Raw genomic sequence first — 72,089 nt, forward strand, 5'->3', positions numbered from 1 at the left:
TAGTGCTAGAGGCATCACTACAGATCCGGGTTCGATTCCGGGCTGTGTCGCAACCGGCCCCGGCCGCGACTGGGAGACCCATGAGGCGGCGCACAATTGGCCCAGCGTCGTCCGGGTTAGGGGAGGGTTTGGCCGGCTGGGATGTCCTTGTCCCATCGCGCTCTAGCGACTTCTTGTGGCGGCCGGGCGCATGCATGCCTGCTTCGGTCGCCAGCTGTACAGTGTTTCCTCCAACACATTGGTGAGGTTGGCTTCCAGGTTAAGCAAGCAGTGTGTCAAGAAGCAGTTCGGCTTGGCAGGGTCGTGTTTCGGAGGACGCATGGCACTCGACCTTTGCCTCTCCCGAGTCTGTAGGGGAGTTGCAGCGATGGGACAAGACTGTAACTACCAATTGGATATCACGAAATTGCGGAGAAAAAGGGGTAAAACTACAACATTTGACATCTGGCTAGAAATAAATAAGGAAATTATCTCAACTGAGAAATATGTCCTGATGTGTGCCACCTATATCCCCCCAATAGAATCCCCATACTTTAATGAAGACAGCTTCTACATCCTAGAGGGGGAGATCAACCATTTCCAGGCCCAAGGACATGTACGAGTCTGTGGCGACCTAAATGCCAGAACTGGACAAGAACCTGACATTCTCAGCACACAGGGGGACCGCTATGGTAGATACACCTACAGCTCATCCCTTGGCATTAGTACTGTAGATTACTTTATCACTGACATCAACCCAGAGTCTCTCAGAGCGTTCACAGTCAGCCCACTAACACCCCTATCAGATCACAGCAAAATCACAGTCTACTTGAACAGAGCAATACTCAATCATGAGGCATCAAAGCCAAAGGAACTGCACAATATTAAGAAATGCTATAGATGGAAGGAAAGTAGTGTAGAAACCTACCAAAAAACAATTAAGCAACAACAAATTCAATTCCTTCTAGACAACTTCCTGGACAAAACATTTCACTGTAATAGTGAATGTGTAAACTTGGCAGTAGAAAGCCTAAAAAGTATATTTGACTTTTCAGCTTCCCAATCAAATCAAAAAAACATCAAGCAGACAACCTAAGAAATTAAAAAAAAAGACAAATGGTTTGATGAAGAATGCAAAAACCTAAGAAAGAAATTGAGAAACATAGTGACCCAGAAAACCTGAGTCTACACTACGGAAAAAGAAGGAACAGCATGTCAGAAATCAGCTCAATGTAATTGAAGAATCCATAGAATCTAACCACTTCTGGGAAAATTGGAACACACTAAACAAACAACAACACAAAGAGTTATCTATCTAAAATGGAGATGTATGGATTAACCACTTCTCCAATCTTAATTGGCTCTATAACAAAGAATAAACACCAAAAACGTATACATGATAAATTACAAATCTTAGAATCAGCTATTAAAGACTACCAGAACTCACTGGATTCTCCAATTACATTGAAGGAACTACATGACAAAATACAAACCCTCCAACCCAAAAAGGCCTGTGGTGTTAATGGTATCCTAAATGAAATGATAAAATATACAGACCACAAATTACAATTGGCTATACTTAAAGTCTTTAACATCAGCTCTGGCATCTTCCCCAATATTTGGAACTCGAAGACTGATCACCCCAATCCACAAAAGCGGAGACAAATTTGACCCCAATAATTACCGTGGGATATGCGTCAACAGCAACCTTGGGAAAATCCTCTGCATTATCATTAACAGCAGACTTGTACATTTCCTCAGTGAAAACAATGTACTGAGCAAATGTCAAAATGGCTTTTTACCAAATTACCATACGACAGACCACGTATTCACCCTGCACACCCTAATTGACAAACAAACAAACAAACCAAATCAAAGGCAAAGCCAAAGTCTTCTCATGCTTTGTTGATTTCCCAAAACCTTTTGACTCAATTTGGCATGAGGGTCTGCTATACAAATTGATGGAAAGCGGTGTTGGGATTTTTTTTTTTAAACATGACAAAATCCATGTACACAAACAACAAGTATGCAGTAAAAAAAACTGAAAAACAACAACATTTCTTTCCATTGTGCTGTGGGGTGAGACAGGGATGCAGCTTGAGCCCCACCCTCTTCAACATATATATCAACGAATTGGCGAGGGCACTAGAACAGTCTGCAGCACCCGGCCTCACCCTACTAGATTCTGAAGTCAAATGTCTACTGTTCGCTGATGATCTGGTGCTTCTGTCACCAACCAAGGAGGGCCTAAAGCACCTAGATCTTCTGCACAGATTCTGTCAGACCTGGGCCCTGACAGTAATTCTTAGTAAGACGAAAATAATGGTGTTCCAAAAAAGGTCCAGTTGCCAGGACCACAAATACAAATTCCATCTTGACACCGTTGCACTAGAGCACACAAAAAGCTATACCTACCTCGCCCTAAACATCAGCACCACAGGTAACTTTTTAATTAATTAATATTAATATTATTAATATCCACAAAGCTGTGAGCGATCTGAGAGACAAGGCAAGAAGGGCCTTCTACACAATCAAAAGGTACATAAAATTCAACATCCCAATTAGGATCTGGCTAAAAATACTTGAATCAGTTATAGAACCCATTGCCTTTTATGGTTGTGAGGTCTGGGATCCGCTCACCAACCAAGAATTCACAAAATGGGACAAACACCAAATTGAGACTCTGCATGCAGAATTCTGCAAAAACATCCTCCGTGTACAACGTAAAACACCAAATAATGCATGCAGAGCAGAATTAGGCCGCTACCCGCTAATTATCAAAAACCAGAAAAGAGCCGTTAAATTCTACAACCACCTAAAAGGAAGTGAATCCCAAACCTTCCATAACAAAGCCATCACCTACAGAGAGATTAACCTCGAGAAGAGTCCCCTAAGCAAGCTGGTTCTGGGCTCTGTTCATAAACACAAACAGACCCCACAGAGCCCTAGGAAAGCAACAGCAACACAATTAGACTCAACAAAAAGATAATTACTTGACACATTGGAAATAATTGACCAAAAAACTGAGCAAACTGGAATGCTATTTGTCCCTAAACAGAGAGTACACAGTGGCAGAATACCTGACCACTGTGACTGACCCAAAATGTAGGAAAGCTTTGACTATGTACAGACTCAGTGAGCATAGCCTTGCTATTGAGAGAGGCCGCTGTAGGCAGACCTGGCTCTCAACAGAAAACAGGCTACGTGCACACTGCCCACAAAATGAGGTGGAAACTGAGCTGTACTTCCTAACCTCCTGCCAAATGTATGACCATATTAGAGACACATATTTCCCTCAGATTACACAGACCCATAAAGAATTCCAAAACAAATCAAATTTTGATAACCTCCCATATCTATTGGGTGAAATAACACAGTGTGCCATCAGAGCAGCAATATTTGTGACCTGTTGCCACAAGAAAAGGGCAACCAGTGAAGAACAAACATCAATGTAAATACAACCCATATTTATGTTTATTTATTTTCCCTTTTGTACTTTAACTATTTGCACATCATTATAACACTGTACATTGCCATAATAATGACATTTGAAATGTGTCTATTCCTTTTAAACTTGTCAGTGTAATGTTTACTGTTCATTTTTTATTGTTTATTTCACTTTTGTTTATGATCTATTTCACTTGCTTTGGCAATGTAAACATATGTTTCCCATGCCAATAAAGCCCTTTGAATTGAATTGAAGAGAGATAGGGAGGGAGGGAGAGAAACAGGGGAGAGATCGAGGGAGAGAGAGAGAGAGAGAGCGAGAGAGATAGGGAGGGAGGGAGAGAAACAGGAACGATAGAGGGAGAGAGAGAGAGAGGAGAGAGACAGCGTGAAAGACAGTGCGGGAGAGTGAGCGAGAGAGAAGACAGAAAGAGATTAAGAGAGAGAGGCCAGTTTTCTACAGTGCGCAGGCCATTACCCAGCTGCCAGAGCTGCTATAGAGAGGAGGGTGAGTAATGTCCACTGAATCAGCCCATAAATAGTATACAGTATATAGAGGGTAAGGGAAACCACACTGGAACCATAAAGTGCTTTAGAACAAAGATAAGGTCAGGGGTTGTTTAAGCCACCAACTGTATCAACTGTACAAAAAGTGATTTGTTTTACATTAAATGTATGCTGATTCATGAAGAGTGCACCTTGCTAGATAGCTCAGCAGCTTACATACCCTGTGATGTGTGTCAGAAGCCTTAAAGGAAAACTCCACCCAAAAACTATTTTGGTATTTGTTTAATTTGTCCATTGTTGATATAGTCCCAAAATGTTTTGCATGTCAGCAATCAAGTTTTGAAGATATATAACTTTCAAAATACAGAAATACAGCTGGTATGATCCATTTTGAAAGCTATTTCCTTTAAGGCTTAATAGGGCATGAGAAACAAAACACTTATGTGGGTTACAAAAGCTTCATGAGAAGCCAGACAGGGAGACAGTGCGGGAGGCTGTTTCCTACATGCGTGTTTAGACCCATCCTGAAGGCCTGCCTGTTGTTGTTAGTTCAGCTGCACTGGCCATCACTTTGATCTCCACTCAGTGTAAAGCTCTAGCAGCTACACTACGGCTGGGCTGGGTTCTGGCCCTGGCTGCCTATCAAGGCCCTTCTATTGGCCTGCCTGAGTCTATAACGCACAAACGCACACACCCTTCCTTCAGCCCAGCTAACAAGGCAAACATGCCTTATTCACATGAAATCCCTCTCCATGCCCACACACACAACCAATGTTGTTCCACTGGATCCCTCTGTTACTGCAAACCTCTTTTCTATCGATCTCACAGTAATTGCCTCTAAAACACTGGTGTACCAAGGTGCTTCCGTTATTGATGCAATGTGGGCATCCTGGGATTTTCAAATATATCCCAATCAAAGCATGGAGTTCTACCCAACATTATCAAAATATACTAATGGAGAAGGAGTAAAAGCACTCCAAGTAGATTTAGAAAGTAATTCCACTATTTCATTAGAAACTGGGCCAGACCAGTTTATAAAGTCTTATGTAGCACAGCCCTACTTAACATAGTGATGGCACACTAACTCTGTGCAAATACGGTCGAAGAAGTCCCTGTCAATTTGGATATGCCCCTTTTCATGGTGAAGGTTGCCAGAAACATTTCATATGGGGCAAGTCAGGATAAAGGGCATTAGGAAATGTATAGGCTTACTGTATGTCATCACCTATGTCTTGTCAAGTATAAGGTATTATAGGGTTTAAGGTACAGTATACCTAATAAGGTATGAAGGAGGTAGGGAGTCTCAGCAGGAGATTAGGCCTAATTGATCAGCATAAATGTAATGGATCTAGACAGCCAGGATCTAGACAACCAAGTCTGCATTTACTTTTGCTTAAACTTAAGGCCGGCAGCACTCTAAATTTATACCTTCATCTACAAATACTGTGCAATGAAATCTAGTAGTAAGTACAGTGAGGGAAAAAAGTATTTGATCCCCTGCTGATTTTGTACATTTGCCCACTGACAAAGAAATGATCAGTCTATAATTTTAATGGTAGGTTTATTTGAACAGTGAGAGACAGAATAACAACAACAAAATACAGAAAAATGCATGTACAAAATGTTATAAATTGATTTGCATTTTAATGAGGGAAATAAGTATTTGACCCCCTCTCAATCAGAAAGATTTCTGGCTCCCAGGTGTCTTTTATACAGGTAACGAGCTGAGATTAGGAGCACACTCTTAAAGGGAGTGCTCCTAATCTCAGTTTGTTACCTGTATAAAAGACACCTGTCCACAGAAGCAATCAATCAATCAGATTCCAAACTCTCCACCATGGCCAAGACCAAAGAGCTCTCCAAGGACGTCAGGGACAAGATTGTAGACCTACACAAGGCTGGAATGGGCTACAAGACCATCGCCAAGCAGCTTGGTGAGAAGGTGACAACAGTTGGTGCGATTATTCGCAAATGGAAGAAACACAAAAGATCTGTCAATCTCCCTCGGCCTGGGGCTCCATGCAAGATCTCACCTCGTGGAGTTGCAATGATCATGAGAACGGTGAGGAATCAGCCCAGAACTACACGGGAGGATCTTGTCAATGATCTCAAGGCAGCTGGGACCATAGTCACCAAGAAAACAATTGGTAACACACTACGCCGTGAAGGACTGAAATCCTGCAGCGCCCGCAAGGTCCCCCTGTTCAAGAAAGCACATATGCATGCCCGTCTGAAGTTTGCCAATGAACATCTGAATGATTCAGAGGAGAACTGGGTGAAAGTGTTGTGGTCAGATGAGACCAAAACGGAGCTCTTTGGCATCAACTCAACTCGCCGTGTTTGGAGGAGGAGGAATGCTGCCTATGACCCCAAGAACACCATCCTCACCGTCAAACATGGAGGTGGAAACATTATGCTAAGGGGGTGTTTTTCTGCTAAGGGGACAAGACAACTTCACCGCATCAAAGGGACGATGGACGGGGCCAATCTTGGGTGAGAACCTCCTTCCCTCAGCCAGGGCATTGAAAATGGGTCGTGGATGGGTATTCCAGCATGACAATGACCCAAAACACACGGCCAAGGCAACAAAGGAGTGGCTCAAGAAGAAGCACATTAAGGTCCTGGAGTGGCCTAGCCATTCTCCAGACCTTAATTCCATAGAAAAGCTGTGGAGGGAGCTGAAGGTTCGAGTTGCCAAACGTCAGCCTCAAAACCTTAATGACTTGGAGAAGATCTGCAAAGAGGAGTGGGACAAAATCCCTCCTGAGATGTGTGCAAACCTGGTGGCCAACTACAAGAAACATCTGACCTCTGTGAATGCCAACAAGGGTTTTGCCACCAAGTACTAAGTCATGTTTTGCAGAGGGGTCAAATACTTATTTCCCTCATTAAAATGCAAATCAATTGATAACATTTTTGACATGCGTTTTTCTGGATTTCTTTGTTGTTATTCTGTCTCTCACTGTTCAAATAAACCTACCATTAAAATTATAGACTGATCATTTCTTTGTCAGTGGGCAAACAAAATCAGCAGGGGATCAAATACTTTTTTTCCTCACTGTAGGCAGTAGTCAAACTAACTTCCACATTGTGAACTATTGATGTGTAAAGACAGTTTTGTGGGAGGGGAAGAGGGATCTACGTAAAGACAAGAGGCAGGGCCTGGAGTCTCTCTCTCCTCTCCTCTGTCATGCCTGCTGTACTCACACTCTCCCTCTCTCTCTCTCTCTCTCTCTCTCTCTCTCTCTCTCTCTCTCTCTCTCTCTCTCTCCCTCTCTCTCTCTGAGAGCCAGTAATGTATTTTTGGCGGAGAAGAAATGCTTCTAAATTTAGCTTCAGATTTATCAAGCTGATGCAAACGAGGAGAACAGAGGGGTGAGAAAGAGAAAGGAGGAGAGTGAACGGAAGACAGGGAGCGAACAAGGGAGACAGTGGGAGTGTGACTATTAAAAAGTGAGTGGGGATACAGTAGAAAGGAAAAGACAGATAGGGAGAAAGAGGGGGAGAGTGAGAGGAACAGAGGGGGGCTAGGGAGTGGAGGGGAGTGTCAGTGAGGAGCTGTCCATTATGAGTCATGATTAGATGGAACAAAAAAACATTTCTGCCAGGCTCCAAACAACACACACACACACACACACACACACACACACACACACACACACACACACACACACACACTCATCACACAAAAGCCTGCCCCCTAGCAAGATGCATGAAGGAGAAAGATATGTGAATTTCAATAAAGGGGAGAAGAAACAAATCTAGCATGAGTAGAGAGGAGAGAGACCGCCAGCCACCCAGGCAGATACATGCTCCAACACTGGGGGCTGTGAACGGACAGAGCATGCAACACACACACACACCAAAGCACACAGGCCGGTGCGGCTGCAGAACAAGGGCATCTGCTACAAGGGCAAGGGCATTACAGGTCAGGACTACTTCATGGACAAATCAACCTATCTCTGAAGACCACAACACTACAGAGGGCCTTGAGCTCCCCTACCCTCGTATCCCACCTCCTATCCCACCTCCCCCTCCTCTCCTTCCCTCCATCCTCCATGCGGTACCCAGGGCCCTCTGGTAGCAGTGGCTATAAAGGACATGTCAACCAATGGGTTCACTTTATCCCATTCATTTGTTTAGTTTGGCCAATTTGGACCCTCTTGGGAATTGACTGTGCTTTGTTTGGGAGGGGGATTTATATGCAATGCAATGCTCTAAAAGAGCTTTCCCCCTCCAGCGCTTGTGCTCATCTGAGCAGCATCACTGGGCTTCAGTCAGGGACTCAGTGGCAGCTCAGCTGTTTCAGCAAGCTCAGATCGGGGGGGGGGGTGGAGCTCTTCCATGTTGTGTCAGCATAAGGCTGACAGCTCTGTTAAATATTACAGCAATAGGCATACCTTAATGTTTCATAAGTTAAAAATGTATTTGGCTAAAAACGACAGTGCCACAGTGCCACCATAGAACATCAGAACTCTACTTGATGAATATTCATATGTGGATGGGATTAAAATTCATTCTGACTTTATGTTCTATTGAGACACTCGTTTGAAGTTTGAGGTGTCATTTAGAGGTACACATGCCTGTTCAATAGTACATGGGAAGATAAATAGTTCCATATGGAGGATTAGAAAGTCAAATCACAACTAGATATGCAATTCAAACAGTCATCCAATCAAATAGGCTAATGCATCAACCTACCCAATTTAGTTGCAGTGAAACAATTTTGTGGGAACAAAATTCTGCTCGTTATAATATTGACAGACATTGGTTAGAAAAAACTGAATGAAGTCTGAAAGGAGTCTGAATCAGAAAGGTCAAAGTAGAAGAGGGCAGACGATTAGTTGCTATTGTATAGATGGAAGAGTTAGCTTTTTAGAGCCATGATAGCTTGGATCCTGAAAATAGCACTGTAGTCCTAGTGGCATGCACAGCCACAGATCCAGTCTCAGCTACTGCCACAGCAGCTTCTTGGAGAGTGAACGCATGGGCAGAGTGAGATAATTGTCCACTCTTCCAAAGGTGCTCTAATAGGCCTGGCAGGCACTCAGCATTACATCAGCCAGAAACCAGAAGAAGATCCTGGGTCCTGTATGTTTGTCTCTGACTAACACTACGCCAAGAGGATCAGATGAAAAGTAAAGATGTTCTGTTCTGAAAATAGTTTAGCTGAAGTGCTATGGTGTGGTATTTCTTATTACCATGAGTGGAAGCCCCTTGGAATACAAATGCTGTATGTCAGAAGCCTTAAAGGAAAACTCCACCCAAAAACTATCTTTTGGTATTTGTTTCATTAGTCCATTGTTGATATAGTCCCAAAATGTTTTACATGTCAGCAATCAAGTTTTGAAGATATATAACTTTCAAAATACAGAAATACAGCTGGTATGATCCATTTTGAAAGCTATTTCCTTTAAGGCTTAATAGGGCATGAGAAACAAAACACTTATGTGGGTTACAAAAGCTTCATGAGAAGCCAGACAGGGAGACAGTGCGGGAGGCTGTTTCCTACATGCGTGTTTAGACCCATCCTGAAGGCCTGCCTGTTGTTGTTAGTTCAGCTGCACTGGCCATCACTTTGATCTCCACTCAGTGTAAAGCTCTAGCAGCTACACTACGGCTGGGCTGGGTTCTGGCCCTGGCTGCCTATCAAGGCCCTTCTATTGGCCTGCCTGAGTCTATAACGCACAAACGCACACACCCTTCCTTCAGCCCAGCTAACAAGGCAAACATGCCTTATTCACATGAAATCCCTCTCCATGCCCACACACACAACCAATGTTGTTCCACTGGATCCCTCTGTTACTGCAAACCTCTTTTCTATCGATCTCACAGTAATTGCCTCTAAAACACTGGTGTACCAAGGTGCTTCCGTTATTGATGCAATGTGGGCATCCTGGGATTTTCAAATATATCCCAATCAAAGCATGGAGTTCTACCCAACATTATCAAAATATACTAATGGAGAAGGAGTAAAAGCACTCCAAGTAGATTTAGAAAGTAATTCCACTATTTCATTAGAAACTGGGCCAGACCAGTTTATAAAGTCTTATGTAGCACAGCCCTACTTAACATAGTGATGGCACACTAACTCTGTGCAAATACGGTCGAAGAAGTCCCTGTCAATTTGGACTTCAACCTACCCAATTGAGTTGCGGTGAAACAATTTAGTGGGAACAAAATTCTGCTCGTTGTAATATTGACAGACATTGGTTAGAAAAAACTGAATGAAGTCTGAAAGGAGTCTGAATCAGAAAGGTCAAAGTAGAAGAGGGCAGAGGATTAGTTGCTATTGTATAGATGGAAGAGTTAGCTTTTTAGAGTGAACGCATGGGCAGAGTGAGATAATTGTCCACTCTTCCAAAGGTGCTCTAATAGGCCTGGCAGGCACTCAGCATTACATCAGCCAGAAACCAGAAGAAGATCCTGGGTCCTGTATGTTTGTCTCTGACTAACACTACGCCAAGAGGATCAGATGAAAAGTAAAGATGTTCTGTTCTGAAAATAGTTTAGCTGAAGTGCTATGGTGTGGTATTTCTTATTTACATGAGGGAAAGCCCCTTGGAATACAAATGGAAAGAGGTAAGAGTCAAGGTCAAACATGAAGGTCACTGCAGAGGCAACATGCTATGCAGAGCATACTGCAAGGCCTTTTAAGATTATTCAAATCTTCTCTAATACATTCTGGGTTAGAAATACACTCATATAATTTCTTTTACAACTTTAATGCTGCATTTATTTTTAAATGGTTGTAGGGAGCAGTGTTGCGTGTCTGGGTAGGATTGAAGCCGCAGAGATTTCACTCAACGAAGGACTTAAATCACTTCTCGAGACGAGTGTAGCAGAAAATTGATAATTACTGCCGGCACAGCTGTGCCTAGTCATCAGGTATAACAAATACCCACCCACCCCCTCCCAAAAATGATCATAACAAAAGTCGAGCCCAGGACAGGGGATGACAAATATCTACTAGTTTGTTGCGTGTCAGAGGCAGAGAATGTGTGGTCACCCAGGCCACTTAGGCCCTTCCCTGGCTATCCCGTGCCCCAGGCCAGAGGCTCCGTGCCAGGCCAGGGAGACAGTGTGGTCAGGCCTCCAGGAATGTGGTACTCTCTGGCCAGAGACTGACTGGGTGAGCTCTGTTCTGTCTCTGACCCGCTAGGCTCCTCTCCTCACTGCAGAACAGAACGCTGTCTCAGCTCTCAGCTCCCAGATTCCATCTGGCTCTTCCTGTCTGCCTCCGACCCTGGAACTAATCTGCCCCCCACTCCGTCTCCCACAATGCCATGCGAGACTGTGCCGCTGGGGCCTGCTCTGCGTAATTCAGTAGCAACGTGAGTGCAAACATTAGACACTGCAGAACAGCCAGGCTGTAACTATGTGTCAGTACTGTCATTTTACATTTACATTTTAGTCATTTAGCAGACTGTCATAACATGTAAATATGCCATCATCTGCCAAATAGAAGTACCCAAACAACAAGCTGGATTCTACCATTCAGTGAGAGTTTAAGAATCCTAGGTGAATAGAGTCAGATGATATGGTGGGTTGGGGGAGGGGCTGCTCCATCAATGTGTGTGCATGCGTGCACGTATGAAAAGAAGGCTTTGATAGGGCTGTGTTAGTAGTGATAAGGGGGTTGAGTTGGGTTGAGGGGGGCAGCTAGTGGTCTCCATCCTGGCTGCCTGGCCTGGCCTGGCCTGGGTCTTCTCATTACTGTCAGTCAGCATTAGGTTTAGCAGGGCCAGACTCCTGCAGCCCTCTGTCCTTGCCCACCCGCCCCTCTCTTCTGTCTTCTGTCGGCTGCCATTGATAAGTACACAACACAGCCCTGAACCCCCCCACCAAACCTAATTACCCTCGACCCACAGCAAAGAGACCAGGCTAGGGAGAGGAGGGGTAAGGGGCCAACACTCTGGAGCCAGCAGGACACAGAGATCACAGTCATATACTGTACTGCACATACAGGCTAAACACAAAGACAAGCATATTGTTTATTCAGAATAACAACGTATGCCCACTCACACACACACAGACATGATACATATTGTATAATGACAATGAGTAGAAGAGAAAACGGCATCAATCACTGAGCAGTGCTTTGACTGACTGAGTCTCTTCTGACTGTCTTTTGGTGATTCTGTCTGACCATCCAACAAACAGTCATTCATATGCCTTGGCTTTGGCCTCATTCTTGTCTGGGCCAGTTTCATTGAGGTCATTCAAAGCTGGAACAGCGTAGGGTCAGGGATTTAAACACATCTCCTGATACTCCACACATCCATTACCAAAGGGAAAAACATCTCTCCATGTAGCCCTCCATCTGGGGAGGGGGGTTTGTTTGTATCGGGAACAAACCTTTTTCGCCAGGAGGTTAGAGGGAGGTGATGATAAAGCAATCCCATCAACTGAATACTGATTGATTGACTTTTCCCTTGCCCTGATTGATCCAAGTTAGCTTTGCCATCTATCGGATTGTTTCTTGTTTTCAGTGAAAAGTCAATGCACTTCCCGTCGGTTGTAAAAACCCATTTCAGAAGTGCATTTATGTTGAAGAAAAACAGAACTACACATAGGGTATGTTAGTAATAGTGAGGTTGTGTTTCTGTCAGTAGATGCTTGTCTCCAGTCTCGGAGGAATGGAAAGATGACCTACTATCTTCAAATTTGAAAACACGTAAGATAGAGATATGGTCCTCTGTAGCTCAGTTGGAAGAGCATGGTGCTTTCAACGGCAGGATAGTGGGTTCGATTCCCGGGACCACCCATATGTAAAATGTATGCACACATGACTGTAAGTCACTTTGGATAAGTGTTTGCTAATGGCATATAAAGATATGCTCTATATGAAGTATTATGTTCTATATAAATGACTTTTGTCCTTGAATGTTCTTTCAAACTCTGGCAGTGGTGCACGACTGAGTTTGAACAGGGAATCTAGCGCTTTTAATCAACTCATATGGACATTTAGAGTAGCTGGCAGCCATGGTTTCAAATTCCCAGCAGGCAGCTGTGTCAGTTGAAATGAAAATCATTCTGAGATGGAGAAGATTCTAATACTAAAATCACCTAAAGAAAAACAACATATCTGAGTGAGGTGTAACAGCGGATTCACCAGGCTTTGTAAGGCTGTCCAGAAAGAAAAGAAGCGGAAGAGATGGAGGGAGGGGAGGGAGACAGAGAGGGAGAAAGAGACAAAGAAAGTAAGTAAGAATTGAGAGCATGTAGGAGAGCAGCCCTTGTGCAGGTTTCTTAATTGGCATTGGAGTAAAGAACTGCGCTCCTGGGCCTCACTCCTTTGGCAAGCATTCCCAATAGTGTGTGTGTTTGTGTGAGGGAGTGTGTGTGTGTTTCTGTGAGGGAGTGTGTGTGTGTCTGTGTGTGTGTGCGCACATCTTACATAATTGTTATTCTGCAGGCTGTGGGCTGTGTCTTTGGTTGTGTGTGTGTTGAGAGTGTATCTGTAAGGGGGGGCTCTGTCTGTACTTCACACAGTGTCACCTTTGGACTTCATTAAAAACTTGGCGAGGAGTTCTCTCTCTTAGCAACACGTTGGTCCCTAGCTCCAGCTCCACGGGACACCTGGGAGCTTTTCTCCAGCTCAGAACATTAAGCACACAACAAGTCCCTCAGAAAGAGGTGTGGGACCAGGACCAGACAAGAGGAATGGGGGGGGGCGGGGGGGTTAGAGTGAATCTATTCTAGCCCTTCCAGAGAGTTATCTTAACTCTAGTCTCCCCTTTCCACTACCACCAGCAGTAGAAGTCCCTCAGCAGCAGCAGAGAGAGAGAGAGAGAGAGAGAGGCAGGCAGAGTACACAGCTGACACGCACACAGACAGGAGGGGAAATCTGGGCCACTCCTTTGATGGTATTTATGACTGATAACCTAGATCCATTTCCACTCAGGCCTCCTACGGTACGCTTTGTTAGCTGCAGACAACATTTGAAGGTTACTTCCTCTCCCTTATTAAAAATATTCATATAATTCAGCACCAAATAAAATGTTGAAAACTTTGTGATTGTCAACCCAAGTAAACAGTATTACTCTTTAAGTTCCTTTAGAGTCTAGCTCCCACTGTTCAGTACATCCAGAACATATCTATTTGTGTACACTACAGAGAGGCTCGTCTCATCAGTGAAGCCCAATGACTGCCATTGATGTGGCGACTAGTGGCTGCTAGTGAAGCCTAATGAGGCAAACAGCCCCTGGTGAGACGCCCAGCGGAAAATAAGGGGTTAAGCTGCGCTGCTCGCCTTCTCTGAGTGGCCCATCTCCTTCCTTTCATTTCCATAACAAGCCATCAGAGCTCATCTACCAGCGAAGTGGCCAATTAAAATCATGTTGGTACACGCTATGATTGTCTGTGATTCCGCAGTGTGAAAACAACAACAGCAGCAGCAGCGCAGCAACAACAACAACAGCGGCAGCGACAGTATCGGTAACGACATGGACAGCTGAGAAACCAATCTCGAGTGATGTGGGCAGCAACCGTCACCTTGGTTTCTAAACACAACAGGCAGTCATCAGCCCCCAGTTTTCATGTTCCTGTGAAAACATAAAGAGAACAGCTCCACAAAGGATGAGAACAGAGAGAGACAGCACCTGTCCATCACTCTCTCATACCTAACCCCCCCATGCACCTCACACAGACATCACGCTGTGCAGATCTATTGGCTCAAGACAGGAGGAGATCCATGTTTGACCAGGTAGAACCATTCTAACATAATTGGGGGCCCTATATTCATACACTGAATTTAATCATTTAGGAAACTGGGTGCATTATAATAGCACTAAGGTCAATGTCTGAAGTGCCTGGGGAGATACATGTCGATGTAGGCTATGTAACTCTCTCTACAAAATCTACAATCCCTAAGGTACAGTAACAGTACCGTACACAATATGCAACAGTGCAGTGTAGATAGGGAGTGGTATTTGGTATTTCTGGTATTTTATTAGGATCCCCATTAGCTGTTGGAAAAGAAGCAGCTACTCTTCCTGGGGTCCACACAAAACATGAAACATGGAGTAAAGCCATGAGGAAACCAAAGCCGATTGGTCTCTCAAAATTGTTGTTCCCCAACCCAGCACCACAAAGGCACCTGTAGCCTGCCCTAGCAGCCAGCCCCACAGAAGCCCATCTCTCACTGGGGACAGGCCTGTTAAACAACAGCAACAAGCAGCTAGCTGGAGATGAGGAGGAAGGCGGGGGAAAATAAACTATGACAAATTCAAGACAGAGAGTGTTTTCTAAATGGCAACCTCAGATCCAAACTGCTAATAAAGGCCTTAAATCAATGAAACATGAAGGAGAAAGCCATGAAATGCTAATCTATCTGCCTTAATCCTATTGCTTTGAGATACTTTGAAATCCACATTCTCTTGCTTAATACTAAAACAAATAAAAGCCCTTTTCTCCTCTAATGAGCTTGCCCTGCAGCCTGCCGTTTTCTAAAAAATCTCAACTACAGTTTTTTTCTGTACTACTGTAGCAATTCTGTTTAGTAGTCATTGTTTTCTTCCAGTGATGTAACCAACCAGCAGAATGACACTGTATGTTTATAAGTGTGTGAGAACAATTCATGTATTTCTGAGTGATTCCGTTCTCTTACATGTTGGTCCCAGCTAAACACAGCATATTGTTGTAAAAGGTATACAATAATAAGCACACCAGCTATGTCTTCCAGGGAGGAGCTAGCTTGCCTTTCAACTGAAATACCAAAATCCAGAGGCAAAACATGTTGGTTGTTTTTTATGTGTTTCTTTTTAGATATTCAGGAACAAGCCGAGGAAGAGAAAAGGTTAAAGTGACAAACAAGCAAATGAGGGAGAGGGAAAAAGGGCTGGTAGATTCTCAACCATATGCCGATACCCTTAAGACACCATGTGCTCTGGCTTTGAAAGCTTTCACTGCCAATTCCCCATTTGAAACCTGAACCGCTCAGTAACAAAACCTCTCTCTGAGCCAGTGGGAAGGAGAAAAATCCATTATTGATCTCCACCCGTTTCAGGTCTAAAAGGTCTGATGTGAAGAGCACTACATTGGCCTAAAGGCGCTCCCCTCTACCCCAAAGCCTGTCTATAGGGGATAAAGAACACACTCCTCAACGCTGTAGTTACATCATGATCACCAACACCACCTCAACATACGGTGTGTGTGTGTGTGTGTGTGTGTGTGTGTGTGTGTGTGTGTGTGGCACACAGAAGACAACCAGTAACCGAGCCAGGATTAAGCCATTATGAAAAAGATATGACACTGTCATCATTAGTAAGTTACCTACATGTCAAATATCACCACTCTTTTGTTATTGGTTCGTTTTAGTAAAATTGGGATCAGCAGAGGGGAAATGACTGCTGACCATGGAAGTGACCTTCCAACTGTGCAGGAAGTGGTCCCAAGCTCATAGCACAAGTGCCTTTGGAATGCTTTTTCCATTATGACACAAGAAAGGGGAAAATGAAAGGAGTCCTGTTGCTAATGAAGAAAAGTGATATAGAGAATGAGGCTGATTGGTCAGTTAGCAGCACCAATACTAAGTGAGGTGGTTTGCTCTTACCTTAGGTTGAGCGCGTCGGGGGAAGGCAACCTTAGGATCAATCTGTGAATGACAGAAACATTTGGCGTAAGTAAATAAGGAATTACATTGTCAACTGTGCATCAACATTCACATTTTAGCAACAGAGATAAATGCTAATGTTCCTCCAAAGAGACAACAACATCATTATGATGTAGATGCGGCGAGATGTTCACAAAACGGGAACAGTGCCTTTAAAAGTTTGGAGGAAATTATGAATTCAAGATTACAGTGTTGGAAATAGGAGTCTGGGGTTTGTGACAATAACTCCAGATATTCTTTGCCTTGTCGTCTCGTTAATATCATTTTTTTCTTTTGTTTAACTGGTATCGATGTGTGCGGTTGCAGCCTTATCAATCTTGCATTCAGAATGAATAGAAACTATTTCATGCACCAATGTCATGCTGCCTTCTCCTCACTTTAATACCAGGCTCTTAAAAGAGAAGTTTCAAACAATCTCATCCAAGCAGACCTATTGAAGGGGAAAAACGTAAACAGATCGAAATTGTTCTCTTGCAGAAAATTACTTATTCGTGTTTAGCAGGGCAAACCCTTTACGTTGCTGCATATTTCTCTGTGAGGTTTTGAAGGCTTGCCTACCTACAGGTTGAATGTAATCCACTAAAGCATCATCATAGAGATCCCTTCTCTCTCAGTGGGCCACATGTAGGCCTGAGATGTCTCTCTCAATTTACAAAAGAAGCCAAAAATAAGGAGTAGGTTGTAATCTGTACTGGAAGAGCATTACAACCTGTCACGTCAGCTGGACAAAACATCTTCCTCCTGTAAAACCTCTACATCTCCTTTGACGTATGGGTAAAAGGCTTCTGAATCGACAAAACTGAGATCACATATTCCTAAGAAATGAATAAAAAACATTCCTAAATAAGGAATGCAATTGACAATTCAGTTGAAAACAAAGACAAAGGTTACCATCTGTGCAGATCAATTCAGCCTACTATAGGTCTCATTTCACCTGTTGTGTTTTTAGTGAAATGTGAAAGAACAGCATGTGAGAACGAAGCCGCAACATAATTTCTCTGTCCTATTTCTATCTGGCGGAGTTATGATGGTTATCTTTCTAAATCAGGTCAATTTGAAAGATGAATTCAATAACACCTGGGTATGGCATCCCTGCTCATAATGAATTCCATGTAATGATTCGTTTTAGCAATTAGCCTCAGGCATAACCAATTCAACCTCAATTACTCAGTGGAGCCGGGCCTAGTCGTGCAAATACACTACTATATGCTTGGAATATCAAAGCCGTCATACATGGTGATGTGTCTTACCTTTCCAAGCTACACCCTAGTCCCTGAATATCAACTCTTGTTGCTTGTTTTTGTTCCTCTCATATGGTACATTTTCATTTGCCATAGAGCCTGTTTAAATCTCTGCTACAGTTCAACTTATAACAGAACAGCAGTGAAGGGGTACAATTTAGCCTTGCAGCATTTCAATCAAATCTACAACGGGTTTGGAACATGAAAATACTTATTCAGCATACAGTCACTATCAATCAAAAAAATTATTCATAATGCACACATTTAGTTTGCTTATTGAAATGGCCCCATAATGCAGTAATTTGTCCAGATGACCAGTTTAGCTGTGTTAGGTAATGATGACTTGGTGTGGAATCTGTTGAGAAAGCTTGGAGAAGCACACCTTTATGTAGGTCACAGCCTAGGAAATGAATGGTTCCTTTGAGACGTTTGCCAAAGGGGGGAAATTCTAACAATTGTTTTCATTCTGTTGAAGTACTCATGTAAATGGGAAGTTTATGTGGGAATTACATTTAAAGCCTGGGCCTAGTCATATAGGCCACGTATTTCCCAGTATAACAGTACACTATAGCATGTCTGGAACTAAAGGTTATTCCATTTACACACTTCCATAGGAACAGCAGTTTGCATTTCGTGGTCTAATTGGTCTCGAGGGGCACTATTTCCCCCCACCAGATAGGAAATGAATCAGTCTTGAACGAAGGGATCATTGCTAGATCCATGAAATGATAACAAATCCACCAACAAGATATATGAGCAGTATTTTCAATCAATGCAGAGTAATGTTTTAATTATTGTACAAATTACAATGCATACCGGTAGCTAATCTACAATATGTAATGGATCATATCCCAAAGTTTAAAAATAGCCTTTTCTCAAGCTCTACAGCATCTTCAAACGAGGTATGTCAGACTAATAAAAGAGAATAAACCAAAAGCAATATATTCCTTAAATGTTTTTCTCCTTTTATCTTCTGTTACAGCTTTTTACAGCAGGGTCGCTGTGCGATTGTGTAAGATCAGGGGAGGAGGCAATTGTTTACATCCTTAGTTCAGATCTTCCAACAGGAATTCATACATTATTCCAGATTCTGGGTAAACTCTCTCTCTCTTGCGCTATACTGGCAGTTTAAGATTAAGTTGTTTTTAAAGCTACCATCAAAAGGCTTGATTTCTTAATTGTTTTCTTTGTGTTTAGAATGATGTAGGACGCATTGGTATATAATGATTTATCATCTGCTTCTTTCTGTCAATTTCTCTATGGTTCTCATACACAAACAAGTATAATCATCGATGTCAAATAGTGCAACAAATACACAAATGAAATCATAATTTCACTTGAGGCCATTAGGCATGCCCTTATCAAAGAAGTATTGTTTTGGAACATTAAATCATTCCAGAGCAATTTATTAACCACAATTGGAAGCCTGCCTTAGCCTGCTGTGTAAGCTATGTTATAAAAAATAATTACATGTACAGTGCCTTCAGAAAGTATTCATACCCCTTGACTTATTCCACATTTTGTTGTGTTACAGCCTGAATTCAAAATGGATTAAATCGTTTTTAGAAATTTTAGCAAATGTATTGAAAAATAAATACAGAAATGTCTCATTTACATAAGTATTCACACCCTTGAGTCAATACTTTGTAGAAGCACCTTTGGCAGCAATTACAGCTGTGAGTCTTTCTGGTTAAGTCTCTAAGAGCTTTCCACACCTGGATTGTGCAACATTTGCCCATTATTCTTTTCAAAATTCTTCAAGCTCTGTCAAATTGGTTGAAAATAATTTCTAGACAACCATTTTCAGGTCTTGCAATAGATTTTCAAGTAGATTTAAGTCAAAACTGTTACTCGGCCACTCAGGAACATTCACTGTCTTCTTGGTAAGCAACTCCAGTATAGATTTGGCCTTGTGTTTTAGGTTATTGTCCTGCTGAAAGGTGAATTCATCTCCCAGTGTCTGGTAGAAAGCAGACTGAACCAGGTTTTCCTCTAGGATTTTGCCTGTGCTTAGCTCCATTCCGTTAATTTTTATCCTGAAAAACTCTCCAGTCCTTAACGATTACAAGTATACCCATAACATGATGCAACCACCACTATGCTTGAAAATATGGAGATTGGTCCTCAATTGTATTGGATTTGCCCCAAACATAACACTTTGTATTCAGGACAAAAAGTTAATTGCTTTGCCAAATGTTTTGCAGCATTACTTTAGTGCCTTGTTGCAAATAGGATGCATGTTTTGGAATATTTTTGTTCTGTACAGGCTTCCTTCTTTTTACTCTGTCAATTAGATTAGTATTGTGGAGTAACTACAATGTTGTTGATCCATCCTCAGTTCTATCCTATCACAGCCATTAAACATTAAAGTCACCATTGGCCTCATGGTGAAATCCCTGAGTGGTTTCCTTCCTCTCCGGCAACTGAGTTAGGAAGGATGCTTGTATCTTTGTAGTGACTGGGTGTATTGATACACCATCCAAAGTTTAATTAATAACTTCACCAATATTCAATGTCTGCTTTTTATTTTTATCTACCAATAAGTGCCCTTCTTTGAGAGGCATTGGAAAACCTCCCTGGCCTTTGTGGTTGAATCTGTATTTGAAATTCACTGCTTGACTGAGGGACCTTACAGATAATTGTATGTGTAGGGTACAGAGATGAGGTAGTCATTCAAAAATCATGTTAAACACTATTATTGCACACAGAGTCCATGCAACTTATTATGTGACTTGTTAAGCAACTTTTTACTCCTGAACTTATTTAGGCTTGCCATAACAAAAGGGTTGAATACTTATGGACTCAAGACATTTCAGCTTTTCATTTTTTATTAATTTGTAAACATATTGAAGAACATATTTCCACTTTGACATTTAATCCATTTTAAATTCAGGGTGTAACACAACAAAATGTGGAAAAAGTCAAGAGGTGTGAATACTTTCTGAAGGCACTGTATGTCTGTGTTGATTAAATTGACGTTGTGTAATATGCCGTAGGTATTCATTTGCTCAAAATACAATCACTGCAATTATTATAAGTGCAACGAATGATGATAATGAAAACATTACTGCATGTTTAGATGCATAATACTGTAAAAAGAAAAGTCTGAGAAGAAGACAAAATCCATCATAGGCTCTAAGCCTGGGAAAGGCATGTAAATATTACATGATTAACTGTTGAAGACAAAGCACCTGCTAGACATGAACCAACAAGGGGCACGGTGGAGGTGAGCTCACAGCTGACATTACTTTCAATTTATATCTGACAGAGGAGGCTTAGATTTGTTCAGAGCAGCTGCTCCTATCTGCACCAGCCCTTTCCTCTCTTCTCTCTCTCTGTTCTTATCCCCCTCACCTCAACCAGCCATTCTGTCATTTCAAACCGCTACATCAAAACAGCAAACAGGGGTTGGCCAGAGGTCATTCAGTAATGGCTGAAAATATCTGTGGACAAAATAGGCTACCTTTGTCTTGGAAGAAAGAAAAAAACATATTTAGCAGTACAGTACATCTCCTCTGGCAGGAGTCCAGAGTGAATAATCCCGACCTGGACATTGATACTGTGACGCAGTAGTCTAACACTATAACTTCTCACATAAAGAAGTATTATAATCACTTCAAATCATGTTCGTCATCATTTCTTAAACTAGCTGTACGTTAAAAAAAAGATAACTTTTCCAAATGGGATATAGTATAATATAAAATATAACATTCTAAATATGTTCTGAATTGCTTTGTGTTTTGAAGCCTCAGGCTCTCCTTGGCCATATGTCTCCATTCACATTCATCCTGGTCTAAAAGCACTCTGTTTTAATAAGCAACCCAGGCAGTCAGGGAGGATTGAACAATAGCCGTGGCACATTATGATGGTGTGTGCATTATGAAAGCATACATGTGCTCATTGTCCACGTCTCTCGCTGACATCTTTCTCACGGGGTTATCCTGCTTCCACACTGAGGCCATTAGCACTAGAGAACATCCACTACAACAAACAAAGGAGGAATATGTTGTAAAATGTCATACTGTTTGGAACTGGAGTAGGCTAACTGTGAAAAACAGATAAATATTTATAAACACTGTACCATTGGATTAGATGTATTTTATTTTAATCTCAGTTGCATTAGCCCTCAGTCTCTTTCTAAACCTGCAGCCTTGTAGGCTATTGCAAGTCAACTCACTTTTACCAAGTCCCTTCAAGGTCACCACTGAGAGAGAAGAATCCATTCAAGCATCAAAATGCTGTACCTTCAAGCTTCATACCAACCTAACATCTCCACAAAAACAGATAAAGAGCCATCGAGGTTAGACATAATGAACATTCTCCAGTGTTGTTGTTGAAATAGCAATGCGAGAAGATGATTAGATCTTGACTCATCTCTAAACAGTAAGTGCTCTAAGAAAAAAAATGCCAGTACATAAATTTGTTAAGATTTTTTGAATTTAGTTTATGAAGGCTAGTCTCACTAAGATCAAATCTCTTTTGCAAGAGATACCTGGTACAAGACTGCATGGCTAGTAGATACAGTGTAATACATATAGTCGCTAGTGAAAGTCTACACAACCCTTGCACAATCTTCACATTTTAGTGCCTTAAAATTACATCTAAAAAGGGATTACATTTTATGTTGTTTCTTGTTGATCTACACAACCTATTCCACATTTTCAAAGTAAAAGAACAATTCTAGAGCATTTTCCAAATGACTAATAAATACAAAATGAGGACGTATTGATTGTATTGTGGTGGCAGAATCATGTTATGGGTATGCTTGTCATCTGCAGGGATAGAGAGTTTGTCAGGATCAAAATAATTATGAAAAGAGCAAAGCCCAGGTAAAAAGGTCAAGGAAAACCAGCCTCAGTCTTCTGAAAACCTAACCCTGGGATAGAGTTTTATTTTTCAGCAAGACAATTACAAAAATGTTTATGCCAAAGACACACCAGAATGGTTTTACAAGATGGGTTGAGTGTTCCTGAGTGGTCTAGTCTCAGTATTGGGTAAAACATGCCAATGATCATTTTGAAGGACTAACACAGCTGGAAAGCCTTCAACCAAAAGTTAAAGAAAAAGCAGAACATGTCCCCTCATGCTTTACCCAATACTCACCTTTGGGGAAGGCATTTAAGGACATTATCAGGAAGCACTGGTACATTATTGATATTGACCCACAATTGAATCCAATTTTTAAATATCCCCCACGTATGGTCTTTAAAAGACCCCCAAACGTGAGAGACATTGTGGTTAAATCTAATTACCCAACAGAGAAAAGGGAAACTTTATTGGACAAGGTTCCGGAGGGTAATTACAAATGTGGCCAATGTGCTCAATGCAGCTTCACGTACAAATGCAACTAATTGACCCACCCCCGCACAGGACAAATATTTAAGATCAAAGGCCTGATTACCTGCATGTCCACCAATGTTGTTTACATGTTGAAATGTCCTTGTGGTCTGTCTTACATAGGGAAAACCCCCAGAAGCCTTAAGACATGGATCTGTGAGCACCGCAACAATATACGGACAGGTGAGACAAAAAATCTGGTTGCTGTTCATTTTGTACAAGCTGGACATCCTATTAGTTCTCTGAGATACATTGGAATAGAAATGGTCAAGATGTCACGCAGGGGAGGGGACATTGAGAGGAAACTTCTTCAAAGGGAATCTTTCTGGATCCACAGGCTCAACACACTGTCTCCTCTTGGCCTTAACGAGGAGTTTGACTTGAAACCATTTTTATAGTTTCAATATGTCCAAATTGTGTTTTTTAAAATCCTAATTGAACATTGTATGTATATTACTGTAAATATTGATCACATTCTTTGTATACGATCATATATTTTGATAGATTCACTATATTAATATTCAATGTATGTTATACATTTTTTACTTCCTGTTTCAGGAAGTAAAAAATTCCACCCCCACCTGGGATATGGATGCCTGATGAAGACCTAAGGGTTGAAACGTTGTTTTAAATAAATATCACCTGGGAGCATGAGCAGCAGTGTGCAGCGTTTTCCTTTCTGTTTTTCTAGTCTCAGTCCTGCCTTGAATTTGCTTGAATATCTGAGACAAGGTTTGAATATTGCTGTCCATCAATGACTCCCAACCAAATTTACTAAGCTTAAACAATTTTTACAAAAACAATATATATACACTACCGGTCAAAAGTTTTAGAACACCTACTCATTCAAGGGTTTTTCTTTATTTTTACTATTTTCTACATTGTAGAATAATAGTGAAGACATCAAAACTATGAAATAACACATATGGAATCATGTAGTAACCAAAAAATACTATTCAAATAGCCACCCTTTGCCTTGATGACAGCTTTGCACACTCTTGGCATTCTTCTCAACCAGCTTCATGAGGTAGTCTCCTGGAATGTATTTCAATTAACAGGTGTGCCTTCTTAAAAGTTAATTTGTGGAATTTCTTTCCTTCTTAATGCGTTTGAGCCAATCAGTTGTGTTGTGACAAGGTAGGGGGGTATACAGAATATAGCCCTATTTGGTAAAAGACCAAGTCCATACTATGGCAAGAACATCTCAAATAAGCAAAGAGAAACGTCAGTCCATCATTACATGAAAGTCAGTCAATACGGAAAATGTCAAGAACTTTGAAAGTTTCTTCAAGTGCAGTCGCAAATACCATCAAGCGCTATGATGAAACTGGCTCTCATGAGGACCACCACAGGAATGGAAAACCCAGAGTTATCTCTGCTGCTGAGGATAGGGTCATTAGAGATACCAGCCTAAAAAATTGCAGCCCAAATAAATGCTTCACAGAGTTCAAGTAACAGACACATCTCAACATCAACTGTTCAGAGGAGACTGTGTGAATCAGGCCTTCATGGTCGAATTGCTGCAAAGAAACCTCTACTAAAGGACACCAATAAGAAGAAGAGACGTGCTTGGGCCAAGAAACACGAGCAATGGACATTAGACCGGTGGAAATGTGTCCTTTGGTCTGGAGTCCAAATTTGAGATTTTTGGTTCCAACCGCCGTGTCTTTGTGAGGCGCGGTGGGGATGAACGGATGATCTCTGCATGTGTATTTCCCACCGTAAAGCATGGAGGAGGAGGTGTTATGGTGTTTTGCTGGTGACACTGTCTGTGACCTATTTAGAATTCAAGGCACACTTAACCAGCATGGCTACCACAGCATTCTGCAGCGATACGGCATCCCATCTGGTTTGGGCTTAGTGGGACTATCATTTGTTTTCAACAGGACAATGACCCAACACACCTCCAGGCTGTGTAAGGGCTATTTTACCAAGAAGGAGAGTGATGGAGTGCTGCATCAGATGACCTGGCCTCCATAATCCCCCCTCAATCCAGTTGAGATGGTTTGGGATGATTCGGACCGCAGAGTGAAGGAAAATCAGCCAACAAGTGCTCAGCATATGTGGGAACTCCTTCAAGACTGTTGGAAAAGCATTCCAGGTGAAGCTGGTTGAGAGAATGCCAAGTGTGCAAAGCTGTCATCAAGGCAAAGGGTTGCTATTTGAAGAATCTCAAATATGAAATATATTTTGATTTGTTTAACAATGTTTTGGTTACTACATAATTCCATATTTTGACGTCTTCACTATTATTCTACAATGTAGACAATAGTAAAAATAAAGAAAAACGTTTGACCGGTAGTGTATGTTACCCTAATAGTTGTGCAAAATTGGTAGATTATTATTCAAATGATTCACAGCTGTAATGGCTACCAAAGGTGCTTCCACCAAGTATTAACTCTGGGGTGTGAAGACATACGCTATCAAGACATATTCTATAACTTTTAATCCCTTTTGAATTTTAAGGCAGCAAAATGTGAAGACTGTGCAAGGGGTGTGTAGACTTTCACTAGGCACTGTACATCCTACATGTGCGCTTCTGCAGAAAGACTGATGGAATGGAATATAAGGCAGAACACTGCTGGTTCAGGTCTATGTGATGTAACAACAGTCGCTTCCTTTGCATGCCGGCAAAGTGCCCTATTTAACCTCAGTGGCACATCAGGAACTATCAAATGTCGATCTCAGCATTGCTTAGTATTAACAGGGCCACACTTTAGGTTAGGTCCTTCAATTACTCAGCTCATACAAAGAACTCTTCAACTGCTAAACCATTGTGCATTTAGAATCCTAATCCTAATGATTTTAATGGGGTATTCTCGCTTGCTTATCAAGATGCCATCTGTCAATATTATTAACACAACAAACCTTAGTGCAAGGGAAATTTAACTAACAGTTATTAATAAATGTGTAATGTTCTGGAAGAAAATAAACAAATAAAACATTATGTGATTGCATGTTTAAAAAAAATTCGACATAAAATATATCAAGCTATAACCTGCAATTTCAATTATTGTTTACTTCACTCAAATTAAGTCTTATTCATGACATACTGTACAGACATAATGGAAACCAAATGGCTTTATTAAGGCGAGAGCTTTATTTATACTTTACATTAAATAATCCAAACAATAAATTCAACGGAACTAATACCAGTGATTTTTTTGACAATATGTCTAATTACAATGTAACTACAGGCAACTCATTGTTACTAACTATGGTTAGTTTGTCAGGCAGAATTGTTTATCTTTGAGTCGTATTAGTTGTTCAGTTATGGTAAGAAATGTGGATGAAACAAATAGATACATCTCCAAGTGTAGACACCAGATGAGACTTCTCATCTCTATAGAGAAAATAAAGTACATTGGTATGAGTGCTTTGTCAATAACCAACTGTTGTGCCACCTGCATTCTATCTACACCATGAGGGGCAAAACAAGTGTGATTCAATTAAGGTTACTAAAGCATATTCATTATCACAAAGAAAGAGTTCTTCACTCTCTAATTTAGATGTATCAAGAGTACTGTATATCTACACTATCCTATACGTACCATATTCAGACATACATATAGAACACATGCTAATCGGCAGTATTTATACTGCATGGGTGTAGGCTATTTATCAATGATTTAATTCCTACATGTATGCCATATATTCTAAAATGTCGCAGAGCTCTAAGCGATAACATTTGTCATAGTATGTGTATCAAATAATCACACATTAAATTAAGTACTCTGTGGCTTTCTCCTCACTATCTGCATTACGCAACCCAAGATTGTCTGCAACAGCTTACAGGTGCTAGTTTCCTTTTCTAACATGCAAAACATGAACCCACTCCTCTTTCACTTTCAAGTATCAAGATAAAAACGGAAAGCTTTTACAAGCACCCTCCAGTGACTTTCCAATCAGGTCAGGACAGCCTTACAACAAGTTATAGCACCGCTTTCAGCCAGGCTCCACTGTAATTGAACACTGCTTGCTGAAGTACAATAGGTTTGTCATTCCAAATATATCTCAAAGACATACACTCCCATCTGAACTTTGCTTTCACAGAAGGCTGCAAACAAAGCGTTTATTTCTCGGTATGGACTATTCCAATTCCAGAGCTGTGTGAGCATGACTGGATATCACCACCCACCGAGCAGATATCTCAGACAGCTCTTCAAAAAATTACTGACATGCTTAATTATTTATCTACTGCCACATTTCAAAAGGGAAGCACAACACAATAGTTCAAGGCTTTTGATAAAACAGCATAAATGGGGATGCCGTGTGTGTGTGTGCGGCGTGTGTATGGATGCCTTGGTCTGATGGAAAAGTACATGAGGTAAACTGATGGGAGAAGCACCAGGTTTGTTGATATTATAAGAAGACAGAAAATAGGTTTTGGTAATTGGGAAGGTGTTGGCAATTTGAAACCTTAGAAGCAACAGTTCTAATATTTAAAATACACTTATGTATAAGAATAGATCCACTGATGTAAAGAAATACCAAATATTTGTCAAGAGATTTACAGGATTAATGGACCTTTTGGGCGTCAACAATTATTTAATACAATCACATTTGTAACTTTCCACTTCCAATGATGCGATATGCATCAAACTGACTAGAGTGACGTGTATGATCTGAAAGGTCATGTGCATGGAGGTGGGAGGCCTGAGAGAGAGAGCCTATTAGAGTGACATGAGATATGTGCACATGTGGAGCCATAATGGGAATGGGGAAAGGGGGGGGGGGGCGTGTCAGTTTAATTCATTCACAGGAGGGAATTTGAGCAGATATGAGATTCACCTCTGAGTGGTGTTTTACTGCAACAGTTTGAATGGATGAGGCAACGGTGTTATCATGGGATTATTCCACATCTACAGCCTTGATAAAATGAATGGTTTTACCTAAGAGGTCTTTAACAAGAGGGCCAACCCAGTGACCGGTACATGGCATTCTGAGCATTCAGAGATGCCACTTGCCATACATGGATGTACTGCAGTTGTTGTTGGTTTCAATGTGGTATTATTTTTCTATGTGGAACTTATATTACAGTATTATTACAACTCAAGCATGCCTGTGAAATGAAGGCAATGATGAACATTTAAAATGTGCAACACAGACAGTAAAATATCATTGCAAATGACATCAAAACACAAACATACCGTCTTTGAGTCTAATTCGTGGTGTGGTTGAGCTAAGACTTTATCTACACTGGCAGCATCTGCAAACGTAACGAACCCAAATCCTCTGCAAAACAAAGAAACACAGAGAAACATCAATTAGATCACACATTATTTATGCAAATGTGAACATAGAAATATAGGCTCAACTGTTTCTCTCAGTGCATTAACATGGTATCAGGAATTCATTAGCATTCAAAAAATAGAACTGCACACACATGTATTTACACTATCCTAATTAACCCCTATTCATTCAGATGATAGAGATAAGCCTATACTGAATTATAGATTACTATAATAATTGCGGGCACTGATATTTAAGTTATATGACGTTATTGCAGTCCCCATTCCCAAAGTCAATGTCAAATTGCATTTGCCCGCTGTTTAGTGCGAGCAATACAGGTGCAGCTATCTCTGTGAAACACAACGCGGGACAAACAACCCCGGTTAAAATGTGGCATGTACACAAGCGTAGGATATAATTTCACCTACTGCAAAGCAAAAGTAAAAACCTTTTATTTTACCTGGAACGTTTTGTCGTGGGGTCTCTCATCACCATACATTCTCTTATTTCTCCGAATTTGCTAAAATAGTCTCTAAGGCTGTCTGTGAATAGAGGAAATATGTTGGGTAATTAGTCAAGTACAAATGGTCGTCATACTGTTGTCAGTGTGATTCAAAAACGCCCTGCAATGCACATAGGGGTCGAATAGAGGACTTCAGATGATTGGAAATAACAAACAACCTTGCACGCACACAGGCACACACATATCCATACAGTATACTGCACACACGCACACACAGAGAACGCGTGCAAGCACAATCGATCATTGCAACAAAACAACAAGAAACATGGGAAATTTAAGGGAATAATTGTCTCACCTGGTGAGGTTTGCCAGCTGAGGCCACCGATAAACATTTTACTGTAAAAAGAAAACATAGCAGAAGTGAGTCCAGATGTTAGATCGGCCATTTTGAAGACTAACTACTTATAAAAGCGATCTTAAATAGAGAGAAGCAAAAAAAAAACATTCGCTGGATAGCAATAATGTATTATGTGAAAAGGGGGAAGCCACACTTGCTACTGTAATCTGCCAAAGCAAAGCAGAAGCTTCATAGCTATCAATAACTGCATCCGGAAGGAAAGACCAATGGTTATGTGCGCACTGCGAGCTGAATCTAGCACGGCACTCTGCTAAATTCTCTGCCAGATATTCTCATATGAAAAATCCAATAAATAAATAAAAGTCGAAAATGATATAATCTTACCCCGGGTCATGTTGTGAATCATTTGGGCTTCCAGATGTGGCTTGACTCCCATCTCCTTCCATAGCTAACCAAACTATAGGCAGTAACTACAGTAACAGACACACACAGACACGGCAAAAGCTATGCAAAGCCCTGCTATGAGAATATTACTGAGCCGGGAATGGAATCGTCACACGTGGGATCAGCTCAGCCTAGCTCCCTCCCTCTCTAGGCATACACTCCCTTACCCCACACTGGGCGGGGCGAGGGCTCGTCACCTAACCAATCCAATTGACGTCAATACAGAAAATCCGCCTATAAAATTCAGAAAACCACTCCCCATATTGGTCATAACGTTCCTCTGTCAATGTAACAATTGATTAGTTACAATGTCGATAAAAAAATGTATATGCCCTAATGGCAACATTTTATTAGAATGCGTAATTTTCTTTCAGGTTGCACATGCAATTAGAGAAACCATTAATGATGGCCCACGTTAGTTCATAGTTTAAGTCCAAAAATAGATTATATTAGCAAAAAATAAAATCAATTCAAATCAAAGTGTATTGGTCATGTACCCAGATTATCGCAGGTGCAGCGAAATACTTGTGTTAAACAATATGTAAATAAGTGGGTAAAACAATATGTAAACATTATTAAAGTGACCAGTACTCAATGACTATGTACATAGGGCAAAGCAGTCTCTAAGGTGCAGGGTAGAGTACCGGGTGGTAGCCGGCTAGTAACAGTGGCTGAGGTTCAGGGCAGGGTACTGGGTGGAGGCCGGCTAGTGGTGACTGTTTAAGAGTCTGATGCCCTCGAGATAGAAGCTGTTTAAAAGTATCTCGGTCCCAGCTTTGATGCACCTGTCCTTGTCTCAGCCTTCTAGATGGTAGCTGGGTGAACAGGCCATGGCTCAAAATAGGCATATTGGCTATTACAGATTATATACTATAGATATATATTGTGAATAAATAATTGTTTGCGCCTTTATATCACCAATATTCTCATTATTTAACCTAACCCCTAACCTATTTAGGTTAAATAATGAGAATATTGGTGATATAAAGGCGCAAACAATTATTTATTCACAATATATATCTATAGTATATAATCTGTGCATTCATATGCATTAATATTTTATGCATGTTTGTATGAACATGTACAGTAGATAGTTAAATATTAACAATTTCAAAGACAGGTTAAAGTAGGTCTACAGTACCACATTATTAGCCTGAACTACATGTGTTGCACTATACTGTATAGAAAAGGGCTCTATTTCTAATAACCACAAGTACACTGCACGGCTATGCATAGAATAGGGATATTTTGTGTGTTCAAATGGTTTGAAGAAATGTCACACCTCACATCCCCTTTAATCACTTATAATAAGATATTATTTTAATAGGAAAACATTTTATCATTTTATTCCATGTTGGATTTTGAAACGCTACAGTACAAGAAACGCAGTCCACCTGAAAATGGAAAAGGAGAGAAAAAAGACAGATTTAAAAGTAACCTCTGAATATGCATGTTCATTACTCAGTAACTGGGGGAAGCGGGCCTTGTTTTCCATTAAATCTGAACACAAGTGAGAGCTCAATTAAAACTGGATGCTCAGTGGATTTCAAGTCATGGTACAGTGATTACTGTTTATTTCCTTACTGCGGCATAAGACAGAGGGAGGAAGACGCACACGCACACACAAGAATGTATCTATTATTTTTTTAGGAGAACACTTAAGTGTCCTCTGTAGCTCAATTGGTAGAGCATGGCGCTTGTAACGCCAGGGTAGTGGGTTCGATCCCCGGGACCACCCATACGTAAAAATGTAAGCACACATGACTGTAAGTTGCTTTGGATAAAAGCGTCTGCTAAATGGCATATTATTATTAAGGCGTGTCACACACACAGTTCCTGGAATTTATACTTTTTTCTTCAGTAGAACCCTTGTAAGGCACTTAGAACCGGTTGCAAAGTCATGTCATTGCTGACTTTGAACTGGTTTGTCTATGAGAGCTAGTTTCGGTGTTGGTCACAAGCCACACAGGTCAACATTTTTGTACAATAAACATTTTATATGAAGCTATTCTAACCAATGTTGAATCTGCTCTTATTCCTAGACAATAGACAGAAACCAAACGTAGAGTGCCTTCCGAAAGTATTCACACACCTTGACTTTTTCCACATTTCGTTGTTACAGCCAGAATTTAAAATTGATTAAATGGGGATTTTTTTTGTCACTGGCCTACACACAATAACCCATAATGTAAAAGTGGAATTATGTTCTTCAAAATGTTTGCAAATTAATTAAAAATGAAAAGCTGAAATGTCTTGAGTCAATAAGTATTCAACCCATTTGTTATGACAAGCCTAAATAAGTTCAGGAGTAAAAATGTGCTTAACAAATCACATAAGTTGCATGGATAGTTTTTAATATGCTTTTTGAATGACTACCTCATCTCTGTACCCCAAACGTACAATTATCTGTAAGGTCCCTCAGTCGAGCAGTGAATTTCAAACACAGATTCAACCACAAAGACCAGGGAGGTTTTACAATACCTCGCAAAGAAGGGCACCTATTGGTAGATAAAATACAATTTAAAAAAAGCAGAAATCGAATATCCCTTGGAGCATGGTGAAGTTATTAATTACACTTTGGGTGGTGTATCAATACACCCAGTCACTACTATACAGACGTCCTTCCTAACTCAGTTGCCGGAGAGGAAGGAAACCGCTCACGAATTTCACCATGAGGCCAATGGTGACTTTAAAACAGTTAAGAGTTTAATGGCTGTGATAGGAGAAAACTGAAGATGGCTCAACAAATGTTGTAGTTACTCCACATAACTAACCTAATTTACAGAGTGAAAAGAAGGAAGCCTGTACAGAATAAAACAAAATCTCAAACTTGCATCCTGTTTGCAACAAGGCACTAAAGTAATACTGCAAATAAATGTGGCAAAGCAATTCACTGAATACAAAGTGTTATGTTTGGGTCAAATCCAATTCAACACATTACTGAGTACCACTCTCCATATTGGTGGCTGCATCATGTTATGGGTATGCTTGTTATCGTTAAGGACTGGGGAGTTTTTCAGGGTAAAGAAAAATGGAATGGAACTAAGACACTGTGATGAATTCACCTTTCAGCAAGACAATAACCTAAAACACAAGGCAAAATATATACTGGAGTTGCTTACCAAGACCAGAGTGGAGTTACAGTTTTGACTTAAATCTGCTTGAAAATCTATGGCAAGACCTGAAAACGGTTGTCTAGTAATGATCAACAACCAATTTGACAGAGCTTGAAGAATTTTGAAAAGAATAATGGGCAAATGTTGCACAATCCAGGTGTGGAAAGGTCTTAGAGACACCCAGAAATACTCACAGCTGTAATCGCTGCCAAAGGTGTTTCTAACATGTATTGACTCAGGGGGTTGAATACTTATCTAATCAAGATAGTGTTTGTTTTTATTTTTTTACAAATGTTAGAACTTTTCTTCCACTTTGACAGAGTATTTTGTGTAGATCGTTGACAAAAAAATGGCAATTAAATCCCACTTTGTAACACAAAATGTTGAAAAAGTCAAGGGGTGTGAATACTTTCTGAAGGTACTGCAATTGATTATTTTTGTATGAATCACCACTCAAAGAGGAAAAAGCCACTTGAAATGATCAATATTACAAACAACTAAATGTTGATATTTTCTCTGGTAAATGAGTCAATTTATACTGTTTATCGTATTCTGTTCTGTGTTTCTCTGACAGGCATTCACACGGTTAAGCTGAGCTCTAAACAACCAAATACATCAAAGTACTTTACACAAGGCAAGTAAATATCATAATGCGGATCTATCGCAGTAATTGTGACAGCTGTTGTATTCACTAAATGAAAACACTCCAAGCCAAGGTTTATGGAGTGGTGGTGCATTCCCTTTAATCTGAGCAGCCACTAGCGTTAAGTGAGCATGTCTGAGATGCAATTCAGCCTTCAAAACAACATGGCAATGCTGCTCTCCAGCTGAGATCCCTTTCACCAGTCATGATGATATATATGATAAACCCTTCCTCTCTACATATGAATGTAATCAATCCCTACCTAATAATTACCAATACACACAAAGGTTAGTTGAGCGCTGAAAAATAAAGGGAAAATATTGGTATTTTAGTGATCAAGGTTATCGAGACAATACGTAAAATGCATGGGAACACCCTTGACAAGTGAGGAAACTGCATTGTATCATTCTACAGCAGGGACACATTTGTGAGTGTGCCTGCAGTCACAATAGCATCTGTGTTTGATTAATGAACGCATAAAGTATGTAAAGGACGGTTTCATTTTTTAAATATCCTACATCTGTTACATGTTTTGAACATATCAATTTGATGCCTTTGCATTTCAAAACATTTATGACTCGATTCCCCATTGAAATGAGAAACATACATGTTCCTGTCTTGCACCATTAAATATATATTTTTTTTAACTCCCCAGAAGTTACTGATGCATTTCTCATTGAGGAAAATTTGGGGACTGTATCAATTTAATAAGGTTAAAACATGAAGCTGTGAAATGTAACACTAGCTCAATAAAGTGAACCCCTCTACCCAGAAAGCTGAGCCTAGAGACAAGGAAACATTGTGTCCTGAGAGCATTGAAATGTTGAACATAGCATTGACAAGCATTCAACATGAAGACTTTGTTCTCAAACAGCTCCTCTGTAGAGATGGCATTCAGCACGCAGAAATGTCACAGTAACTCAAGGACGGCAGAGGGATAACCAGGCCTGTGGATGCTGATCGCATGAAGCTATTGGAGATTTAAAGGGAAGGAGGGAGAGAGAGGATGGCTGGGGACATCCTTGTCTGCTGCAGCTGTCACAAGGTCTCTTGTCCTCCTACCGCAAGCTCAAATCAAGTGCGCCAGAAGAGATGGATGCACAGATCTCAGTGACTCTGCTGTTCTGTGTTAGGGGGCTCTGCCGCTGTCTATTCCCTAATAATGACTTCACATATTCAACCCATATTGTAATGATGACATTTACTTCAAAGCATGGCCCTGGCCTGCAGTATTCATCAGACACAACCACCATGGTTTTGATGCCATGCATGTCAATTCTTAATGTTGATATTGGTATTTATTAAATACAAAAAGCAGTGATTCAACAATCTTTCAGATTAAAAGGTCATTTTACAGAATAAATAGTGGAGCATAAATAGCAGATAGAATCTTACTATTTGGTAGTGATTGCTCTGTTTTGCTATATTACTGTATTTTTAAGAGGAAATATGTCAAGCCAAAAACAGGATGACTTATTTTTACCAGAGCCTTCTAAACTGTGTTAAAAAAGCAATACCTGTGATTGGATGATACAAAATATTTACCTTTACCATCCTCCAATTAATTCCCAGCACACCTGTGTCCTACATTAGGTCCCATGATTGATTGACTAATCAATTGCACCTGTGCTGGTTAGCCACCCACACAACTTCACAGAAATATCCAGTACAATCATTTGCAGGATATCGTAATGTAGGCCTACAACAATATAGCACTCTCGGTTAATATATAAATAAAATATTGTTCATAGGAAAATACTATTCAACAATATTAAGTTGGGAGTAATTCATAACCCTAAATACATTGCTAGTTTCATCTTTGAAAAGGCAACCTTTGTATTCTGTTTCAACAATCACAAATTAACATTTTACTCAATTTTTTAAGAAACAACATTACATAAAGATAACTGACATTAAATTAAATACAAATGATTCCTTGCACTCAGCAGCACAATCCAAACATCATGGAGTATAGCACTGACGATCATCATGACTAAAGAGAGCATTTATGGAGCTCAATGTGAGGAGACCTTTGCTAATCCTTCAATCTCTCCTCTCCACTGTTGGTGGGTGAGTGAGTGTGCTATTATGAGCAGCGGAGATAATGGAGAATGACAGTGTGACTTCATTAATCAATAGGGGTCTTGGATGAGGCTCCTCATAGTCCTGCCCTCCGATGATCTTAAAAAAATAAATATAAATATTTTTTTTTACATGCCTCACGCCTTTAATTAGTCTCATCAAAGACACCAAGAAGTGCATGCTGCTGCATTATCTAGAGGCCTTTGCTGGAAAATTAATGTGCACCACAGGTGATTTCTGAAATCTTCCAACTACCTCCCCATTATCCTATCAGCAGAACAACTGACTTCTGAACTGAAATGCCCAGATGGCATGCTGGAAGAAACAACTGTCACTCAGTCTTCAATGTACACCACTGACACTGTCAATTATGGTGAATAGAACAAAAAGTAAGAAAATCCAATCCACAAATCTGGCAGTTCATGACAAAATAACAATTATATGTATATAATATTTATGCATCTCACATTTTCATACAGTTCCAACTCAAATAACGTAACAAATTTGGGGTGATACGACCCTTAAATTGAAACAAAAAGTAATGAACCCCCCCCCCCAAAAAAAAAAAAAAAAAACCTGGATAGAAGCTGACGAAAGAAGACTAGAAGGAGTTGCAGAATTAAGTTACAACAGGAGGACATAAAGGCAAAAAAAACAGCAAACACATCTTAACACAAACATATAAAACATTACTGTGTTAAATTCAAACATGGGATGAATCTAGACCGAAGTGGATTACAAATTAATTTAGTTTTCCTTCACAGACACTGGCATGGTTTCCTGTATACAGTATTCATTCAGAATGGCTCTAATTTGGTCCTGCAATGTTTCATTCCATATATTTCAGTTGAGTGGGATTGAACAGGATCAGCTGCCTTGAACGATGGGCCTACCAAGTTGTCTCACAAGTAAACAATGTTTGATCACAAATGTAATTGCGGAGAGTTTATATAACATTTAATCAAACTAAAACTCATATAAGCTCATTCATTACACAGTACTCAATTGATTGAAAAACATTTCTGTGTACTTACCAAGACAGCAGGTGTTCTCTGTATTTCTAACATTCCCTGCCTAGTGCTTGACTAATAGGAATAGCAAAATCTAAGCATTAGGCGCCATCTACTGGATTCACTAGTTTCTTGTTTACTCATTCCATCATTCCCCAGATCATCCACTTAAAAAACGACTCATAACTAACATCACAGAGACATGTGAGACATACAAATAATTCAAGCGCATCCTTAAAAAGTAGAAACAAACACTGAGGACAAGCACAATATCCCTCAGTGAGTTTAACAGTCCAGACAAGTTCCTCATGGGCCCCGGTTGACCAAGCAAAAATGTCCTCGTCTATGTTTTGTACACTCAGTGTATATTTAGTTTGGACATCGAGGTCAATATACACAAAGGCTCCTGAATTTGTGTATCATCTAACAAACTCAAAATGTACACAATATGCATTAATTTAATGAGATCTGATTGAAGTCAATACAGACTGTAGCTACACTATACTGTACATCTGATAACATAACAGTCTGTGGCTATGGTCAAAGAGGAGACCTCAGTAAGGACAGTTCATCTTTATTTAGTTTCTTAATAGGATTGTATCCATTGAAAACAAAATAGTAATTAGATTAATCGTGAATCGTATTGGACAAATCATGTAATCATAATTAACAAAATGTGTACATGGTTGTAAAGAAACAACAGGTATGAACAGCTGATTGAGAAAGAAGACATTGTTGTGCCCCAACAGGGCAGCAGTCAAGAGGATGGGACTGAGGGGGTAGAAAGGTGAAAGGCTTGACTGCAAGACAGCGACCATGTTTGAATACTTCAGAAATCCAATGTTCCTTCCTACCTTCCTTGAAGTGATCACAGATCTGAATTGGTGGATTGGTGAAAGTAATAGGGATGGTAACCTTACTCACACATATCCAATCCCTTAAAGATCTGTGCTTACCTCACAAGGGAGGGAGGATGCATTTGAAAACTATCCAAACAGGGCCAGGATTGCGCTTCACAGTCAGAGGCGGTCTACCCAGCTGCACAGTCCGTTATCCACCAGAGCACGGTTCACAGACACCAACTGAAAGACCAAGAGAGAAACATTAGCAACATGAACCCATTATAATACTTTTATAAATTAAGCGGTTTAACGTACACATATTTACAGAGTGGATGCTTTCATGTTTCCAAAAAGAAAAGAAAAAAGTTGGCATACCTCTTCTCCTTCGGTTTTCCATATCTGTACCAAAGGAATGCCACTGGTGTGACAGTTTGTGACCTGGAGAGTGTGCAGATATACAGGGTAAGAACAGCGACAACCTTTCCTTATGTCATTGTGCTGACTGTACACCAGCAGAAGGAGAGGGAGACATATCCATGCACTTCTCTTTTCTCTACCTGTGCAAGTAGTGGCAATCCTCGTGTCATTTCCTCCAGTGCAGATTTGGCTGCAGCGGAGAACCCTTCTTCTCCTAGTAGAAAGGGAAGAGATATCGCAGTGATGAGAGCATTAACTTGAATTCATGTTTAAATGCAGAGTTTAAACTGTTGACAACATTTTGATATTCTGTTTTCATAAATACAGCTGAAACATACCTGGAAGGGGTGCAATACTTTCCAGGATCACCTCAGACCCTTGGAAAGGCAAGGCCACAAAGTCAGATCTGTAGGAAGAACATCAACAGCAGTCAATCCCACTGTCAATCCCCACGTTTCCATTAGGAAAAAAATATGCAGATCAAAATGTGAGCTTTACAGGCCATATCAAATAGGAACCCATCTAAATGCGGTCACGTGTAAGGTAATGCTTTTTTTAGGACTACCCACTGCCGATTAATTGACACCACATGGAAGTGACTACAATAATTATGCAAGGAGGAATGATAACCTACCAAGTGAACGTTGGCTCCTTGCAAAATGCACGTCTCTGTCCATCTGGCTTGTAAATATTCTGTTTCAGTGTCTATCTATTTTCCCACTTGTCTGTGCCTCCATCCTTGGTACAGTAGCTAGTTAGCTAGATTGATTTGCAGTTTAAGTATTTTTAAGCCAACTACACGATGAGGCATTGGAAGCAAAATTACATCTAAATCAGCGTTTTCCAACCCCAGTCCTCGAGTACCCCCAACAGCACACAATTTTGTTGTAAGACAAACTCACCTGATTCAACTCATTGAGGGCTTGATGATTAGTTGACAAGTTGAATCAGGTGCACTTGTCCGGGGCTGTGTGTGCTGTTGGGGGTACTGGAGGACTGGAGTTTGGAAACACTGATCTAAATACTCCTCGGTGGACAATTCTGTGTCGGTCACAGTCCCTGTGCCAAGAACACTAAGACAACCTGCCTAAATGACTACCGACCCGTAGCACTCACGTCTGTAGCCATGAAGTGCTTTGAAAGGCTGGTTAGGGCTCACATCAACACCATTATCCCAGAAACACTAGACCCACTCCAGTTTGCATACCGCCCCAACAGATCCACAGATAATGCAATCTCTATTGCACTTCACACTGCCCTTTCCCACCTGGACAAGAGGAACACATACGTGAGAATGCTATTTATTGACTACAGCTCAGCGTTCAACACCATAGTTCCCTCAAAGATCATCACTAAGCTAAGGACCCTGGGACTAAACACCTCCCTCTGCAACTGGATCCTGGACTTCCTGATGGGCCTCCCCCCAAGTGGTAAGGGTAGTTAACAACTTAACAACACATCTGCCACGCTGATCCTCAACAGGGGGCTCCTCAGGGGTGCGTGCTCAGTCCCCTCTTGTACTCCCTGTTCACCCATGACTGCATGGCCAGGCACGACTCCAACACCATCATTAAGTTTGCCGACGACACAACAGTGGTAGGCCTGATCACCGACAATTATGAGACAGCCTATAGGGAGGAGGTCAGAGACCTGGCTGTGTGGTGCCAGGATAACAACCTCTCCCTCAACGTGACCAGACAAAGGAGATGATTGTGGACTACAGGAAAAAAAAAAAAAAAAGAGGACAGAGCACGCCCCCATTCTCATCGACAGGGCTGTAATGGAACAGGTTGAGAGCTTCAAGTTCCTTGGTGTCCACATCACCAACGAACTATCATGGTCCAAACACACCAAGACAGTCGTGAAGAGGGCACGACAAAGCCTATTCCCCCTCAGGAGACTGAAAAGATTTGGCATGGGTCCTCAGATCCTCAAAAAGTTCTACAGCTGCACCATCGAGAGCATCCTGACTGGTTGCATCACTACCTGGTATGGCAACTGCTCGGCCTCTGACCACAAGGCACTACAGAGGGTAGTGCGTACGGCCCAGTTCATCACTGGGGCCAAGCTTCCTGCCATCCAAGACCTCTACACCAGGCAGTGTCAGAGGAAGGCACTCAAAATGATCAAAGACTCCAGCCACCCTAGTCATAGACTGTTCTCTCTGCTACCGTACGGCAAGCGGTACCGGAGCACCAAGACTAGGTCCAAAAGGATTCTTAACAGCTTCTACCTCCAAGCCATAAGACTCCTGAACAGCTAATCATGGCTACCCGGACTATTTGCACTGCCCCCCCACCCCACCCCAACCCCCTCTTTTACGCTGCTGCTACTCTGTTGATTATTATTTATGCTTAGTCACTTTAACGCTACCGACATGTACATATTACCTCAATTACCTCGACTAACCGGTGCCCCCGCACATTGACTCTGCACCGGTACCCCCTGTATATAACCTCCCTACTGTTATTTTATTTTACTGCTGCTCTTTAATTATTTGCTATTTTTTATTTTTTTCTTAAACTGCATTGTTGGTTAAGGGCTTGTAAGTAAGCATTTCACTGTAATGTCTACACCTGTTGTATTCGGCGCATGTGGCAAATCAAATTTTATTTTATTTGAGACTTACAGGTGAGGGAAACTTTGCTGGCCAGCACCAGTTAATACAATGTTGAAAGTTTGCTAGCAAGAGCGTGCTCTCAAAACCGACAGGCAGAGTAGAGAGATGATGCGATTGAAAGAACCTGAACCAACGTCCATGAATAGCCAATGTGATTGATAGAGGATGTTGATAGTAGGATATTTTCTGCCGGACACATTTTTATTTGGTCTGGTTTTACGCATAAAAAAATTATTCATAATAAAATTATACAAAAGAAATGTCCAAAAGCTGCTTTTACCAGCTAATGGAAACACTGGTTAATTCCAACGTCAACTCCTATTCCAGTTATATTTAGATTCCCCACAGTGAGTGTGTGTCACCTGATTTGGCGGAGGGTGTCGATCTTCACCATGACATAGCCTCCATAGTCCACATAGCGGAGCTCCACCTCCTTGGTGTCTTCATAGTAACCCACCACCTGCGCTCTCCACCAGGCTCCCTCAGTCATCTGGGCAGCACAGATCACTCCCACTGTGTGTGTGTGTGTGTGTGTGTGTGTGAGAGAGAGAGGAAAACATTTGAGAAAGGACATTTGACAACACCACTGAAATACACTATCACCTCTGAGGGTAAGGAGTCCCAAAGCACTGGCTGTGCATGCCTACCTTCCACTGGGGCCGGCAAGGGAGGGCACCCTGGGTGAGAGTAGCACAAGCTCATCTCTTGGTCCAGGTTGCGGAGCGCATGGAAGGTGGGGTGTGTGTGCTGCTGGAGGAACACATAGTTCCCAGAGGCTACTTGGATCACGGTTACCTCAACTGTCACCCTATGGGGAAGCAGCAGCTGAGAGAGAGAGAGAGGCTTTTCGTCAAAGCACTACCCACAGTCCCACACTACTTCAGCCAACCAGAAGATATTACTTACCCAGGATGTGATGGGGAGGGATGGCAGACTGGCCATTGGAGGTTGGACATAACAGCTGGTTACATCCAGATCTTTGAACTTCTTCCTGATCAGCTCCAGAGCACCATCCACCTGCTCCTTTGACCCTGGAGGAAACAGAGGGACAAACTGAGCAAGCCACAAGGGGCACTGCAGCTCCCACAGACTAGGTGCCCGACTACAAGTGATGTCCTGTTGTGGAGAGCCAGCGTCTCGTGCACTCACCCTCTATGTGGCAGATCTGGATCTCCTGGGTGTAAGGCAGGGTGGAGATGAAGATCTTTGCTCCGGATGTCTCCTTCAGGTAGCTCACATATCGCCCCTGCTTCCCAATCAATCTCCCAACAAGATGCTGTTGGACAGTGAAACAGAATACAAAAGAGAGATAATCATGCATAAGTTACTATACCATTCTAGAAGGTGTGTGTGTGTTTTTCTCTGAGTGGCACATACGCTGTCCAGGTCACCCTTTGCATGGCTTGCTCTGATAACGTGCTCAGATGTAACCAATTCCACGAGCACCTCTGAGTAATTGGAAGGAGAGATCTCTGTGTGTGTGTGTGTACATGCTGCCTGGCTCAGGTCTGTGGCATGTCCTCGAATGAGAACATGAGGAAAGTATGGCATCAGCAGGCTTCCCATTACACACTACCAGACCACAGCCCCAACCACCGTTCCCCATAGCACTACGAATCAGACAGCTGTAGCCAGGTCAGTTTCACCGAAGCACCAGGTCCCAGTCTCCCAGAGAGACGATTGACTGCAGCACACTACTGTACCAAATCACACTACAAGTAGGCAGGGCAAACCTGATTCAGTGATCTCTGGTTTAGCAAAATAAAATCAAAATTGCAGCACGTTTTTTAAATTATTCAGCAGTTTTTTGATTAAATTAATGTTGTAAGTTCAACTTAAGTTGATAAATAGCATGTCAAAACACAGCTTTAACATGTCCAAATCAATAACCAATATGCAGAAACATTTGTGATATTGAAAACCTAAAATATACCATCTACACATGCATGTGCAACAATAGTAATCAGTATATTTATTTAAACCTGTTAGAGGACAACAATCAAAATCCAGAATGTTGGATTTTGATACGGGGGTCACCAAAACAGAAAGGGAAACGCAACACTTTTGTCAATTACTTGTATCGATCTCACGTTAAAATCAATAGAGCGACAAAAAAGAAATATCTATATTCAGGTTGCACATCCTGTTAAAACTAACACCACTCAAAAACCACACGGAATCTGGGAATAATTTCTATACAGTAAGGGAAAAAAGTATTTGAGCCCCTGCTGATTTTTGCCCACTGACAAAGACATGATCAGTCTATAATTTTAATGGTAGGTTTATTTGAAGAGTGAGACAGAATAACAACAAAAATCCAGAAAATTGCATGTCAAAAATGTTATAAATTGATTTGCATTTTAATGAGTGAAATAAGTATTTGACCCCTCTGCAAAACATGACTTAGTACTTGGTGGCAAAACCCTTGTTGGCAATCACAGAGGTCAGACGTTTCTTGTAGTTGGCCACCAGGTTTGCACACATCTCAGGAGGGATTTTGTTCCACTCCTCTTTGCAGATCTTCTCCAAGTAATTAAGGTTGAGGCTGGCGTTTGGCAACTCAAACCTTCAGCTCCCTCCACATATTTTCTATGGGATTGAGGTCTGGAGACTGGCTAGGCCACTCCAGGACCTTAATGTGCTTCTTCTTGAGCCACTCCTTTGTTGCCTTGGCCGTGTGTTTTGGGTCATTGTCATGCTGGAATACCCATCCACGACCCATTTTCAATGCCCTGGCTGAGGGAAGGAGGTTCTCACCCAAGATTTGATGGTACATGGCCCCATCCATCATCCCTTTGATGCGGTGAAGTTGTCCTGTCCCCTTAGCAGAAAAACACCCCCAAAGCATAATGTTTCCACCTCCATGTTTGACGGTGGGGATGGTGTTCTTGGGGTCATAGGCAGCATTCCTCCTCCTCCAAACACGGCGAGTTGAGTTGATGCCAAAGAGCTCAATTTTGGTCTCATCTGACCACAACACTTTCACCCAGTTCTCCTCTGAATCATTCAGATGTTCATTGGCAAACTTCAGACGGGCACGTATTTGTGCTTTCTTGAGCAGGGGGACCTTGCGGGCGCTGCAGGATTTCAGTCCTTCACGGCGTAGTGTGTTCCAATTTCTTGGTGACTATGGTCCAAGCTGCCTTGAGATCATTGACAAGATCCTACCGTGTAGTTCTGGGCTGATTCCTCACCATTCTCATGATCATTGCAACTCCACAAGGTGAGATCTTGCATGGAGCCCCAGGCCGAGGGAGATTGACAGTTCTTTTGTGTTTCTTCCATTTGTGAATAATCGCACCAACTGTTGTCACCTTCTCACCAAGCTGCTTGGCGATGGTCTTGTAGCCCATTCCAGCCTTGTGTAGGTCTACAATCTTGTCCCTGACATCCTTGGAGAGCTCTTTGGTCTTGGCCATGGTGGAGAGTTTAGAATCTGATTGATTGATTGCTTTTGTGGACAGGTGCCTTTTATACAGATAACAAGCTGAGATTAGGAGCACTCCCTTTAAGAGTGTGCTCCTAATCTCAGTTCGTCACCTGTATAAAAGACACCTGGGAGCCAGAAATCTTTCTGATTGAGAGGGGGTCAAATACTTATTTCCCTCATTAAAATGCAAATCAATTTATAACATTTGACATGCATTTTTCTGTATTTTGTTGTTGTTATTCTGTCTCTCACTGTTCAAATAAACCTACCATTAAAATTATAGACTGATCATTTCTTTGTCAGTGGGCAAACATACAAAATCAGCAGGGGATCAAATACTTTTTTCCCCTCACTGTATCACTGGTAAAGGACAACTTTTAGAAGACAGCCAGCTACATTTGGAAGTATTGCATTTTGATCAAATCAAAGTTTAATTGGTTGCGTACACAGATTTGTAGATGTTATCGCAGGTGCAGTGAAATGCTTGTGTATCTAGCTCCAACAGTGCAGTAACACCTAGCAAAATAAATACAATTCAGAAAAATTCAAAAATAAAAGAAATATCAGAATGAGCAATGTCAGACTGAATATAAATATACACGTAAATTATAATGGTGTGTAAAGACAGTATGGACAGTATATTAATAGAAAATGTTGTATACAGCAGTAGTTATATAGGATGAGCCTTGACTAGAATACAGTATATACATAAAGTGGGTAAAACAATATGTACACATTCTTAAAGTGACCAATGTTCAATGACTATGTACAGTGCCTTCAGAAAATATTCATACCCCTTGACATATTCCAAATGTTGTATTACAGCCCAAATTCCAAATTGCTAAGTTTTTTCTCACCCATCTACCCACAATACCCCATAATGACAAATTTAAAACATGTTTTTAGAAATAGTTGCACATTTATTGAAAATGAAATACATTTCTCATTTACATGAGTATTCACACCCCTGATGCAACACTTTGTAGAAGCACCTTTGGCAGCGATTACAGCTGCAAGTCTAAGAGCTTTGCACACCTGGATTGTGCAACATTTGCCCATTATTCTTTTCAAAATTCTTCAAGCGCTGTTAAATTGGTTGTTGATCATTGCTAGACAACCATTTTCAGGTCATACCATATATTTAAGTAGATTTAAGTCAGAACTATAACTCGGCTACTCTGGAACATTCACGGTCTTCTTGGTAAGCACTCCAGTGTAGATTTGGCCTTGCGTTTTAGGTTATTGTCCTGCTGAAAGGCGAATTCATCGGAGTGTCTGGTAGAAAGCAGACTGAACCAGGTTCTCCTCTAGGATTTTGCCTGTGCTTAGTCCCATTCAGTTTCTTTATCCTGAAAAACTCCCCCATCCTTAATGATTACAAGCATACCCATAACATGATGCAGCCACCACTATGCTTGAAAATATGGAGAGGGGTACTCAGTAATGTGTTGTATAGGATTTGCCCCAAACATAACACTTTGTATTCAGAACAAAAATGTAATTGCTTTGCCAAATTGTTTCAGTATTACATTAGTGCAATGTTGCCAACAGGATGCATGTTTTGGAATATTCTTATTCGACACAGGTTTCCTTCTTTTCACTGTCAATTAGGTTAGTTTTGTGGAGTAACTACACTGAACAAAAATATAAACGCAACATGTAAAGTGTTGGTCCCATGTTTCATGAGCTGAAATAAAATAACCCAGAAATCTTCCATTTGCACAAAAAGCATTTTTCCTTAAAATGTTGTGCATCCTTGTTAGTGAGTATTTCTCCTTTGCCAAGATAATTCATCCACCTGGCATATCAAGAAGCTGATTAAACAGCATGATTATTACACAGGTGCACCTTGTGCTGGGGACAATAAAAGGCCACTAAAATCTACAGTTGTCACAACACAGTGCCACAGATGTCTCAAGTTAGCATGCTGACTGCAGGAATATCCAGCAAAGCTGTTGCCACATAATTGAATGTTCACTTCCCTACCATAACCCGCCTCCAAAAGTAGTTTTAGAGAATTTGGCAGTACGTCCTACCAGCCTCACAACCGCAGACAATGTGTATGGCGTCGTGTGGGTGAGCAGTTTGCTGATGTCAATGTTGTGAACAGAGTGCCCCATGGTAGCGGTGGGGTTATGGTATGGGCAGGCATAAGCTACGGACAACGAATACAATTGCAATTTATCAATGCCAATTTCAATACACTGAGATACCGTGACGAGATCCTGAGGATCATTGTGAGGCCCATTGTTTTAAAGGTATTTGTGACCAACAGATGCATATCTGTATTCCCAGTCATGTGAAATAGATTATGGCCTATTGAATATTTCAATTGACATATTTTTTTTAATAAGAACTGTAACTCAGTCAAATCTTTGAAATTGTTGCGTTTATATTTTTGTTCAGTATACAATGTTGATCTTTCCTCAGTTCTCCCATCACAGCCATTAAACTCTAACTGTTTAAAAAGTCACCATGAGCGGTTTCCTTCCTCTCCGGAAACTGAGTTAGGAAGGACGCCTGTATCTTTGTAATGACTGGGTGTATTGATTCACCATCCAAAAGTGCAATTAATAACTTCACCATGCTCAAAAGGGATATTCAATGTCTGCTTTTAATATTTGTACCCATCTACCAAAAGGTGGACTTCTCTGCGAGGCATATGAAAACCTCCCTGGTCTTTGCGGTTGAATCTGTGTTTGAAATACACTCCTCAACTTTATACTAACCTGCACACAGAGTGAGTCCATGCAACTTAAGCACATTTTTACTCCTTAACTTATATTTAGGATTCCCATAACAAAAAAGGGGTTGAATACTTATTGACTCAAGATATTTCAGCATTTAATTTAATGCATTTGTAAACATTTCTAAAAACATAATTCCACTGACGACATGGGGTATTGTGTGTATGCCAGTGACAATTTAAATCAATTTTGTAACAACAAAAATTTGGAAAAAGTCAAGGGGTGTGAATACTTTCTGAAGGCACTGTACATAAGGCAGCAGTCTAAGGTTCAGGGTAGAGTACCGGGTGGTAGCCGGCTAGTAACAGTGACTAAGGTTCAGGGCAGAGTACTGGCCGGAGGCCGCCTAGTGGTGACTGTTTAACAGTCTGATGGCCTGACAATAGCCGTTTTTCAGTCTCTCGGTCCCAGCTTTGATGCACCTGTAGTGTTTCTGCCTCCCGAGGTTGAAGAGGCGCTGTTGCCCTTCTTCACCACGCGGTCTGTGTAAAAGGGTCCAATTCAGGAACTTGAAGCGTCTGACCCTCTCCACTGCGGCCCCGTCGATGTGGATGGGGGTGTGCGCTCTTTGCGGTCTCCTGTAGTCCCCGATCAGGGTGAGGTTTTTTCCCGGCAGCACTCCGCCAGGGCTCTCACCTCCTCCCTGTAGGCGGTCTCATGGTTGTTGGTAATCAGGCCTACCACTGTTGTGTTGTCAAACTTGATTGAGCTGGAGACGTGCGTGGCCACACAGTCATGGGTGAACAGGGAGTACAGGAGAGGGCTGAGCACGCACTCCTGTCAGGCCCCCGTGTTGAGGATCAGGTGGCGGAGGTGTTGTTGCCGACCTTCACCATTTGGAGTCGGCCTGTCAGGAAGTCTTGGACCCAGTTGCACATGGAGCGGTTCAGAGCCATGATTAGCTTGAAGGGCACTATGGTGTTGAAGGCGGAGCTGTAGTCGATGAACAGCATTCTTATATAGGCATTTCTCTTGTCCAGGTGGGATAGGGCAGTGTTCAGTGCACTGTCAATTGAGTCATCCGTGGAACTGTTGGGGCTAAATGCCGTTGTAGTGGGTCTAGGTTGTCGTTAAGGTGGTGGCGATATGGTCCTTAACTAGCCTCTCAAAGCACTTCATGATGACAGACGTAAGTGCTACGGGGCGATAGTCATTTAGTTCAGTTACCTTCGCTTTCTTGGGTACAGGAACAATGGTGGACATCTTGAAGCATGTGGGGACAACAGACTGGGATAAGGAGAGCTTGAATATGTCCGTAACCACTTCAGCCAGCTGGTCTGCACATGGTCGAAGGACACGGCTTGGGATGCTGCCTGGGCAGGCATCCCTTCGAGGGTTAACACGTCGAAATGACTTACTCAAGTTGGCCACGAAAAACGAGAGTCCCTGTACTGTCGTTTTGTCTCCGATTGTCTTACGGAGGTCGTACCTGATCGGTTTGTTCACGTTCATGTTCCCAGACACCTTGCCATGGTTAAATGCGGTGGTTCGTGCTTTCAGTTTTTGGACAAATGCTGCCGTCTATCCAAATATACACGACAGTGAAGAAAATTGACCGAATAAAATTATCTTGGGAGGCAATGCGGATGGCATTTGATGGGGAGGTATTCCAGATCGGGAGAACAAAAGGACTTGAGTTCCTGTACGTTACTGCAATCACACCATGAATGTTAGTCATGAAATAAACCCCTCCGCCTTTCTTTTTCCCCAGAGTCCTTTCTTCCTGTCCGTGCGATGGACGGAGAACTCTGCTGGCTGAATGGACGGGGACAATATATCCGGAGAGCGCAATGATTCCATAAAACAGAGTATGTTACAGTCCCTGAGCTCATCTACTTTATTGTCCAGGGACTAAATGTTAGCGAATAATATATGGATGGTATAAAAGCCGCCAGAGTCAGATTTTGACTTAATTCTTTGACCGTCATTCTATCCCCCGCCCAGAAACTCCACTCCCACTTGTCTCCAGTTACACATCCTAACCCTCAGTTTCCCTCAGCCTATCCCACCCATCTCTGCTGGCAACACTCATTGGATTTCTATGCACCATACAGCTTTAAAATTATGCTGTGATGTTTAACATACAATTTGAATCTACTTGACTAGCACCTACAGATTGCGAGTTGAAAAGTATTAGTATATTAGTAATTGACTGACCAGGTCTCTCCAGATCTGCCAATAATTTTAGCTGAAAAGCACTAAGTCTTGAATCTTTTATACATCAACTCATACACCCTATACCATGGAATCGGTAGATCAAAAATCTCTTCCCAGCTATTTTGTAATCTGTATGGCACAGCGGTCAACATCCTGGTCCTCAAATGAAACTGGTATACTTTCAGATTTGGGCAGACAGACCAGGACCCAGATTCACAAAACACTTTACACAAAAACCTAAGAAGCTTCTTAAGAAAATAAATAAGAAGTTCGTAAGTGCAATTCCTCAAAAATATCTTAAGATTTAATGATTTTATAACCTATACATGGTTGGTTAGATGAGAATTTGTAGAAGGCGTCTATATTTTGGAATGGCGGATGTTGATTTCGGGAGGCTGCCATCACGGAAAATGGAATACACCACTTCAACGAATCACGACCCTCCGTAGGATATCAACAGTGATAACAGTTCGCTGCTATTTAAGTGATCATTTGACTTTCAAATCCATGTATTGGTGTGTGGCCAGCGACTTTTATAGAGAGACCGCCCCGAATTATTCATGCCATTTGAGAAAGAAAATGATAGCTGTGTTCGAAGTCCTGCGACAAAATCACCAGTACAAACCCAGAGTTATTTTTGATTTAAACTTTATTTTATCAGCGAGCCATACTGAGACAAAGGTCTAATTTACAGATGAGCCCTGAATTACATTGAAACAGAATATACATTGAAATATAAAGAAAGAAAACACGGTCATAAAAAAAAAAGAAAAGAAAACATTAAAATCAGTAATAAGGTCCTTAAAATGAAAGTTGCAAAGAAAAAGCCACCTCTCAGACTGGTCAATAAAAAGAAAAGATTAAGATGGGCAGTCTGAGATATGGCTTTTTCTTTGCAACTCTGCCTAGAAGGTCAGCATCCCGGAGTCGCCTCTTCACTGTTGACGTTGAGACTGATGCTCCAGATACTCAACTAGTCTCAAGAAGGCCAGTTTTATTGCTTCTTTAAATCAGTTTTCAGCTGTGCTAACATAATTGCAAAAGGGTTTTCTTATAATCAATTAGCCTTTTAAAATGATTAACTTGGATTAGCAAACACAACGTGCCATTGGAACACAGGACTGATGGTTGCTGATAATGGGCCTCTGTACGCCTATGTAGATATTCCATAAAAAAAAAAAATCTGCCGTTTCCAGCTACAATAGCCATTTACAACATTAACAATGTCTACACTGTATTTCTGATCAATTTGATGTTATTTTAAATGGACCAAAAAATTGCTTTTCTTTCGAAAACAAGGACATTTCTAAGTGACCCCAAACTTTTGAACAGTTGTGTGTTTGTGTGTATATACACACTGCTCAAAAAATAAAAGGGAACACTAAAATAACACACGCTAGATCTGAATGAATGAAATAATCTTATTAAATACTTTTCTTTACATAGTTGAATTTGCTGACAACAAAATCACAAAAATTATCAATGGAAATCAAATTTATCAACACATGGAGGTCTGGATTTGGAGTCACCCTCAAAATTAAAGTGGAAAACCACACTACAGGCTGATCCAACTTTGATGTAATGTCCTTAAAACAAGTCAAAATGAGTCTCAGTAGTGTGTGTGGCCTCCACGTGCCTGTATGACCTCCCTACAACGCCTGGGCATGCTCCTGATGAGGTGGCGGATGGTCTCCTGAGGGATCTCCTCCCAGACCTGGACTAAAGCATCCGCCAACTCCTGGACAGTCTGTGGTGCAACGTGGCGTTGGTGGATGGAGCGAGACATGATGTCCCAGATGTGCTCAATTGGATTCAGGTCTGGGGAACGGGCGGGCCAGTCCATAGCATCAATGCCTTCCTCTTGCAGGAACTGCTGACACACTCCAGCCACATGAGGTCTAGCATTGTCTTGCATTAGGAGGAACCCAGGGCCAACCGCACCAGCATATGGTCTCACAAGGGGTCTGAGGATCTCATCTCGGTACCTAATGGCAGTCAGGCTACCTCTGACGAGCACATGGAGCTGTGCGGCCCCCCAAAGAAATGCCACCCCACACCATGACTGACCCACCGCCAACCGGTCATGCTGGAGGATGTTGCAGGCAGCAGAACGTTCTCCACAGCGTCTCCAGACTCTGTCACATGTGCTCAGTGTGAACCTGCTTTCATCTGTGAAGAGCACAGGGCGCTAGTGGCGAATTTGCCAATCTTGGTGTTCTCTGGCAAATGCCAAACGTCCTGCACGGTGTTGGGCTGTAAGCACAACCCCCACCTGTGGACGTCGGGCCCTCATACCACCCTCATGGAGTCTGTTTCTGACCGTTTGAGCAGACACGTGCACATTTGTGACCTGCTGGAGGTCATTTTGCAGGGCTCTGGCAGTGCTCCTCCTGCTCCTCCTTGCACAAAGGCGGAGGTTGCAGTCCTGCTGCTGGGTTGTTGGCCTCCTACGGCCTCCTCCACGTCTCCTGATGTACTGGCCTGTCTCCTGGTAGCGCCTCCATGCTCTGGACACTACGCTGACAGACACAGCAAACCTTCTTGCCACAGCTCGCATTGATGTGCCATCCTGGATGAGCTGCACTACCTGAGCCACTTGTGTGGGTTGTAGACTCCGTCTCATGCTACCACTAGAGTGAAAGCACCACTAGCATTCAAAAGTGACCAAAACATCAGCCAGGAAGCATAGGAACTGAGAAGTGGCCTGTGGTCACCACCTGCAAAACCAGTCCTTTATTGGGGGTGTCTTGCTAATTGCCTATAATTTCCACCTGTTGTCTATTCAATTTGCACAACAGCATGTGAAATTTATTGTCAATCAGTGTTGCTTCCTAAGTGGACAGTTTGATTTCACAGAAGTGTGATTGACTTGGAGTTACATTGTGTTAAGTGTTCCCTTTATTTTTTTGAGCTGTGTGTGTATATATATATATATATATACACATACACACACACTGCTCAAAAAAATAAAGGGAACACTTAAACAACACAATGTAACTCCAAGTCAATCACACTTCTGTGAGATGAGATCCTCAGACCCCTTGTGAGACCATATGCTGGTGCGGTTGACCCTGGGTTCCTCCTAATGCAAGACAATGCTAGACCTCATGTGGCTGGAGTGTGTCAGCAGTTCCTGCAAGAGGAAGGCATTGATGCTATGGACTGGCCCGCCCGTTCCCCAGACCTGAATCCAATTGAGCACATCTGGGACATCATGTCTCGCTCCATCCACCAACGCCACGTTGCACCACAGACTGTCCAGGAGTTGGCGGATGCTTTAGTCCAGGTCTGGGAGGAGATCCCTCAGGAGACCATCCGCCACCTCATCAGGAGCATGCCCAGGCGTTGTAGGGAGGTCATACAGGCACGTGGAGGCCACACACACACTACTGAGACTCATTTTGACTTGTTTTAAGGACATTACATCAAAGTTGGATCAGCCTGTAGTGTGGTTTTCCACTTTAATTTTGAGGGTGACTCCAAATCCAGACCTCCATGGGTTGATAAATTTGATTTCCATTGATAATTTGTGTGATTTTGTTGTCAGCACATTCAACTATGTAAAGAAAAAAGTATTTAATAAGATGTGTTATTTTAGTGTTCCCTTTATTTTTTTGAGCAGTATATATACATATTTTTTTCCTTCTCACTAGTTCAACCATTTAGAGATTTAAAAAATGCTCCTAAGCACAATTTAACCAGGCGCTTTAGACTATAGTGTCCAACGTTTGACGTACCTACAACAAGCCCTAAAATCACCTGCATTAGATAATCTAACACTGCAATCAGTAGCCAGAGAAAATACATTATCAGTAATGTGATGAAGTGATGATGAGAGGGTTAGACAGGGAGGTAGACTCACCTTTGGCACCTCTATCTCCCAAACAGTCGGTGGCTGTCTGCTGTTGTGACTCTGGTTGTATTTTTCAATTGGCTGATCGTAACGGTCTACAGAGTCCATGCTGTTTACACCAGAGCCTAGGGCAGTACGGATCAGTCACTAAAAACAGTCACTTGTGTTGTGTACACAATATAACCTCGCAAACACAGCTGCACACAAAAACACCCACATACAACAATAACAGGGGAGAGAGAGAAGACATTCTGGCATGGCGAGAGTTCTCTTACCTGAAAATACTGAGCAACACAAAAAGGGGAATGTGCACGCATCAGCAGCTGTAAAGAATGACTATGGTATGGGGTCTAGCTAGTACTGGGACTAAACTAGGTTCACATTCTGTATGGGAACTCCAGCAGCTGCAGGCTAGAGTATTGCAAAATAAAGATATTTCTTCACTGCAGTAAAATCAACCCTGAACTCATATGGCACGTGTAAACAGGACACTGGTGTGTGACAGCTACACAGCAACACTAAGAAATAAGAGGGATAGGTCAGCTTGGGCAGAAAGGATACTGATATATTGTGAGAAATTGAAAATCTGCTATGAGGTGGCTCACCTGGAACGGCCACCTCCTCCGTCCTGTGACCGTTAGTGAGGGCCATGCTGGTGTCCCCCAGTTCTTCAGCTGGTCCCCTGGGTGGTTGCGGGCTCACACTGGGGCTCGAGTCCTCGCCACCGGAGCGCTCCTCTGTCTGACCTGAGCTGGAGCCAGAATCACCTACTGCAGAATCTTCTTCTGCTAGCTCTGCCTGCTCAGTCTCAGCTCTACTGCTGCAGTCATGTTTCACATCCTCATAGACTATAGGAGATGAACATATGTTCTCCATGCCTGTTGTTGAACACTGATCCTCCTGCAATAGATGAGGCATCTTGCTTTCAGTCTCACTGTTACCCATTGAGATGTTATCTGGGGCTGTGAAGGGGTCCCTGTTACAGAGAGGCCTAACATTATGTTCTAGCAGGTTCTTTTCCTTCAGGACTTGACTCACTGCTGCTGAGACCACGTGGGTGATCAGACATGACGCCAGCTGGTTCATTTCCGCTGTGTTGCTCCTGCTGAGTTTACACTCCTCAGACTGGTCTTTCTTCTGAGGTGACCTCAGAATGCCCAATGGCTGCCTTGAGGGGGACATCTGACTGGTAAGGAGGTGGATGGGGGAATCCAGACAGGTGTCATCCTGTAGACTTGCCTCACAGGTTGGTTCTTCCACAGCAGGCAGGATAGATAGGTTGTCTTTGGAGAGGAGGCAGTTCTCAGCCAGATCGGTTTGAGGCCTCATCTCTGCAAAACACACTGAAATCTTGTCTTCTCTAACCTCTCCCTCTGGGTCCAGTCTAACCTCCTCTGCCGCCTCTTCGTTGAAAGTTCTGTTTTTAGTGTCCTCCAGTGTCTCAGAGAGAGGCAGTGCTTGTGGCTTTAGGCCTGCACCCTCACCAGGGTTAGAGCCTGGGTCACAGATAGAGACTTGCTCCTCATCAGAGGATGGCTGGTGTTTCCTTTGTAATGCTATATCCTTCTCAGGTCCCCCCTGGGCTTGGCTCTCAGGTGCAGTCTCTGGGAGTACTTGAGCTGAAGACTCAGTGCTCTCCGTAACGGGCTTCAACGTAGCAGTATCAAAGCCTCTACTCAGACACCCTGCAGCTACAACCATTTCCTCAGGTTGTGATTGGCAGAGTGGGACTGTACCCAGCTTTGCTGCCGCTTGTGTGTTTGTACTATCAACAAGCTCCTGTTCCACTAACGACCTCTTCCTCACTGCGTGCCTTTCCCCATCTGTCCCAGCGGAGTAGCCACTCTCCACAACACCGATACCTCCGTCTCCGGTGGAGGAGGACAGGTGCTCCTGGTCTGTGGTTGTCTCATCCTTTGTGTCATCTTTGTCAGTGGGTTGTTCTTTCTTCCGAGAGGTGTACCACCACAGGCCTAGGAAAGCCAACACTCCCGACAGGGAGAGGGCCAGAACGGATTGAAGCCTCAGCATTATCACCTAACCTTCTGCTGCTAACAGCAACACCTGAGAAAAGAGACATACACAAGTTAACACCATAGAAACTAAATCACAACACACCCAGTCTCTTTACTTCTAGCTGGGATAGAACGGTGTGAAGCACTGATGATAAACCTCCATTTGAGGGGATGGCTAAGGGGGCATGACCACACTATTCCTGTTTAGCAAGAGAAGCCCCTGTCTCCACCACACCACCCCTCTGAGCAGCAATCCCATTACCAGCCAGGCCATAGTGACAGCATCTGATTACAGCCAACAAAGCACACGTGTCACGTTACCCTCTGCAGAAGTTCACTCTGGGACACTGGGTCTGGGGCTAAGGAGCCGGGCCTTGATAGGATAATGGTAATGCAGCACTTCACAATAGGAACTCACTCATTACTAACAACTGTGAGAGGAGAAACAACTATCCCTCATTATCTGTTGTATAACCAATAGGCTACATATCAGTAATTATGTTGACCAATAATTTTGCCACAGAACAGAAGATTATACAGTGTAGCAAGCTAGAAGTTTGGCCAGACCCTGACTGGCTGTCCTACGTGCAGTTCCACCCATAACCTTTTGGTAGAGCATTATAAAAAGAGGTGAGAGTGAAAGGCATGCCATTCCTTCAGAGCCAGTCTGTTCAATGAAACAACGCAATGGGCTACATTGCAGTTCCACTTAAGCCTGTGACCTTTAGGTTTTGGCATACCGACAAGTTGGCGTCGCCTCTCGCCTGGCATGCCAGCCCTACCGTGACATATGCAAAGTCTCAGACGGCCATTGTGTGACTTGACTTTGACCCTCATGGAAGAAGGGCCGGGCAGGGTGTGCTGTGGCAAATACACTAGCACTCATCTTCAAGGAGGAAAGCTCTTATTTCCAAGAGTTCCACAGAAGGAATCATCATAAATAATAATATGCCATTTAGCAGACGCTTTTATCCAAAGCGACTTACAGTCATGCGTGCATACATTTTTGTGTATGGGTGGTCCCGGGGATCGAACCCACTACCTTGGCGTTACAAGCGCCGTGCTCTACCAGCTGAGCTACAGAGGACCACGCAAATGGATGGTTCTGAAAACGAATGCGACATAGCCTATGTCTATAGGCTACAGCAGTTAATCTATTTATGAACGTGATCGTCGAGACAGGAGGAGTAGCCTAAACATTTGACAAACAAGCAGGTTCATGTGTGTCCTCTGTAGCTCAGCTGGTAGAGCACGGCGCTTGTAACGCCAGGGTAGTGAGTTCGATCCCCGGGACCACCCATACACAAAAATTTATGCACGCATGACTGTAAGTTGCTTTGGATAAAAGCGTCTGCTAAATGGCATATTATGTGACAGTCCCAGTGTTTCCTCTGCGTTCATTTAAGTGTGGCGCTGTGCCACAGCAGAATCATTGCATTCAGCCGCCACACCTAAAGAAACATCTTATTTCTACCAAACAGTTTCAATAAAGTTGTGTAAAGCACATTCGCTTTTCTTGGTAAATAGATCATCCGTCTGGGTTCAACACAGTTCTGAAGGTTATTTAGCTCTGTGAGCTGTGGCAGGCAGCCTGCAACTCAACACAGCGTGCCAGTGACCATTGCGCAAGTGACCAGTGCGATACAGACGCTCTGCGGTGCGAAACACAATTCCCTTGAATCACCTCAGAGTGCACCTGCGTGAGAAACTGCAAGAAAGCTACGTTAGCTTGTTTGTTTGACTAACGATAGCTAGCCAACTATATAAGCTAGCTATAACCTAAAAACATGATTTAGACCTAAAATATTGCTGCCACAATTGTAATGGAAATTAGCTATCCAATATCCCCAAGTTTTTACATTTTTTTGTAATTTAGCAGACGCTCTTATCCAGAGCGACTTACAGTTAGTGAGTGCATACATTATTTTTTTTATTTTTCATACTGGCCCCCCGTGGGAATCGAACCTACAACCCTGGCGTTGCAAACGCCATGCTCTACCAACTGAGCTACATCCCGTCCGGCCATTCCCTCCCCTACCCTGGACGACGCTGGGCCAATTGTGCGCCGCCCCATGGGTCTCCCGGTCATGGCCAGCTACGACAGAGCCTGGATTCGAACCAGGATCTCTAGTGGCACAGCCTTAGACCACTGCGCCACTCTATAATCAACAAGTATGTTGATTATTTACATTTACATTTTAGTCATTTAGCAGACGCTCTTAACCAGAGCGACTTACAGAAACATGGTTAACTAACGTTACTAGTCTAGCAAGTTAGCTAGTTAGTTCGTTTGGAGCTGTATCAAGTGCAAGCAAGATAGCTACATTTATCGGTCTTCGATTTGATTTGATTTTTCTCAGATGAGTTTATTGAAATATTTCCAGCCACAGCAGCGAAAGAGAAAGGGGGAGCAGGGACAAGAGTGTCAGGTAACGTTAACTTAGCTAGATAACGTCAAATCAGCCTGAATTAAATGAAACTTCAGATAGCTAACTCTTTACAAGCTTAAGCTATCGTTTTTAGTAAGTGTATGGCTTACTTTACTAGACAGAGAAGAGGCAAAATCCCGGGAGTGAGGTAGGGATGCATGAGAGATTAATGGAGCAGAGAAGAGATGGAATGAGAAAAGGAGAGAGGAGAGCAGAGAGAAGGAGGAGTAGGTAAAAGGATAGGAGAGAGGAGTTAGGCCAAGTGCGCACCACCGGCAATCCGGATGGGACCCAAAGTGGCTTAAAATTGACAGACTGAAGCTGTGGCTATATAATACACCACATGGTTAGTCAGATATAATACACCACATGGTTAGTCAAAGTTCCTTTAATTAGACTAAGGGCTAAAAATGTTTGTGAAAATTTTGTCTACACATAATGCTGTAGACTAGTACAGTGTTGTAATGCTTGCTATCTGTAATAGGTATTGCCCCAGCCACCAGTAATTCCACTAAACTACACTCTACATCCCGTCTAGGAATGTTCTGCCGCCTGTGCTGTCAACATAGGCAGGCTGCTAAAAGGGGTGTGTCAAAGCATCATATTATTGAAATAGGGGCCCAGATTCATCAGCTGGACTATATTAACCGGCACCCAGGGACAGAGCACCACATGGAAAGTGTGAGGGCTCATGCAATGCTGGCAAAATGTAAAGATTGTTCTATTGGATCCTTCCATTTCTCAAAATGTCTCCTAATGTAAAAGATGTATCAGACTGTGCACTAACCGTGGCTCAATAATAACGCATTATGCCTGTTGCTATTCATAGGCTCCTCAGTCATGGTTGCATTCGAGCCAACCAGTGCTTGAGCACGAGGCCGTCATAGGTACCGTCTAACAAAGCGGGAGCAGGCCCATCACACAAACTTCCCAGAACTGCTGGACCTTGCTGAATTGTGACTATTTCACAAAGCTCAAGGTGAATGAGTGCTCCACAATTCTGTGTTTTTGTTCCTATTTTCTTCACTTTATATTTAAATGTCACCAGACTTATTTCAAATTGTTCTCATTTACTTGAAGATTGGCAAGAACAAACTACAGGTCCCACATAATAGCGGACGAAAAGTTGAAGATTCTGGCTCAAGTTGTGGAGGAGCCTATCCTCCATGCCACCCAGACATCTGTAGCTCAAGTTGTGGAGGAGCCTATCCTCCATGCCACCCAGACATCTGTAGCCATTGGCCTGGAGGCTGATGAAACTAGATGTGGCAACTAATAAGCAGCTGGATTTACATGTCAGGTATTATTTCAATAAGAGTTACAAAATTATTTTGAACAGTGATATTCTACAGTCCATGAGTAATAATGAAATTGTTTTCCCAGATACATGGACCAAGAGGGACACCTTTACAACCAGTTCCTGGACCTGGTGTCAGTCCCAGATGGCATGGCAGACACAATCATTGCCGCCATCAAGCGTCCCAGTAAAGCAATAAAAACAAGTAAGCATCCCAGAAAAGTGCTCAAAATAGCCCACGTTAACATATGTAGCTTAAGAAACAAGGTTCATGAAATCAATAATTTACTCGTAATAGATGAAATTAATATCTCTGAAACTCACTTAGATAATACCTTTGATGATACAGTGGTAGCAATACAAGGTTATAACATTTACAGAAAAGATAGAAATGGTGGTGTTGCCGTTTATATTCAGAACCACATTCCTGTGAAGATTAGAGGATCTCATGTTAAATACTGTTGAAGTAATATGGCTACAGGTTCATCTGCCTCACCTAAAGCCAAATCTGGTGGGAAGCTGCTATAGACCACCAAGTGCTAACAGTCCGTATCTGGATAACATGTGTGAAATGCTTGATAATGTATGTGCTATCAAAAGAGAGGTATACTTTCTGGGTGATTTAAATATTGACTGGCTTTCATCAGGCTGCTCACTCAAGAGAAAGCTTCAAACTGTAACCAGTGCATGCAACCTGGTTCAGGTTATCAGTCAACCTACCAGGGTGGTTACAAACAGTACAGGAATTAAATTATCAACATGTATTAATCATATCTTTACTAATGCTGCAGAGATTTGTTGAAAGCAGTATCCAAATCCATTGGATGTAGTGATCACAATATAGTAGCCATATCTAGGAAAACCAAAGTTCCAAAGGCTGGGCCTAATATTGTGTATAAGTGATTCCTATGTTGTTGATGTAAAGCATATATGTTGGTTCGTGGTGTGTAATGAGGAGCAAACAGACACTGCACTTGACACATTCATGAAATTGATTATTCCAGTTACTAATAAGCATGCACCCATTAAGAAAATGACTGTAAAAACAGTTAAATCCCCGTGGATTGATGAAGAATTTAAAAAATTGTATGGTTGAGAGCGATGACGCAAAAGGAATGGCAAATAAGTCTGGCTGCACAACCGATTGGCAAACATATTTCAAATTGAGAAATCATGTGACTAAACTGAATAAAAAGAAGAAACAAAACTATGAAACAAGGATAAATGACAAAGAATGATAGTAAAAAGCTTTGGAGCACCTTAAATGAAACTTTGGGGGAAAAGGCAAACTCAGCTCCATCATTCATTGAATCAGATGGCTCATTCATCACAAAACCAACTGATATTGCCAACTACTTTAATAATTTTTTCATTGGCAAGATTAGCAAACTTAGGCATGACATGCCAGCAACAATTACTCACACTACACATCCAAGTATATCTGACCAAATTATGAAAGACAAGCACTGTAATTTTGAATTCCGTAAAGTGAGTGTGGAAGAGGTGAAAAAAGTATTGTTGTCTATTAATTAATGACAAGCCACTGGGGTCTGCCAACTTGGATGGAAAATTACTGGGGATAATAGCGGACGATATTGCCACTCCTATTTGCCATATTTTCAATTTAAGCCTACTAGAATGTGTGTGCCGCCAGGCTTGGAGGGAAGCAAAAGTAATTCCGCTACCTAAGAATAGTAAAGCCCCCTTTACTGGCTCAAATAGCCAACCAATTAGCCGGTTACCAACCCTTAGTAAACTATTGGAAAAAATTGTGTTTGACCAGATACAATGCTATTTTACTGTAAACAAATTGACAACATATAGAGAAGGACATTCAACAAGCACTGCACTTACACAAATGACTGATGATTGGCTGAGAGAAATTGATGATACAAATATTGTTTTGTTAGACTTTAGTGCGGCTTTTAACATTATCGATCATAGTCTGCTGCTGGAAAAACTTGTGTTATGGCTTTACACCCCCTGCTATAATGTGGATAAAGAGTTACTTGTCTAACAGAACACAGAGGGTGTTCTTTAATGGAAGCCTCTCAAACATAATCCAGGTAGAATCAGGAATTCCCCAGGGCAGCGGTCTAGGCCCCTTGCTTTTTTCCATCTTTACTAACGACATGCCACTGGCCTTGAGTAAAATCAGTGTGTCTATGTATGCGGATGACAACACTATATATGTCAGCTCCTACAGCAACTGAAATAACTGCAACACTTAACAAAGAGTTAAGTGGTCCTCTGAGTTAAGTGGTCCTCTGTAGCTCAGCTGGTAGAGCACGGCGCTTGTAACGGCAAGATAGTGGGTTCGATCCCAGGGACCACCCATACACAAAAATATGTATGCACGCATGACTGTAAGTCGCTTTGGATAAAAGCGTCTGCTAAATGGCATATTATTATAGCTGCAGTTAGTTTCGGAATGGGTGGCAAGGAATAAATTAGTCCTATATATATCCAAAACTAAAAAACATCGTATTTGGGTCAAATCATTCACTAAACCTCAACTACATCTCGTAATGAATAATGTGGAAATTGAGCAAGTTGAGGTGACTAAACTGCTTAGAGTAACCCTGGATTGTAGACTCATGGTCAAAGCATATTGATACAACAGTAGCTAAGATGGGGAGAAGTATGTCCATAATTAAGCGCTGCTCTGCCTTCTTAACAACACTATCAACAAGGCTGGTCCTACAGCCCCTAGTTTTGTCGCACCTAGACTACTGTTCAGTAATGTGTTCAGGTGCCACAAAGAGGGACTTGGGAAAATTGCAGTTGGCTCAGAACAGGGCAGCAAGGCTGGCCCTTAAAAGTACACGGAGAGCTAACATTGATGACATGCATGTCAGTCTCTCCTGGCTCAGAGTGGAAGAGAGATTGACTTCATCACTGCTTGCTTTTGTAAGAGTAAAGCATAGCACAGAATTTCCGGCTATACTTCCTCAATTCCCGACTTGGAAGACACCGTATTTGGGTCAGGTGGTTATAAAATACATGTTTTGTTCCATGAAGTAAGCTAACAATGTGTCCGCAGTCATCTTGTCTATTTCAAATCTTCTCATTGTCAAGACAGGCAAGTGTCATTAAACGCAACGCTTGATTTCATGAGCACTTTGGGGTGGACATCCACCTGTCCACTTTGGGGTGGACATCCACCTGTCCACTTTGGGGTGGACATCCACCTGTCCACTTTGGGGTGGACATCCACCTGTCCACTTTGGGGTGGACATCCACCTGTCCACTTTGGGGTGGACATCCACCTGTCCACTTTGGGGTGGACATCCACCTGTCCACTTTGGGGTGGACATCCACCTGTCCACTTTGGGGTGGACATCCACCTGTCCACTTTGGGGTGGACATCCACCTGTCCACTTTGGGGTGGACATCCACCTGTCCACTTTGGGGTGGACATCCACCTGTCCACTTTGGGGTGGACATCCACCTGTCCACTTTGGGGTGGACATCCACCTGTCCACTTTGGGGTGGACATCCACCTGTCCACTTTGGGGTGGACATCCACCTGTCCACTTTGGGGTGGACATCCACCTGTCCACTTTGGGGTGGACATCCACCTGTCCACTTTGGGGTGGACATCCACCTGTCTCAATCAATGAGACAAACCACCTGCAACTAGCCATGGATGTTTAGAAAACATGAGTTGTCTTCCAAGTCGGGAATAGAGGAAGTCACGGCAAGTAAAAGGTTGGTGAAAAAATTATCTGTGCTATGCTTTACACTACCTAAGGGCAGTTACAGACTAGCCGAAGCGCAGTGTTGCCAACTTCTCAGTAAAGAAAATAGCTATTGGCTGTCCTAAAAGTCGCTAAATGCCGTCATCTCCTAATTTGCATAATTGGCCATGTGCATGTAATTGTGATGGACACTGTAGGAGAGAGGAATAACGTCGTGGGAGAGACAAAAAGTGAGTAAAAAACACCCTACATTTACATCCCGCCCTGAATGTAAGCCAGCAGCATGCGTGATTCATTTGCAGTCTGGACGAACATCTCCTGCTCTGACTACAGCTGGGAGGGACTGCTGTGCGAGGACTGGGCCGCCTGTGAGTGCTTTGGGACGGGGGTGGGGCCTGTGAGTGCTTTGAGACGGGGGTGGGGCCTGTGAGTGCTTTGGGACGGGGGTGGGGCCCACGAGCACCTGCTGCTCGTTGAGAAGAGTAAGAACGATACGTGCTTTCACATCAGTCTCCAATAACACCAGAAAAAGTCACTAGATTTGTCGCTAGTCGCTTTTTTGAAAAAGTGTCGCTAGAGGGGTCTGAACTCGCCAAATATAGCAACAAAGTCGCTAAGTTGGCAACACTGCCGCGGCGAAGGTCTCAGATTTCAATGGGAGTAGGGCGGCAAAACTCAAGCAGTTTTGCAAGCAGCACGGTTTTTGGTGCTCGCTCCCGTGAGGTGCCAAAAAAATTAAATTAGCTGCAGCGCATGATTGACCAATGAGCAGAGCTCATCTTGTCAATCAATGTTTTAACGACCAATCAATGTTAAGGACAACATTCGAGCTGACAACAACCAGGACCGCTGTTAGGCGGATTTTCTCTCGATTCAATTGCCGTTTACCACGTCTGTAAGCGCCTTTATGAACGGCTATCAGCCAGCTCGAACAGTAGTAATGGTCTGACTAGCCAATGTTTTAAAAGTGCATGATGAGGCTGAAAAAATAAAATAACGAGACTGATTGGCACTAATTTACACAGGCAGCCCAATTCTGATATTTTTTCCACTAATTGACCAATCACAGATCTTTTCACATCAGATCTGATTGGTCAAAAGAATATCAGAATTGGGCTGCCTGTGTAAACGCAGCCATATTGCACTGATAACTATCCAGTAGAATCAGCATAACTTTTTCCACAAACGACATAACTACTGACCTGTTATCCTTCGTTTGCACGGCCGAAATATAACTATCACAAAATGTTAGCCTCTGCGGTTGTCATTCTGACCGGCAAATGTATTACATGGGAATCAGGTGCCCGGGACAACTAGCTAGCTAGTTAGCTAGAGTGTTACTAATTAATGCAGCGCTAGCCAGCTCCAACTTCAATTACTGCAGTTAGAAGTAACTAGCTAACTAAGTACAGATAAGCCTAGTTAACTACCATTTTTCTTTCGCTAAAGTTAAACTACCTAGCTAGCTAGCGTTAGTTACCAGAGTAGAGATGTTTTCGATCATCTTTGCTTGCGGCAATCAAACGTTTCCTCTGGCTTCTCTCTATTGACATGCAATGCATTTGGTACTGGTACAAGATGAAGTAGATAGTAAGCCAAACAAATATGTTAAGGTAGCTAGATATCTACTCACCACGTTTTTAATATCCCGCTTAGCTATATAACAGCACACCAGTAAGTTTCTCTAGCTACCTCTTGGATGTCTCCACCTGCTTCTTTCAGCAAGCAGCCACAAAGACTCACTCTTAGAAGTTCAGCAGCTTTGCTCCAAATACAGCAGCCAATCAACCCTCGCGATAGTATTGCCCAGGGAGGGAGGCTGCATGGTTTCATCGGTTGTCACTACCACAACCACTGTCAAAATTGGCTAAAGCCTATCGTAAAAAAATAATTAAAACATTCACGAATTTAAGGTAAGGGTTAGGCATAGGATTAGCAGTGTGGTTAGTGTTAATGATAGGTTTAAAATCAGATATTAAGAATATAATTTGTAGAGGGGGGGGTTTGGTTTAGTCAGAATTATGACTTTGTGGCTGTGGTAACTAGTGGCAGGTAGTCTCCACCTTTTATTTTACTATGAATGACAATGAGGTGCAGAGGTAGAGGTTAATACTTTTTTAGATAATACATTAAACAAGCATCAAAAGCACACAAATGCCATGATCTACAAGTATGACACCAGCAAAGTTTGGACAGAAATTCTTTATTAGGGCAACATCTGTAAATGTCAGATGAGGACAGCAACCGATCATACAGTGGAGGTTTTAGAGTACACAGTCATCTATATCCTCGATTTAAACTTTTATTTTCCTCAATATATTTAATAACATAATGCAGTGACATGATGAAGAGAGGTTATCATTACGAACACTAGAATAATTCAATTTGTATGTTTTACATGTACAGCAACTAACTGCTTTACAAAAAGCTAAATAATACAATATCATCACATGTATTTACAGTGTAGTAAATATACCTTTATCAATTTTTACACAAAATTATTTACAGAGGTGGAGCTTACTGCATAAAAAAATGAGGGAAAGAAACAGTAAAACAGTGGCCAATGGTTAAAAATATTTTGCATAACCTTGAGATGTGTGCCAAATTAGGAGATATCACACTAGCGCAAGACACAATTGACTTCAGTTGAGAATCATGAAAACCTACAATACATTTACAGAGAGCTCAGTCTACCTTTTGGAGACAGTTCTGCTACCAATACTTTCGTCTATTATTGGTGCTCTGCATCCAAAACTTTTCAGCTATAATTTCTACGCTTTACCATCTTAAAAGGAAGACCAATTGGCCATTACTGTATATTAAAGCAATGTTTGAGGAGAAAAGCTATGTTGACATTGTTTTCTCCTTGCATTGAACAAAGTGGTTAACTGATATCTATATACTGTCTCTCCTGAGCTGCTGCTAGTACATTTTAGAGCCTTTAAGTGAACATTTTCAATTTCACATGTACAGACAAACGTTCAATTCACTCAAATTAGGACAAATTATTTTCAGTTCTTTAAAGTGGCACATTTCCATTAAGTAAAAGCAAGGCAAACACATTCCCTCTGGCCTACCCTTTATGAAGAGACACTGAGAAGAAGGGGTCCATTGAATATACAGTTATCAAAGTGTGCTGTCTGGTATACACTGTAAAATAAATACAAATAAAAACAATTGGTTGGGTTTACCCTTCAAAGCATATGAGCTAGAAACAGAGATCTGTAAAGTTCCTAAAGTCTGATGAGGCCAGAACTAAATAATTAATACTTTTACGATACACACATCAGAGCACATGATGAAGAATGCTGTGGTTATAACTATCATTAACTGTACACAAAGCACATACAAAAAGAAAACATTGTGGTTTGCATTGATTCATAGCTTGGTCCATCTCGCTTTCACTACTTGTATCATCTCTCACCACCATATGAAAGCAAACTAAGTTGTGGATTAGTACATTAGACTTCTCTCAGAGGACTGTTTATCAAATACAGTAGTTTCCGAGTTTGTGTGTGTACTATATTGCAGTTCCTAAACTTTGGTTTCCTTTCATCTTTTGAAATGTTGTTGATTGTGTTTGGTAAACTTGTTCCATTTGACTTCTAAAAGCTGAATTCTTTCCCTTTCAATGATGAGAAACTGCTTCTTCTAGACATATATCCTCCTGATTCAAGTATATTAACGTTTGTAAACAAAATCTAGGCATTGGAATCAACTTCATTACACAAGGTTCATTACCTCTCAACAGCACCAACACACTTTGATTTTGGAAAAAACTAAGTGTGCACTTTGTTCATTTTCTTGTGGTCATCATGTCCAATCTAAACCAGATTAATAGAATAAGAAAATAAATGTAAGGTTGAGCATGGTTGTTGATTGTTAAAATGTCTGGATGTATGTGAAAAACTAAAAATATTCACTACCCAGTGTTTTTTTTATTTTCTTTTTACAAACTGTCAGTCTTCATATCCTCCCTCCCCCATCTCTATACACCGACTCCTACTCAGTTTACATAATTCACTTAATGCACATGCTCTCCTAAGCAAGTCAAAAACATCTAATGGAATTGTGTTTGACCCCAGGAATAACAAATGTTAAAAAGCACACTTACAAAAACATTCTGAAGGAGTTGGCACAAGCTTCCAAAACAACCATGACTTCATAGAGATACTCAGTGTATGGCACTGGTTGGTTTCTTGGTACACAACTTCAAACAGCAGAAAAGAGGAACCAGGCTCCACGAGGAAATGGAATGGTGTGATCAGAGAACTCCTCTGCTGCCTAACAAACTGCACCATGTTGTTAGAGAAAGGAAAGTCTCTGTTTACCACACGCTATCTATCTGTGCAAGGCCTATTGGACCAACTGCAACGGCTCCAAGAGAAAGTCAACAATGATAAAACCACAGAACAGATTTGCTAGTCTTTGGCGCAGCATCCGAGGGCCTGACGCACTGCATCTTGGAACTGACCCCTATGCCTGCCTAGACCTTTACACATACCACACTACAGACTAATGAGGGGAAGACAATGGCAAAAGGGCCAATAACACCCTGTACAGCAGTATTCCCAATACACACAGTTCTATCTGCGAACAGACAGCCTGACCATAGTCTCAATTCCTCACAATGTTGGTTTTTAGCATCATTTCATTATGCCGATTTTAAACATGGAGATCACTATTCAGCAGGTGTGTGTCGAGGTGATTAATTACAACCATAGTTTCTTTTTAATTAATCCATATTTCAAATCTTACCAATTAAATCAAATCATACTTTTTGCAATTATAAAATTCAAAGTTCACTCTAAAATAAACCATAACTATGTCATTGTAATTACTTTATAACAAATACATTATTTTACTATTTACATGAACAGAGACAGATTTACTAAAGCTTTTGAACCAGAACATAATTGGCATCAATTTTCCCCCAAAACAAATAGAAAACTGAAAACAAGATAAAAACCAACATAAAAGCCATTACTGTTCTGACTTCAACATTTCATTCATTCTTGAAAAAACAGGTGCAACATTTGCACATGCGAACACTCAGCAAATCTGGTCCCTAGTGTCATGGAATTTGTGTATGAATACTTGTTTTGACAAGATGTACCGAATGTTAATGTTTTACATACATATTTAGCCATACAAAGCAATTATCAGGCAGCAGATTAGTAATGCCTGTATACTTGTCTTTCATAAGGTATTGTTTACAATACTTATAACTGTATATATAAATATACATTTATGCAGAGTAACCATCTTCAATAATACCTTTAACGCTGTATGAAGCAATTTCTTCATTTCTCATTTCATTATAAAGATCTGAAAACCCTAGAAAAGGCACACAATGAACAAAACAACCTCCAAAGTGTATTGTGTACGTGTGTGTATGTGTTTACAGTAAATGGGGGCAAGAATGAGACAATTATTACTGAGAAAGACTACCACTATAGATATTACTATATTTCAAATCGCAAAGCTAAGGCCAATTTCAAATGTCGATTCCAAATGTCCAACATAGGAGGACATTGTCTATTCCTCTTTTCCAGATTTTCCTTCTTTCCTTCCCCTGACATACAGTGAGGGAAAAAAGTATTTGATCCCCTGCTGATTTTGTATGTTTGCCCCCTGACAAAGAAATGATCAGTCTCTAATTTTAATGGTAGGTTTATTTGAACAGTGAGAGACAGAATAACAACAAAAAAATCCAGAAAAACGCATTTCAAAAATGTTATAAATTGATTTGCATTTTAATGAGGGTAATAAGTATTTGACCCCCTCTCAATCAGAAAGATTTCTGGCTCCCAGGTGTCTTTTATACAGGTAACGAGCTGAGATTAGGAGCACACTCTTAAAGGGAGTGCTCCTAATCTCAGCTTGTTACCTGTATAAAAGACACCTGTCCACAGAAGCAATCAATCAATCAGATTCCAAACTCTCCACCATGGCCAAGACCAAAGAGCTCTCCAAGGATGTCAGGGACAAGATTGTAGACCTACACAAGGCTGGAATGGGCTACAAGACCATCACCAAGCAGCTTGGTGAGAAGGTGACAACAGTTGGTGCGATTATTCGCAAATGGAAGAAACACAAAATAACTGTCAATCTCCCTCGGCCTGGGGCTCCATGCAAGATCTCACCTCGTGGAGTAGCAATGATCATGAGAACGGTGAGGAATCAGCCCAGAACTACACGGGAGGATCTTGTCAATGATCTCAAGGCAGCTGGGACCATAGTCACCAAGAAAACAATTGGTAACACAATACGCCGTGAAGGACTGAAATCCTGCAGCGCCCGCAAGGTCCCCCTGCTCAAGAATGCACATATACATGCCCGTCTGAAGTTTGCCAATGAACATCTGAATGATTCAGAGGAGAACTGGGTGAAAGTGTTGTGGTCAGATGAGACCAAAACTGAGCTCTTTGGCATCAACTCAACTCGGCGTGTTTGGAGGAGGAGGAATGCTGCCTATGACCCCAAGAACACCATCCCCACCGTCAAACATGGAGGTGGAAACATTATGCTTTGGGGGTGTTTTTCTGCTAAGGGGACAGGACAACTTCCCCGCATCAAAGGGACGATGGACGGGGCCATGTACCGTCAAATCTTGGGTGAGAACCTCCTTCCCTCAGCCAGGGCATTGAACATGGGTTGTGGATGGGTATTCCAGCATGACAATGACCCAAAACACCCGGCCAAGGCAACAAAGGAGTGTCTCAAGAAGAAGCACATTAAAAGGTCCTGGAGTGGCCTAGCCAGTCTCCAGACCTTAATCCCATAGAAAATCTGTAGAGGGAGCTGAAGGTTTGAGTTGCCAAACGTCAGCCTCGAAACCTTAATGACTTGGAGAAGATCTGCAAAGAGGAGTGGGACAAAATCCCTCCTGAGATGTGTGCAAACCTGGTGGCCAACTATAAGAAACGTCTGACCTCTGATTGCCAACAAGGGTTTTGCCACCGAGTACTAAGTCATGTTTTGCAGAGGGGTCAAATACTTATTTCCCTCATTAAAATGCAAATCAATTTATAACATTTCTGACATGTGTTTTTCTGGATTTTTTTGTTGTTCTTCTGTCTCTCACTGTTCAAATAAACCTACCATTAAAATTATAGACTGATCATTTCTTTGTCAGTGGGCAAACGTACATAATCAGCAGGGAATCAAATACTTTTTTCCCTCACTATAGTGTTGTAAAACGTGAATAGGGTGCTGATTAAAATCTAAAGTTCTGAAACCTGCAGGGCTGCTGTCCTCCAGCGTTTTTTTCATCACGAAAATTGTTCTGGAGGCAGCTCTGCAGTGGTCACTAGCTTGCACAGCCACAAAATCATAGAACCTAACCCTAACCTTAAACACAGTGCTAACCCTAATGGCTAACCCCAACCTTAAATTAAGACCAAAAAGCACATTTTTGTTTTCATTAATCTTTACAATATATCCAATTTTGACTTTACAGCTAGCCTATCTAAGGGGAAATCGCTCAGTTCTGCTTCCAGGACAAGACTAATGACAATAAAACGTCAACCTGCCGCCTAGTTGACCCTCTCTGACACTCATGTGGGAATAAAAATACTGCCTAACAGAGGAATCCCCACAGCTTTGACAATCACTAATCAATAAAGACACATGGCTTGGCCATCATTAGATTGTCCCTGACACAGCTCAAACAGGGCCAATTGATAGTCCAGCCCCCACCTCGACAGCATAGTAAACCACTAATGTCTGTTGTTGGTCATGCTTTTCACAGATGTTGCTACTACATGAGGGTTTAGGGCATTCAGCGATTTCCTCCAGTATGGTGTGTGTTTCAGGGTAGTGCTCTCCCTCTGCAGTGTCTCTCTGGTGGGTGAGAGGGATCCCTTTCCTCAACGCTGGGTCCCAAGGTCCAATGCCTCTTCATCGCCATGTGTCCCAATGAGAGGTATCTGCAGCATGTCCTTTGATCTAGTTCAGCCCCATTGGCAAAGCTCTATCAATGTCCTACTAACAACACTTAGAAAAGGCAAAAAACAAACAAACGTACAAGCATGTTGAATTACAGAAAATTGTGCAAATCTCAGAAATGGTCTTCTCGTAATACCTTATCATTATGAAACAAAATTAAAACAAGACAAAGAAGCCAGACAACAAAATGGCTTCAGATACTATGATCCCTACTTTTACTGCTGTGTTGTCAATGTCAGTGCTTTCTTTCAACTTATGCTGTTTTAAAAAAAGGATTCCAATGTAGTTCAGTATGTGACACAAAAAGACAAAACATAAAAACCGCCAGACTCTTCTCCATGACATCTCATACATTGACTGTTTCATAAACAAAACTGCAAAACAATGCATCATATTCAGAGAGTTCTTGATCGTCAAGCAAATTATGGCTGACTGGACAGGTTAGGGTAAAAAAACAAAAAAACAAAAAGGAGAATCAAGGCTGAGAGAGATCGATAGAACAAGAGATAGAAAGAGAGAGTTGGAGTAAAAGTGCAGCATGATGACTGGCGTGGGCGACCCCAGTAAGGGGCCCTAGTGGTGGGCCTCTCTCATACGATCTTCTTGATGCTGGGCCGTTTGAAACTGCCTGCACTGCGCTGCTTCTGCACCTGGCTGGCAGAGCCGTGGCGCGTGCGCCCGCTGTTGCTGTGACCCGTGGTCGGAGAGAGTTCCACATTCTCCTTGTCGATGCCTGCCGGAGGACACACACACACACACACCAAACACAGGCCATCAGGTATAATATGTCACACTAATACATTACAAACTATTCTATTATATAATTCTAATGTAATGCAAAAGCTTTTGAGTTATCTACCTGAAAAACGACATGTAATCTACTTTTATGTGGCTATCAATACTGTAAAAAACACACAGGGATTCTAAAGCTACAAATCCAACAGTAGGGGGAGTAGTGAACCCATGTACCAATGGCTGAAAACAAATGCACCATTTCTGACCTAAGCGCCCCAACTTTTGCAATAGGATTGCTCTGTATTTTGAACAGTGGGGAACCGTGAGGGCCTTCTAGGCCTTCATGGAAGGCCTAAGAATTTATAAAAATAGTGTGCAAAGCTGTCATCAAGGAAAATGATGGCTATTTGAAGAGTCTCAAATATAAAATATATTTTGATTTGTTTAACACTTTTTTGGTTACTACATGATTCCATATGTGTTATTTCATAGTTTTGATGTCTTCACTATTATTCTACAATGTAGAAAATAGTTAAAATAAAGAAAAACCCTTGAATGAGTTGGTGTGTCCAAACTTTTGACTGGTACTGTATTTATTCTTTGAAATAAAATTGTTTTAATTTCTATTTCATCTTTACAATAATTTTTATGATCTTCTGATTTCATCTCTTCAGTTTGTGTTGGAAAGAGAAGGGTTAATACTGAAGAGAAAAAAATATTAAATCAGGATTTTCTTTGGTGGTCTCTGGGTAGAAAAACCTAGCTAGCTCAGCCAGCCATTGGCTAGGCCTTCAGAAGCTGTACAGAAGGCCTCTGCCATTCAACTGTATTAGAGCAGAATTTTGGAGTGACAGTGGAATGAACCAATCATATTTTGACTTGCAATGGGTGGGACCGTAAAAAAAAAAAAAAAGTGAGTTTAAGAGAAAATCTGTGGTGCAAGCAGTAGTTTTCCCGCGCTAACGCCTCAAACACACCTACAGCGTCATTGCGCGAAATGGTATGCAACATCATCTGGATGTGTGTGCAACAAAAGTTCAACATTCACCTTCTGCTACCATTTCTGTCAGGCCGTCTATGCATACAATTTGATGCATACCTTCGATAAATCCTATGTATGCGCCACACAGAACCAGTGGTGTAAAGTACTTAAGTAAAAATACTTTAAAGTACTACTTAAGTATTTTTTTGGGGTATATCTGTACTTTACTATTTATATTTTTGACAACTTTTACTTTACTATATTCGTAAAGAAAATGTTGTACCTTTTACTCCACACATTTTCCCTGACACCCAAAAGTACTTGTTTCATTTTGAATGCTTAGCAGGACAGGAAAATGGTCCAATTCACACACTAATCAAGATAACATCTCTGGTCATCCCGACTGCCTCTTATCTGGCGGACTCACTAAACACAAATG

The 72,089-nt window shown here is 41.8% G+C and overlaps 2 protein-coding genes across 8 annotated transcripts in view; both read right to left on the reverse strand.

Annotated features, from left to right (window-relative positions):
- Positions 1-20,627: 20,627 nt before the first annotated feature.
- Positions 20,628-29,730, reverse strand: msi1a (musashi RNA binding protein 1a). 7 transcript variants are annotated; one of them, XR_014614379.1, is made up of 6 exons: positions 29,565-29,730; positions 29,178-29,218; positions 28,820-28,901; positions 28,278-28,362; positions 21,968-22,053; positions 20,628-21,771 (listed from the first exon to the last, which is right to left on the reverse strand). XR_014614379.1 is itself a non-coding variant. In XM_084178419.1 (5 exons), the coding sequence occupies exons 1-5, from the start codon at positions 29,624-29,626 to the stop codon at positions 21,727-21,729; spliced, it is 315 nt and encodes a 104-aa protein (XP_084034545.1). In that variant the 5' UTR covers positions 29,627-29,730; the 3' UTR covers positions 20,628-21,726. The 7 variants fall into 7 exon arrangements, 5 of the variants coding, with proteins under 5 accessions (XP_084034545.1, XP_084034546.1, XP_084034548.1 ...); XR_014614380.1 differs by having other exon boundaries at positions 21,968-22,060; XM_084178419.1 differs by lacking the exon at positions 21,968-22,053.
- Positions 29,731-69,171: 39,441 nt separating this feature from the next.
- LOC311142135 (neurofibromin-like) overlaps positions 69,172-72,089 on the reverse strand; it is an 87,235-nt gene continuing 84,317 nt past the window's right edge. Inside the window, 1 exon segment of the mRNA XM_084177721.1 lies at positions 69,172-70,666. Within this exon segment, the coding sequence (XP_084033847.1) occupies positions 70,524-70,666 (143 nt within the window). The 3' untranslated portion in view covers positions 69,172-70,523.

This window comes from Coregonus lavaretus (genome assembly GCF_964263955.1).
Source record: "Coregonus lavaretus genome assembly, chromosome: 15".
Classification (NCBI taxonomy): Eukaryota; Metazoa; Chordata; class Actinopteri; order Salmoniformes; family Salmonidae; genus Coregonus; species Coregonus lavaretus.

Bases quoted from the DNA above. Each gene is read 5' to 3' on its own strand.
- msi1a (XM_084178419.1), bottom strand. From the start codon at position 29,626: ATGGAAGGAGATGGGAGTCAAGCCACATCTGGAAGCCCAAATGATTCA. The intron at 29,219-29,564 runs GTAAGATTATAT...TTCTTTTTACAG, and splicing joins GATTCACAACATGACCCGGG to TAAAATGTTTATCGGTGGCC. The intron at 28,902-29,177 runs GTGAGACAATTA...CTCTATTCACAG, and splicing joins CAGCTGGCAAACCTCACCAG to ACAGCCTTAGAGACTATTTT.